The 72089-nt window shown below is 37.4% G+C and overlaps 2 protein-coding genes and 1 long non-coding RNA gene across 4 annotated transcripts; 2 read left to right on the forward strand and 1 right to left on the reverse strand.

The window, feature by feature from the left end:
• The first annotated feature begins 1153 nt into the window (after window positions 1-1153).
• Window positions 1154-2118, forward strand: LOC131604709 (uncharacterized). The gene is made up of 2 exons (XM_058877134.1): window positions 1154-1485; window positions 1587-2118. The coding sequence occupies exons 1-2, from the start codon at window positions 1154-1156 to the stop codon at window positions 2116-2118; spliced, it is 864 nt and encodes a 287-aa protein (XP_058733117.1).
• A 5283-nt stretch (window positions 2119-7401) lies between these two features.
• LOC131604710 (uncharacterized) lies at window positions 7402-9098 on the forward strand. The gene is made up of 3 exons (XM_058877135.1): window positions 7402-8000; window positions 8104-8473; window positions 9000-9098. The coding sequence occupies exons 1-3, from the start codon at window positions 7402-7404 to the stop codon at window positions 9096-9098; spliced, it is 1068 nt and encodes a 355-aa protein (XP_058733118.1).
• A 37370-nt stretch (window positions 9099-46468) lies between these two features.
• LOC131606659 (uncharacterized) lies at window positions 46469-48007 on the reverse strand. 2 transcript variants are annotated; one of them, XR_009284942.1, is made up of 4 exons: window positions 47568-48007; window positions 47334-47452; window positions 46786-47175; window positions 46469-46676 (listed from the first exon to the last, which is right to left on the reverse strand). It is a non-coding gene; the product is annotated as an uncharacterized LOC131606659 (long non-coding RNA). The 2 variants fall into 2 exon arrangements; XR_009284941.1 differs by having other exon boundaries at window positions 46469-46682.
• Between the last annotated feature and the right edge of the window lie 24082 nt (window positions 48008-72089).

The raw sequence follows: 72089 nt of genomic DNA on the forward strand, positions 1-72089 counted from the left end.
TCCCATGGAGTGCCATGGATATTAGGGGGCTTAAAACCTTCCCCTTGTATAACAAACCCTCCGTAGCCAGAACTCTGATAAGTTTATTAGTTTTGATTTTAAAAACTTCTGTGGGTTTTATTCTCTCTTTCACCCATTCCTTTTTGGAAATGATAAAGCGCGGTGGTGACTCTATTTAAAATGAGCTAAGTCTTCCCATGACTCTAGTCTCACCAAATTCACCGCTACAGAAAAGTGGCGACTCTGCTGGGGATACTGATCAAACTATTGATGTATCTTTAGAAGGGTTGACCCAATCTTTGTCTTTTATTGTTATCTTTTGTTATTTTCTTTGTTTTTATACTTAACCTTTTATTTTGTCTTTTATTTTCCTATGTGTATACTTGTTGTTTTATTGGGTTGTATTGGGAAAGGGAGTCATGCCCCTTGTGGTGAGACAAATCCTAACCCGAATTTAGAGTGTACACTTATTTATAGGAGACTGGTATAGTCATTTTGATCTCGAGGGAGTAGTCCCAAACAAGTCAATTTAAGATCCATCGCTCAATGGAGGCCTCTTTGGAAGTAACTTTGTTGACCATGTAGTTGGGAATACATCGTTGCATTCAACTAGGTTGTAGAAGCAAGGGACCTAGAAACCCTTATCCAATCTTGGCCATTAAGATGTAGTGTGGAAACTATGTCTGATTTATTTTCAAAATAGTTTTTACACGAGGCTACGCTCAGATGAGGTTCTCTTGGATTTTGTTCAAATGAGTATGTAGATACAGAGTTTACAATCTCCAAGTTGGGCTGCTTGAGTCTGGGAAACAATAGAACCTTGATCTACAGGTACAAAATAACCATAGTACACACCTTTGGGATGGGTAGACCTTTGTCTTCATGCTCGTGACTTTGAACCCTCAAGCCCATGTTTTTGCTATGTTTGCATTCATTCATCCATGCATCTAAAAACATAATATCTTTCAAGGAATTAAAATAAACCTTTTGTTTTGTAAACATTATAGGAATGGAACCTGAAAGAAGAAAAACCAAAAAATATACTTTCAAGAGTTTAGAGGTGGAAGAACTAAGAAAGCTAGGTTCTTTGATTATTGATCAAGACAAGTTTTGTAGCAAGTATGGAGGATTGTTGAATCTTCTTAGAACCAAGATGGAAGAAGGAACCCTTTCCACTCTGATCCAGTTCTATGACCCATTGTATCATTGCTTCACCTTCCCTGAATATCAACTATTGCCTACCTTGGAAGAGTATTCAAGCATTATTGGGTTACCTATTACTAGAAGAATCCCCTTCACTAGTTTAGAACAAGATCTCAAGCCTTGTGAGATTGCAAAATCCACTCATTTTAGAAAGGGAGAAATTGAAAAGAACATGGTTACTAAAGGAGGATTACCTGGGTTACCTGCTGAGTTCTTAATCGAGAAAGCTCTCACCTTGTCACAAGAAAGAAAGGAAGAAAACTTTGATGTTGTTTTTGCCTTGTTGGTGTATGGATGTTCTTGTTCCCAAACATTAACAACTTTGTTGATATGAAAGCCATCAAGATCTTTATGAATAAAAATCTTGTTCCTACCTTACTTAGGGACACTTACTATTCTATTCATCTTAGAAATTACTATGGAAAGGGAATGGTTACCTGTTGTACTCCTTTGCTATACAAGTGGCACATATCTCATCTACCTGAATTCTGGAGCCAGAAAGAAGGATTGAAATGGTCACACAAGATCGCGACTCTTACCAACACTAAGATTTTTTGGACAAGCAATCACTTCTATAGAATGAAGACTTTAGACTGCTGTGGTGATTTCCCTAATGTGCCCCTCATTGGTACAAAAGGAGAAATCAGCTATAGCCCCGTGTTAGCTCGTCGTCAATTTGGGTTTCCTATGGACAAAAGACCAAGGAGCAATTTATTGGATGGGTTCTTTCTGGAAGAAAGAGTTGAGAACAAAGAGTTTAGAGAAAGGATCGCTAATGCTTGGCATCCAAGCCATAGAAGAGAAATCAAGGATTGGAAGACCAAAGGGGATCTCTCTCTTGAGACCTTTGATAGTTGGGTATTCTCCCTAGAACAACTGCACCCCCAATTGAGGAATATGTTCCACCCATTGTAGTTCCTTCAACAATTGAAAGTCTCCAAGAAGCTCTAAGAAAAATGAAGAAATCAAGAGACCGTTGGAAGAAGAAGTTTGAGTATTATGATGTTGAATTAGGAATGTTAGAAGAATCCTATGAAGATGTGATGAAAGAAAAGAATGATCAACTATTACTTCAAGACACTTGGCTCATAGCTAAGGATGCTACTATTGCCAAATATGAAATAGAAAAGAAAAGGAAGCAAAAAGAAAAAGCTCTCCCTCCAAAAGAACTTGCATGGAAGAGTATTATTGATAAGCTGGAAAAAGTCAAGCTGAAGAAGAAAAAGACTCAAGATGATATGGGTACTTCTCACTAAGATTTGATGATCACTCTTGGATTTTACTAGTTTTCTTAATTTGTTTCTACCTTGTAACTCTTAAAAGTAGTTTATGACTTGGTTGTCCCTTGTCCCTTTGTATGCTATCAAAATAAAATGGTACTTCGATGACCCTCAATGACCCTCGATGACCCTTATATGTTCCAAGGTTGCCTTGCCCCTTTATTATTAATGAATGGAATTTCTTTTTCATGTTACTATATAGTGTTTACATTTACAAAACTCTTAAATAAATCCTTGAAAGATATTATGATATGTTTTGAAAAATTAAACAAAAAAGAGTCTTTTGCATTGCATGCATCCGGTATAATACTCGCGCCAATCGTCAAAGAATGGAAGACAGTATTATTGATGATCAAGAGTGGCAAGAAGAAGTTTCTGTCCTATGCTCCGGTATTGAAAAATTAACTTCTATGGTTCAAGACTTGGTGGCTGCTCAGAATCAGCCACTGACCCAAGCTCAAGCTACTGTGATATCCGAGATAGAGAATGCTCAGATTCCTGCAACTCCTGCAATTCCTGTGACGAATCCTACGACCACTAGACCATATGGGATAGATATGGATTTCCAATTGTCTAGACAACAGATTCTTGTTCCATTGACAACAATTCCTCAAGCTATTATGACTATTACTCCTGCTGTTGTAAACACTATTCCTCTTCACAACGAACATATTTTCCATAGTGCTCCTTCTTAAGGTATGGGTAGATTGGAAGAATTTGAAGACCAATTTCTGGAAATGCAAAAAGAGATCGAGGCCCTTAGAGGAAAAGATCTATTTGGAAAAGAAGTAAATGATTTATGCTTGGTTCCGAATGTCAGAGTTCCGCCCAAGTTCAGATTTCCAAAATTTGAGAAATATAAAGGGAATTCTTGTCCTCACATTCATCTGATTATGTATGTAAGGAAAATGTCCATGCACACGGAAGATCAACGCTTGTTAATTCACTACTTTCAAGATAGCTTATCTGGAGCTGCTTTGAAATGGTACATGGGTTTGGATAGTACTCACATCTGTACTTTCCATGACTTGGGTGAAGCTTTCATCAGACAGTACAAATACAACATTGATATGGCACCGGACAGAGATCAACTTTGTGCTATGTCCCAAAAAGAAAAAGAATCCTTCAAAGAGTATGCGCAAAGATGGCGTAAACTAGCTGCTCAAATCATTCCACCCATGGAAGAAAAAGAAATGACCAAAGTGTTCCTTAAGACACTAAGCACATTTTATTATAAGATGGTAGCAAGCGCTCTCTATGACTTTACTAAAATGGTAAACATGGGGATACGACTTGAAGAAGGTATCCGAGAAGGTCGCATAGTCAAAGAAGTCAGTTCATCACTAGTTAGTGGTGGCGTCAAAAGATTTGCGGTAACTTTGCCAAGAAGAAGGAAGAAATTGTTAGTGCCATCTCAAGAGGAAGAAAAAGACGGTATCAACCATAAATTGCTGCTGTGACTCCAGTTGTTAGCCAAGATCCACCTCAGAATGTGCAGAAGCCGTAGCTTCAATAGCCTCGACAACAGGCTCCTCAATAAAATCAACAAAGGAAATATCCGCCTTTTGATCCTATTCCGACGACTTATACGTAATTACTGCCTTTGCTACTTCAGAAGAATCTAGTTCAACTGAGGGATCCTCCTCCTCCTGCTAATCCACCATTTTGGTACAAGCGGATGCTCGCTGTGCTTTTCACAAAAATGCTCCCGGTCATACTGTGGAAAATTGTTATCCTCTCATGAGTTAAGTACAAAAACTGGTCCGAAGCAACATGCTCACCTTCAAGGATGTTAATCCTAATGTTCAAAATAATCCAATGCCTAACCATGGGACTGTCAATGCAATCCAGACCCAAGCCAGGTATGAATACCTACATGATGTTCGTAAATCAACTCGATCTTTGGTACAACTGCATAATGTATTATATGGACTTAACTGTTTTCCTCCTCACGATTACAATGCTTGTTCAGTTTGCTCAAACTCCATTCAAGGATGTGAAATTTTGATCAATGATCTTCAGAAGTTGGTGGATAGAGGAATCATCAGTATATCAAGAAAGAAAAGAAGCGAGGAAACTCATTCTATTAACATGGTGCATGGATGCCCTAGGAGGTACCAAGTATGGGACATTCGTTTCATCAAAGAACCATTGGTCCTAACGCATATAAGGCCATGTCGGTTGGCTTTCTTTCAACATGATCATAATGCCTGTAGAATTTGTTTTGTAAATCCTCGAGGCTATCTTCAAGTCAGAAGAGAAATTCAGAAGATGTTGGATGAGAGGACTCTCCACATTACTTATGAAAGAGATGATGACATTAATATGGTGACTGCTGAGTTTTCGGTTGCCGAAGTTATGGAGATATCTTATGCTAGTTAAAACATGCATGTTATTCCTCTCACAATTCGAATGCCAAAGCCATTTCCTTACAACTCGAGTACTACCGTTCCTTGGAAATATGGTGCCACCATCATAACAGGGGAAAAAGAAGTTAATCATGAATCCGAGTCAACTGTTGTGAACATTGCTGATATAAGCCGTATGACTCAAAGCGGTCATTTATTTGCACCAATTCCTCCTAAGCCAAGAAGTAATTTGTCTGTACAAGTTCCTCCTCAGAAAGATATACCTAGGGAAGAGCCTGTTATCCTTAAACCCGTCTTTGAAACTAAAGATGATGATGCGGAAGAATTTATGAACCTAATCAAGAAGAGTGGCTACAAGGTGGTTGACCAAATCCTTCAAACACAATCAAAGATATCCCTGTTGGCCTTATTGGTACACTCAAAAGCTCAACGGAGTGCACTAATGAAAGTTCTGAAGCAAGCCTACATTGAACAAGATGCAACCCTTGAGCAGTTTGATAATGTTGTTTCCAACATCACCGTCAACAATGTATTGAGCTTTAGTAAAGAAGAACTTCCCTCGGAAGGACTGGAGCATAATCATGCCCTACACATCTCCATGAAATATGGAGAAGATACCCTGAAAAATGTGTTAGTTGATACTGGTTCATCCTTGAATGTCATGCCCAGAAGCACCTTAGAAAGACTGTCCTATCAAGGGCCAAATATAAGGCTGAATGGGATTATTGTGAAAGCTTTTGATGGTTCAAAGCGTACTGTGATTGGGGAGATTGACCTTCCTACCCGCATCGGACCTTATGATTTTGAAATCACTTTTCAGATAATGGATATCTACCCCGCTTACAACTGTTTGTTGGGAAGACCCTGGATCCAAAGTGTTGGAGCTATTACCTCAACTCTCCATTAGATGATGAAGTTTGCTGTGAGAGACAAGTTAATTACTGTTAATGGAGAACAAACTATGTTCGTGAGTCAGTTGTCTTCTATCCCCAATATTGAAGAATTTGAAACTCAATTCTAAGCTTTGGAAATTGCTAATCCTGAGTATGGAAAGAAAGTTGGTGCGTCTATTTCATCCTGGAAAGATGCCCATCAAGTGGTTGCCCAAGGATCTTATGAAGGCTGGGGGAAAGTTATTGAACTTTCCACCAACAAGAACAAAAGTGGTCTAGGATTCACGTCCCAAAAATTAAAAGGAAAAGAATCTGAGTATGGAAGCTGCAGCATGACTCTGCATGAGACTTTTCAAAGTGCTGGCTACATCAACCCAGACATAGTTGCTATCATTGAAGATGTTCCAGAATGTTCAAGATTCGTGACGCGTAGAGAGTACAACTCCAACTGGACTTCCGTCAGCATCTCTTCTGTTGTTCATGAGTCTAAGTAATTTTTTGTCTTTTAAAAACCTTTCGCTCTGCCCAAGGCGAAAGAGTAATGTGTCGGGCTGTTTAAAATAATTCCTTTTATTCTGCCCAAGGCAAAAGAGTAATGTGTCGGGCTGTTTAAAATAATTCCTTTTGTTCTGCCCAAGACAAAAGGGAGCTTATGTAGGGCTTTGTTTTAAATCATTAATAAAAAAGCAATTTTTGCTTCCCTTTTATTTATCACTTATCTTTTTCTGAAAATGGTAACATCTAAAAAACCCATAAAGTCAATCAAAATTGTTTTTCAAATTTGCACACCTGTTCTTTTATTTGTTCCTAAAAAGAAAAACATAAATCATGTGCAGATTATCTCTTGGTAAACCCGCTGAAAACAATGATCCTAGGCCCTCTCCCAACTTTGAATACCCTGTGTACGAAGCTGAAGAAGAGAGTAATGAAGAGATCACCCGTCTACTTGAGCACGAGGAAAAGATCATTGAGTCGCACAAAGAGCCTTTGGAAGTAATATATTTGGGTACTGAAGAAGAGAAAAGAGAAGTGCAAATTGGGGCATTGTTAGAAGCAAGCGTCAAAGAGAAAATGGTGGAATTGTTAAAAGAATACATGGATATCTTTGCTTGGAGCTATCAAGATATGCATGGGTTGGATACCACTATTGTAGAGCACAAACTACCGTTAAATCCATAATGTCCGCCTGTCAAGCAGAAGTTGAGAAGAACTCACCCAGATATGGCAGACAAGATCAAAGAAGAGGTACAAAAGCAAATCAGTGCTAGTTTCCTCGTCACATCAGAATATCCTTAATGGTTGGCCAACATAGTGCCCGTTCCCAAGAAGGATGGAAAAGTCAGAATGTGTGTTGATTACAGAGATTTAAACAGAGCAAGTCCAAAAGATGATTTCCCGCTACCCCACATTGACATGTTGGTGGATAGCACTGCTAAGTTTAAAGTCTTCTCATTTATGGATGGATTCTCGAGTTACAATCAAATCATGATGGCACCTGAAGATATGGAAAAAACAGCTTTTATCACACCGTGGGGCACGTTTTGTTACCGTGTGATGCCATTTAGTCTAAAGAATGCTGGAGCAACTTACCAAAGAGCCATGACGGCTCTCTTCCATGATATGATTCACAAAGAAATTGAAGTTTATGTGAATGACATGATTGCCAAGTCTGCATCAGAAGAAGAACATGTGGGGCACCTATTGAAGTTGTTCCAACGTTTGAGAAAATACAAGCTGCGTCTGAATCCGAGTAAGTGCACATTTGGTGTCCGCTCTAGAAAGCTACTAGGTTTCATCGTTAGCCAAAGAGGTATTGAGGTTGACCCCGACAAAGTCAAAGCCATTCTAGAAATGCCTCCTCCAAAAACCGAAAAACAAGTCAGTGATGTTATCAAATATATGTCGAATTGGAAAATGCATAGTCGAATTGGAAAATGGGTGTTAGCCCTAACTGAGTACTCTTTGGCTTTTATGCCTTTAAAATCTATGAAGGGACAGGTCGTCTCAGACTTTATAGTTGACCATGCAGTGGTTGAAAACCCCCAACTTTATGTGGAATTGAAACCTTGGAGATTGTTCTTCGACGGTTCTACCCATAAAGAGGGTAGTGGAGTTGGAATTTTATTAATTTCTCCTAATGGAATTCCAATAAAATTCAAGTATCGAATCGAAGGCCCTCTTTGCTCAAACAATGAAGCAGAGTACGAAGCCCTTATTGTAGGACTTGAAGCCTTGTTGGAATTGGGGCAACCAAGGTCAAAATTAAGGGAGACTCCAAATTAGTAGTTAAGTAGTTGACTAAGGAATACAAATGCATAAAAGAGAATTTGATTATGTATTTTTTTTCATTGCAAACAGACTGCTCAATTTTTTTGAATATGTGGACATAAAACATGTTCCAAGAATAAAAAATCAAGAAGAAAATGACTTGGCACAAATAGCTTCGGGTTACAGGATCTCGAAAGAGAAACTGGAGGAATTAGTCGAGGTTAGAGGAAAAGTGATGGCTACGAGATTATCTCCAAGAGATTTGGAAAATACGCAGTTAGGATATGCAAACAAAGAAGAGTTCAAAGTGCTAGCCATTGATACTTTAATAGATACCGATTGGAGAAGTCCAATCCTCAACTATCTGAAAAATCTTTCGATAGATACAGAAAGGAAGATTAAGTACATAGCCTTGTCTTACGTTCTTATGGAAACGAATTGTTCAAAAAGTCTCTCGAAGGTATTCTGTTAAAATTTTTAGGAGAAAATGAGGCATATCTAGCATTGTCGAATGTCAATAGTGGGGCATGTGGAGCACATCAAGCAGGCCACAAAATGAAATGGTTGTTGGTTAGATATGGAATGTACTGGCCCACTATGCTGAATGATTGCATAGACTTCGCTGAAGGTTGCCAAAAATGTCAGATACATGCAGGGATTCAACATGCTCCTGTGAGTGAACTCCATTCGATTATCAAACCATGGCCTTTTAGAGGATAGGCAATGGACCTCATTGGAGAAATTCGACCCACCTCATCCAAGGGTCAGAGATACATCCTTGTGGGAATTGATTATTTTACTAAATGGGTCGAAGCAATACCTTTAGTAAATGTGGATCTGGAAGCACTCATTGAGTTTATCCAAAGACAAATACTATACATGTTTGGAATCCTAGAGACTATAACAACGGATCAAGGATCAGTCTTCACTGGTCGAGAGATGCAAGATTCTTCACAGGTGTTGAATGCCAGTTTGAATTTTGGCAGTCAAGTTCTGACAGTCGAGCTTGCGGATTTCTTCCTGACGATCCTTCGGTGTCTGCATCTTCTGCTGTAGTAAAGATATTTCATGCTTCCAGGCTTTAATGTTTCCTTCACAAGTGTTATACTCTTCTTGATACTTTGAATGTTGGGCCTCCATGGCTTCAATTCGAGCATTAGAAGCATCAACAACAGTCCAAGACGAAGCTCGTTCAGTTTCTTTCCCAGCAAGTTTATTTAAGAGATCTTGTTTTTGAAGTTGGTCTGATTGAAGTTGATCAACCAGGAAGCCCACGAGATTAGTATTTGAGAAACTTCGTTGGAAACGCTCAACACATCTACTTTCTTCAATAAGCTTTTAAGGTCATAGCTGATGTTGACATTGTCATTCACAGCTTGGATGAAGTCAATCTCGAAGACCTTTTGCTTAATTTGTCGAAGAAGGCTCTGGTTGGTTAGCTCTTCAGCTTTTCCTCTTGAAGTAGTTGAAGAGGCCCCATCTCTTTCAGACGAATCACTTATTGCATTGAGCATCGCTTTAAGATAACCAGCAGGGTTCGTGACCTTGAGTTTGTCTATTTCAGTCTGTGATGGGATCTTAGGAGTATTAGCCGAAGTGGTTGTCGGCTGTACAATTATTCCAAAAGGCTGATACGGACACCCCGTCTCCTTTGGTTTGCTTATAGCTTCATTGGAAGGTCCATCTTCGACCATAATTTCTTCCTCCTCTTCACCTTAGGATTCCTCGCTAGCTTCTTCATTTTGTGACAAAGCAATGTCACCCTCCATGGAGATGTCTTGATCACGAGGAGGAATCTTTGGTGAAGAGTCTTCAGGGAGTATTTGTTGAAGAGGCTCCACTCGCGTATCATGATCGAACATGTCGTCACTTTCAGTATTAGAATCTATAAGTTGTAGTGGAGTTGATTTGGTCGAAGGCGCTTTCTCCTACACGGGAATGGTAAAAGCAAGATCACCTGGTTCGCTGTTTGACCCTTCGAGAGGTCCCTTGACAAGTGCATCAGGGAGTGATTAAGAACTCAGGCTAGCAGGTTTGTCAGGTTGTAAGGTTGAAGTGGCAGTGCCAATGGCATCATCCTGTACAGGTAAATAATAAGAGATATGAACATAATGAAAGTCAGGGAATATCATGCGAATAGAAAAGCACTATTTACCTTAGGAGAAGCATTATCTGGGATCGAATTGTGGCTCTCAGTCCCATCAGCCTTTGTAGGTTGTTCCTCAGTCGCTCTTTGATTATCCGAAGCTTCAGGCTTTGAGATCCCCGAGTGTAGCAACCTGCCCTAAAAATTTAGACTTTTAGAGTCACCACCTATTCTGAAGGGCAAATAGGAAACCCTACGCAGATATGAGATTCAGGGTAAGTTATTATAACCAGGTTGAGGGAAGGTGTTAGGCACCCTCAACCCTTTTCTAAAGGCTAACATTGAAAAGATAAGGTTTATGGCATTATAAGGTTTATAGCTAATGAATTGAAAAGGGTAAAAAATAAGATTTAAAAATGAATTGAAATTTTAAGGGGGGAGACTCGCCTTGTTACCAAGTGCCTACGTACCTCCTTATGGAGGATCAGAGTCAACGTAGTTCGGGCTCAGGATTGTACGCCTTTGAATTTGAATTGATATGGTTTGGAGGCTTTTTGAGTGGCCTATCGTAGTTTGAATTTGATTTGAAAGGCATTTTGAATTGCCTAGGATAAAGATCCGTAGTGTCGTGATTTAGTGTGTTTTGAATGTTTGTTTAGGCGTACAACCCTGATTTGATATGGCACTGTTAGATGCGGTGATCAATAGATTTGATCAGTATAGCTAACAGATTAATGGGCATTGCTGGTTACTCAGATCGATAGATTGATCGTCGCAGGCAGCAAATTAAGTGTGTTTTAAATTTTAAGTGTTTTCATCTCTCGTCTAATGCGACTAATAGATTTAGTCGGGTCGAGGAGAGAATTAAACTTGAATCGATTATATCATTAATAAATAGATTAAAATCAATTATATTATTAATAAATAAATTAAATGCTCAAAAGTTATTTCTCGTCTACTGCGACTAATGGATTTAGTCGGTTCGAGGAGAAAATTGGATTAAATCATCAAGATAAAATAAATAATTAAACAATTAAGATTTCACAAAATCAATTAGTTAAATGTTGTTTTTTAATCTTTGTACAAGGGGTGTATGTTGCATTGATATAGTAAACCTGGGTGGTGTAACTAGTATTAGGCTAAGCCCATTAAGGTGCCCACTCTGCGTGATTGGGTGTGGTGAGGGTGCATGAGCGTAGTGGACATTCAACGCTCTTGGTCATAGGATCTGGCGTATCAATATCCAAGGGCCTGCATGCGTTTTTAACCGGGGTGTATGGTAAGAGAAGAGGTAAGAGATCAAGGTCTCAACACCAACCAAGTGGCTATCGTGAAGCCACTTGGCATTAATCTGACGGCTGGGAGATCAACTTCCCCATCCCACTTTCCCTGACCCCTCTCATTTCTCTCCTATCTTTCTCTATCTAATCTCCTTTCCTCTCTCTTCGTTCTCACTTTCTCTCTAACTCTCTCACTCTTATGAACAAACGTATGAACCTAGACACAAAAACCCAGCAGAATCCAAACCCCCACCGTGAACCGCCCTATAACCACCGTCCTTTCCAGTTTTCCGGTTGATATTCAACCGGAAACTTAAAATCTTCAAACATCAAATCCAGAAAACCCCAAAGTAATTAACCCTAACCCCAATTAAACCCAGATTCATCAAGACAGAAACATGAACATGCAATGACTCACAACCAATCTTAAGCTAAGTCGTGATTAGGTTACCTTGCGCCTTCAATTTCTGGATCGTATTGGCTTCCGATTCCGATCTAATCCCCTTCGTCTTTTGGTGTTCGCAGGTAATCGAAGATGAAGATCCAGAAGTTCAAGACTTCGTTCGGGTCGGCGCCGAGACTCCTCCCCTTTTCCAGAAAAATTCCTCCCCTTCATCTGATTTCTTCTTTTTGATTTATAGTCTTAGGGTTTCGTTTGATTAGGAAAATATAGATTAGCTTAGATTCAATTAGTTTTAAGTTTGTAAATTGATTCATTGTAAGATTTGATTCAATAAAATCTTTTATTTTGATTTATGTTATAATTTGATTCTGAGATTTGATTGCAATCTGTTTGGGATTTGATTCTGTTTTCGATTTGATTGTGACTGCGTTTGGATCCTTGGGCCTGGATTGAGGTTTGGTTGAAGTTAGGGTTTCCATCATGGTGGTTGCGGCGGCTGCGCAGAGATAGAACTAGGGTTTGGCTGGAGGTTGGGGGAGATGAGCAGGACCCGGGTCGGTTCTGACCCGGTCCAGTGGTTCACACGTGGCCCAGCGAATCCGGCCCATAACTCTTGTTTTGTTTTTGGCCCAATCAACAATCCAATAACCAAAAAAACCAATAATTTTGCTTTACTTTTTTTTTATTAATTAATCAATTAATCAGCAGAATAAATTTGGTTAGCTAATAATATACCCTTAATAAACCCAATGATAATGCTAATTAATAATATCCTAATAATTAATATACTTAATCAGGTTCAACAATAATAATAATAAACTTAAGAGATGATTAGCATATATATTTTTTGACCAAGACAAACAAACATCATTATCATTTTTTTTTGAGTGGGCTCGGGCCCAGTTGTGTTTATCACCACCCCTATTTTGAATATACCCCTCCCCTTTTTTTTTTAATAATAAAAAAAACTTATTAATTAAAATGAATGAGAAATAATTGGGCCTAAATGAATTGGATCTCCAATATTCGCTATTCACACCTCCACTTATTTTAAACCAATCTATACGGGAATTTTATAAGAGAGTGAGTTTAATAATAGATATATTAAACCCTATGGCTCCTAATTTTTAATGCCCCTTAATAAATTGGCAGATGCAAGTTTTATCGGGTAAATTTTGGGGTATGACATCGAGGTCTTTTCTTTTGCCCGAGGAAGGATGATTTTTGTCTTTTTCTGTCTAATGAATTTGGTGCGTGGAGGAGATTCATCTTCAGGATCAAATTCGATTTGAATATTGGTTGTGGTAGCTTTCCTTTTCGGAGTTGGGGGAGGTTTTCGAGTATTCTGCAAATAGATAAAAGGAGAAATGTCAGGCTCTTACCTAAAACCTCTAAAGCCGTAATAGATCAAGTTCGAATACTTACCACAGGTTTTGATTTACTGGTATTAGTATCTTCGCCGGACTCCTTCCCTTTCGAAGCAGTTGTGGATCTTTTTGCAGCAGCGTTTTTGATGACTTGTTTTCGAGATACAATTGTAAATAAATTTAAAAAAATAGAGAAATAAAACATGTAAGTAAAGACGTTAAATCTAAAGAACAATAAATGTGCAGAACTGAAAGATTCGCGCGTTCCACACCTTCGAGTATCAGAGTCAGAACACGAACATGTTCTTGGCCAATATGAAGATGTCCATTGAAATTGTCCAAGGTATACATAGTCGGAACCACTCTCTGGGCACATTTTTTAGACTCTTTGCGAAGTTGTTTTATAACATCTTCACAAGCGAACCAGTCTTGAAAGGGAGGGCTGAAAGCAACGCCAAAATCAGCACTAGGAAGTCGAGGGAATTTTGGAGGGTACAAGTTGAAAGTCGTCTTATAACTTTGTTCGGGTAGAACATACGTAGGCAGTTTCAAACTCTCCAAATTTTTAGAAATCTTTTCGTGTAACATAAATGCTGCCTCATGAATGGTTCGACTAAGATCACCTGGAAAATATACCGCTTCAAAATACATCTGGAACGCTTGAATCTCTTTGATGTGCGTCGAAGTACCTTTTTTGAAGCGCTCCTGTATAAGAGCAAAGGATGAAGTCAGTTCCTTCGAAAGGGTAGGGACATCAAAAATTTCTTTGTTGTAATAATTAGTCCACCACTTCGTGAATTCCATGGTACAATAGAAAGCAAGTTTAAATTTGAATGGAGTAAAGGAAGTGGTTCCAATATATCTGGCGGTCTGGTGTTCGAAACCTTCTTCAGTAAAAAACATGGTTGGAAGACGTTGGTTTTTCTTCGCATACATGGTCGAAGGTGTAATCTGCACTAAGCCAAATTGTCTTGCAACAAGGTTGGGCGGATAACCCAATAGTCCATAGTGGTTCTTTGAGTTCCTCAACCTATGAACTAATAATTTCGGGGTTAAGAAAGCTTCCCAGATAGCTTGAGACTCAACCTGATGTTCTAATAAAGAAACTGAGAACTCTCGAGTTAACCAATCAGGACCTACTTTTCTTTCAACAAAAGGTGTCATTGAAGGGGTAAACTAGTAGCATTTTGCAAACATCATCATGAAAGCTCGAAAGGTTTGTGGCAATACTCCAGATTCTTCCACAAGGGTCAATTGAGCAAGTCTAGTCCCTTCGACTGTTCTTTCCTTGATGGCAGGTACTTCTTCGTCAACAATGCCTTTCTTTGGAAAAAAGGTCTCGAATGTGGAATTTAACCACACTTGGAGCAGCCAAAAAGGACCAGCGAAAAGAATTGATTTGTCAGCCTGTTGATCTTTCAAGTACTCTACAAATTTGCCCAGTACTTCATAGAGATACATGAGAATTAATTGGGCCAGATTCAACTTCTTCCCAGAGTTCAGTTGATTCGCCATAGCCAAATATCTTTTCGCCAATTGCAATGATCTCGAACAGAAAACACATCTTGACAACTAGAGTTCCAAGAAGGCGATGTGTTCTTCGCCAGAAACTTCTTCGTGTTTGTGACGTAATGCTTCGCAATATATACAGTATAAGTGGTTTTGCTTTCGCCAAACTATATAGTATCAATGTCCATGAAGCTAGGATTGAAGTCCTCTCCAAGGGGGTGAAGTCCAACGATGGCAGCCACGTCGAAGAGTGTGGGAGTCACCATTCGGCAAGGTAAATGGAAAGTATTGTGAGTTGTGTCCCAGAAACATAACGAAGCTACTAGCATAGCCTGATTGTATTCGAGTCCAGTTTTCGATAATTGGATTAAGTCATAAATCCCTAATTCTTTCCAGAATTGGGATTTCTTCTTTTCTATCTTCTCCAGCCAAGAGAAGTAAGGTTCAGGGTCTTTCGCTAAAGGGATAGCTCTGAACACTTTAAGAGTGTTAGTCATGTAATCCAACTGGATTTTTTCTTGAGCTATTAAAGCTTCCGTCGAAGATGTATCTTGAGGTAGAGGAACTTCCTCTATTTCAACTAACTTAGGATTTTCTTTGTCATCTATCCTATTACCAGTAAGTACGGGATTTCCCTTTTCATCTACTTGATTTCTACTAACTAAAGGCCTACACTTATAATAAGTGGGAAAGAAGCTACGTTTCAATTCTGCATTTGGGCCAAGAAATGGACCCATGTACGCACAAGTTTTTTCTAAAATTTCAAGAGGAATCAGTACCTGAGATGCATATATTCTATGCTTTTCTTCAAGATATGGTGGTTCTGGTATATACTCTCGATTCTCTATTTGCGTTGGCTTCTTGATCTTCAGAATAGGTTCGGTGGTGTCCATGATCTGTTTTTGTTTGAGTATTTGATCAGGAGAAGCCATTGTTGGATGAAGTTTTGTTGAAGAATCAGAAAAATTAGTTAGAAAATTTGGGGAAGATGAATAGAAGAGGGTGTTCAGCGCTGAAGGTTTGAGAGAAGTTTTAAAATATTGAAGCACTTCTATTTATAAGTGAGGTGAGTGGAAAACCTTTCAGATTTGATAAATATTTGGAGAGATAATTAATGGGATACGTGTTTGACAACAATTGGAAAATAAGGCGGTTATGCAGCCTAAGCATTACTCCTACTTAATAGGAGCAATGATGAAACATGGGAACACACATTCTGAAGAGACGTTTTGGAAAATGATAAGACGTTTGAAGAAGTCCTGATGACTATGGCGTCAATTACAAAGTCTCGAGGAAAATGATAGGTCAAGATCATTGAAATATATAAGACAGAAAATGTCCATTTCTATAAATGATTCGAAACGAACATTTATTGGGGGCAATTTATTAACTGGAGATTTCGATTTTGAAGCTAGATAATTTGAAGTTGTGTATTCGAAATGCTATGGAAATCGGTTTGAAAGAGGTTATTTCGTGCAGATAGTCTTCGAAAGGAATGATATTTATGTTGAAATATAAACTTAGAAGAATCCTTGAAATATTCACAAGAACACTTTCGACAACAGCGTTCGCCAAACTCATAGCATTGAGCGGGAAATATTTGAAATGAAAATGGGAATGTGTAATTAGGCAAACGCGTGGAAACATCTCAAGGAGGCAACGTTTAAGGCTACAAACACGGCAGTCATCTATGTAGGGACCATTAGGGTCGATTTAGTATAAATAGGAGTCTAAATGTTTAGATTTAGTATGTTCAAACGGATATACAAAAAATTCATTAAATATACTCAAAGTACCAGCGTTAGAGAAACGAGTCTTTGCTGAACAAATGTATGTGAAAGAACACCTTGTTTATTTTATTCGAAGTCAATTTATTGCCTTTATATAAACACAAGTTACTTTACATTATTTTATCGTCATTTAGTTTCCAGTCAAATTTACATTTCGCTTTATCATCCTTACTTTCGAAATCCTTTACCTTAATGTTATATTCTTTTACTTTCATAGGAAATTTATAGATTTTGCTAAAGTCTTTATACTTCTTTCTTTTATGGTTCATTATCAAACCCCATTCATTGTAAAATCATTCATCATCATACATAAAATTAATCATTTAAATATAAGATCAAAACAATGAGTCAGATTATAAGAACCCTAGCATTCGAGACACTTGTCTTAGGATTAATCTAGTCGATCCTGTGAGTTACCAAAGATATATTGTTTGGAAGACTAGCGGTTGTTTGCAGAAATCACTGGTAAACAGGGAGTTCATGAGGAAGTATTATCCTGAAGATGTTTGGGGAAAAAAGAAACTTGAGTTTCTCGAACTGAAGCAGGGGAATCAGTCGGTTACTGAGTATGTTGCGAAGTTTCTTGAGCTGGCCAAGTTTTATCCGCACTATAGCGAGGCGACTGTGGAATTTTCAAAGTGCATCAAGTTTGAGAATGGATTGCGCTCTGAGATCAAGAAGGCAGTTGGATATCAGAAGATTTGTGTCTTTGCTGATTTGGTTTATAGTTACCGGATCTATGAGGAGGACAATAATGCTCATTATAAGGTTGTCAACAAGAGGAGAGGTAAGAAATAAAAGAACCGTGACAAGCCTTATGATGCTCCAGCTGGGAAAGGTAAACATAAAGTTGCTGAGGGAAAGAGAACTAGTGGAGGAGATGCTCTTGCTGGTATTATGTGCTTCAAATGTGTGAAACCTAGTCATAAGAGTAATGTGTGTAGTGTTGAGGTGAAGAGGTGTTTTTGTTGTGGTAAGACCGGGCATGCAATATCTGAGTGCAAGCATAAGGAGATGGTTTGTTTCAACTGTGGTGAAGAGGGACACACTGGTAGTCAATGTCAGAAATTGAAGCAAGAACAAGCTGGTGGAAAGGTGTTCGCTTTGGCTAGGACTCAGACAAGAAATGAGGATAGACTTATCAAAGGTACATGTTTCATTAATAGTACTCCGTTAATCACTATTATTGATACTGGTGGTACTCATTGCTTTATTTTTGCTGATTGTGTTAAAAGATTGAATCTTGCTATGTCTTCTATGAATGGAGAGATGGTCGTCGATCTTCCAGCTAAGGGATCGGTGACTACTTCCCTTTTGTGTTTAAAGTGTCCTATGTAGATCTTCGATAGAGACTTTGTTGTTGATTTAGTTTGTTTTCTGTTAAGAGGGTTGGGTGTGATCTTAGGTATGAACTGGTTAGAGCATAACCATGTTCATATTCATTGTTATGATAAGTTGGGGAGGTTTTCCACTCCTAAAGAGGAGGGAGTCGATTTGTTGTCTACTAAACAGTTGCGACTGTTAATGAAAGAAGAAGTTCAGGTGTTCTCGTTGATGGCATCGTTGTCTATGGAGAATCAAGCTATAATTGATGAGTTAAAGGTGGTGTGAGAATTTCCTTAAGTTTTCCCTGATGGAATTCTTGATGAACCGCCAGAAAGAGAAATTGAATTTACTATTGATCTTGTAGTTGGTACCAGACCTGTGTCTATGGCACCTTACAGGATGTCTGCGTCTGAATTGTCAGAACTGAAGAAGCAATTGGAGGATTTACTTGAGAATAAGTTTGTAAGGCCAAGAGTATCACAGTGGAGAGCTCCAGTGTTGCTAGTAAATAATAAAGATAGAATCATGAAACTTTGTATTGATTATAGACAACTGAATAAAGTAAAAATTAAGAACAAGTATCCACTTCCAAGAATAGATGACTTGATGGATCAATTGGTGGGTGAGATATTGACATCATGAGTATTCGGTGATGCCTTTCGGTGTTACTAATGCGTTGGGAGTATTCATGGAATACATGAATTATATCTTTCATGATTATCTGGATCGGCTTGTAGTGGTGTTTATTGATGACATCTTGATTTACTCTAAATCGAAAGAAGAGCATGTTGAACATTTGAGATTAGTATTGCAGGTTTTGAAAGAGAAGAAGTTATATGTAAAGTTGTCCAAATGTGAATTTTGGCTAAAAGAATTGAGTTTTCTTGGTCATGCTATTTCAGGTACTGGCATTTCTATAGATCCATCTAAGGTAGATATTGTGTTGCAATGGGAAACTCCAAAGTCGCTACCGAGATTATAAGCTTTTTGGAATTATCCGGTTATTATAGAAGGTTTATCGAAGTTTTTTCTAAGTTGACACTTCTGTTAATTAAGTTGACTTATAAGGGTAAAGCTTTTGTATGGGACATTCAATGTGAATAATGTTTTACAGAATTGAAGAAGAGGTTGATGTCGGCTCCGATTTTGACATTACCTAATCTGAGAGAATCTTTTATGGTGTATTGTGATTCTTCTAAAATGGTTTTAGGAGGTGTGCTTATGCAGAATGACAAGGTGGTTGCTTATGCGTCAAGACAGTTGAGAACTCATGAAAAGAACTATCCTACGCATGATTTAGAGTTGGCTGTAGTTGTTTTTGTATTGAAGATTTGGAGACATTATCTTTATGGTTCTAGATTTGAAGTATTTAGTGACCATAAGATTTTAAAGTATTTATTTGATCAGAAGGAATTGAATATGAGACAACGAAGATGGTTGGATTTGTTAAAAGACTATGATTTCGGTTTGAATTATCATCTAGGTAAAGCTAATGTTGTGGCTCATTCTTTAAGCCGAAAGACTTTTCATATGTCGGTAATGATGGTTAAGGAGTTGGATTTGATTGAGCAGTTCAGAGATATGTGTTTGGTTTGTGAGGTGACACCGCAAAGCGTTATGTTGGGTATGTTGAAGATTAATAATGATTTTCTAGACAGTATTAGAGAAGCTCAGAAGTTAGATGTGAAATTGGTAAATTCGATGGTTGGGGTTGATCAGTCTGAGAATAATGATTTCAAAAAAGATGCACAAGGTGTGTTGAGATTCCGTAATCGGATTTGTATTCCTGATGATGCAGAGATGATGAAGGTGATTCTTGAGGAAAGTCATGGAAGCAATTTGAACATTCATCCAGGAGCTACTAAAATGTATCAAGATTTGAAGAATTTGTTTTGGTGGTCTGGGATGAAGCATGATGTAGCGCATTTTGCGTATGCATGTTTAACTTGTTAGAAGTCAAAAGTCGAACATCAGAAGCTTGTAGAGTTTATGCAACCGTTAGAAGTTCCATAATGGAAATGGGATAGCATTTCAATGGACTCTATGATGGGATTTCCTATACTTCAAGAGGACATGATTTGATTTGGGTGATTGTTGATATGCTTACTAAGTTGGCTCATTTTATTCCTATTAACATCACTTATCCAGTATCGAAGTTAGCGGAGATTTATACCAATGAGATTGTTAAGTTGCATGGCGTTCATTTGTGTATTATTTCGGATAGATATCTAAGATTTACTTCTGATTTTTGGAAGAGTTTTCAAGAGGCGTTGGGTTCTAAGTTGAGGTTGAGTTGAGCGTATCACCTTCAGACGGGTGGTCAGACAGAAAGGATTATTCAGTCGTTGGAGGATTTGTTGAGAGCATGTGTTCTTGAGCAGGGAGGCTTATGGGATACTTATCTTCCATTGATAGACTTCACTTATACTAACAGTTACCATTCTAGTATTGGGATGACACCTTTTGAAGCGTTGTATGGTTGAAGATGTCGAACTCCCTTGTGTTGGCATGAATCTGGAGAAAGTGTATTACTTGGACCTGATATTGTTTGAGAGGCCACAGAGAAAGCGAAGTTAATTTGAGAAAAGATGAAAGCTTCTCAAAGTAGACAGAAAAGTTATCATGACAAGCGAAGGAAGGATTTAGAATTTCAAGCGGGTGATCATGTATTTTTTAGAGTCACGCCAGTGACCGGTGTGGGGCGAGCATTTCAAGCGGGTGATCATGTATCAGATTTCGGACAGAGTTGGAAATGTTGCTTATAGAGTGGCTTTACTGCCTAATCTTTCAAATTTGCATGATGTGTTGCATGTGTCGCAACTCCGGAAGTATATTTTAGATCCATCTCATGTGATTCATATGGATGACGTGCAAGTACATGATAATCTTACAGTAGAGACGAAGCCTATAAGGATCGCGGATCATGAAATAAAGACTCTAAGAGGCAAGGAGATTGCATTGGTGAAAGTAGTTTGGTTAGGAGCTGCTTGAGAAAGCATGACATGGGAGTTGGAAAGCAAGATGCAGGAATCCTATCCCTAGTTGTTTGATTCAGATAAATTTTCGAGAACGAAAATATTCGAAGTGAGGGAGAGTTGTAACACACTACGCCAAATGAGCTATTTAATAGCACTTTTTTTATTTTTGATAGCACTTAAAAGCGCTATTAACCGCGCCGCTATTGTAAATATTTTTTGTTTAATAGCACTTTAAAAACGCTATTAAAGTACCAGTTTTTAATAGCGTTGTTTCTAAAGCGCTATTGAAGTATGCATTTTGCGTGTGTTTTGATTTGATTTTGACATCACTTTCAAATTAAGTGCTATTAAAGGGCACATGTTTGATAGCGCTTTCAAACAAAGCGCTAATATATGACTCATGTTTGATAGCACTTTTACAGAAAGCGCTAATATATGACTCATGTTTGATAGCACTTTCCAAGAAAGCGCTAATATATGACTCATGTTTGATAGCACTTTCAATGAAAGCGCTAATATATGGTACACTTCTTCTTCTTCTTTTTTGCGCATAAAATCATTCTATTGGTGTGGAAATATCAAAAAGCTACATTCAATTCAATATCAAATAATGCTTTAAGTTACTCATCAACACCAAATAACATTTTAAACCAAATCCTCTTGTTTACAAATATCATAACATATATAGAGGGTATTTGGTGTACTTGAAAAAAAAAAGGCATTTGCATAGCCAAATTTATAGATGCATACATTCCATATAAGAGTACTTTAATCCAAATCCCAAAACAAAAAGTCATATTCTCTAAATAAAACACCTAAAAAACAAGAAACGACAACAAAACAGCACCAAGTACCAACCATAGTGTTACATATCCAAAAGAACATAGTTTTATTCTGTTACCATAATACCCTTCCTTAATGAATGAGAGGATATTCTTGAAGAGATGTAGGCTTTAAGAGCCTTTGAGAGTTGGTGCATGAACTCAGTTCCTGGGGTGATTATATTTGAGTCAGACACTTCAAATTCTTGTTTAGGTAGAACTTGTTTTCCTTCGATTTCAAATTATTTCCTCAATCTCTCCTCTTCAGCTTCCTAGAAATACAAAACCATAATAATTCAGAAAAAAGCATCAAGGCTCTATCATCGAAACATAATTATAATAGATGAAATGAATAGTTACACACATTTGGTCATCTTTAGTAGCTTGAAAATGCCTGGTCCTTTGCTGGTTCATTTTCCCTCGTGGTGCAACTCCATCTGACCAATATATAACACAAACAAAATCATCTTTGTTGAATTATTTGTTCAAACAAATATAAAAAGCAGTATATGTAAAGAATAAAGATTAAAGATCCAAAGTAAAATCATGTTAAAGAAGGGATTCATGCTACATGTCTGATGGATTTGTTATGAACCAAATCAATACATTCTTTATTTCTAAAGATCTTATCGGACAACCGAAAATTAAAGGTTTATATAACATAGTAATAATCATAGATAATTAAAGGGATAGGAATCATGTGAAAAGTGATCAAGAAAGAGCATAGAGCTAATAGAACTTGTTGCCTTAGTAAAATGTGATGAAAATAATTGTGAAGCAGGGTACATGTACAACAGACTATTTTAGAACTAAGATAGAAAGATGAAAATAACTCCGCAGTGAACCTAATTCTAATTCTAGATTATGTATACAAAGGGGCTAAAGAAAAGGTCAAAAGAACTAAAATCTAAACCTAGAGACTTGGAATCAGATTATTCTTCCACTATGTCACTGGCAACCAGCTTCGCTCTTCGATCAACAACTTCAAATAAATCTGATCAACCAAGGTCACAAAACATTACATGTCAGATTTTATTTTAAGCTTGAAATCAGTCATTTGAAGCTTGAAATCACATTTTATTTATGCTTCAATTTCATAAATTTATCTTGTCTATTTGAATCTAATTCAATAATCTGTTTCTTTTTAGAATAACAGTGAGTGATTACACTGATGCGCAAATCCAAAATGTTTAAATTACCAGATCCAAAACAAAACCCCCAATATCTTCCAAACTATGAAATTTCACTGAGATTTTCATATCATATCAAATAGCTAGATTTTAAACCTTCCCTGCTTCATAAAGACAAAATTCAAACAGTGAAGAATTTGTAACCTATATTTCTAAACTTCCCCTATGTTTCTAAACTTCCGATTCAAACAGAACCGAACATGATTGCAAGCAAAAAAAGCTAGAATTCGTAACCTACCTTCGAAGATTCCGGCGAAGACTTCAACTCCAGTACAGTCTCAGGTGGTTTCCTCTTCCCGATACGGTCTTTGGGCCTACGATTGGAGAAGAGTGTGTGGTTGTGTTTGACGGCGTGAGAGAAGGATTGACGGAAGGAGAGGGGTTTAACAGCGTGAGAGCAGGGTTGACGGCGTGGGAAGGGTTTGACAGCGTGAGAGAAGGGTTGACGGCGTGAGAGAAGGGTTTGACAGCGTGAGATAAGGTTCGGCAGAAAGTTTAGTAAGAGAAGGTTTGGTGAGAGAAGGATTCGTGAGAGAAGGTTCAGAAGAAGAAGAGTTTTGGTGGCAAGTTGAAAAGTTTCCCAATATTGTGCGCCTAAAACGTAAAAAAATCCTGCTTTTTTTATTAAGCTGAATAATAGCGTTTGTTCTAAAATGCTAACACTGGGATGGTTAAAATAATAGCGTTTTACATAAAGTGTTGTCTATGAAAAATATTTTTTGTATAATGAACAATTTTAATAGCGTTTTAAAGGAAACGCTATTTTTGTGAATAATATTAAAAGCGCTTTAAATAAAGTGCTATCTTAGTAAAGTTTAATAATAGCGTTTTTCCATAAAGTGCTATTAAAATCACATTGTTTGTATTTTATAATAGCGCCTGGATATAAAGTGCTATCAAAATCGCATTGTTTGTATTTTATAATAGCGCCCGGATATAAAGTGCTATTATAGATGTGTTTTTTCCTTTTTAATAGCACTTTCTTCAAAAGTGCTATTAAATTAGGCGATACAAAATATCAATTTTGTTGTAGTGTCGCCTGATATTTAATTAATTATTTAATTAAATATTCTTGAATTATTTTTTATTTAATTATCGAAGTTGTGAAGTTTTGATTTAAGTTGTCAAGTTGTTAGTTAATTAATTTAGTTGATTAAGTTGTGGATAAAGTATTAGAAATAATACTGAATAACTATATGGGCTTTTTATGGTTAGAAGTAGTAAAAGTGGGGAGGTGTAAAAATGAAGCCCAATAAGAATAACAAAAAAATAGTATTCTCATTATATTGGTTAGTTAAATACATAGAAATATAAAAGTGGCAGTAAGAGATTAGGTTTTAGCATAAAAAAAATTGGAACGTGAGAGTGTCGAGAAGAGGAGAAACAAAAGGGGAAAAAGCTAGGAATTTGATCGGAGAAAATTATAGAGCAACCTTCAATCTAAGGTAAGGATGGGGTTCTAACTCAATAATAAGGTATATGATGAATAGTATGTGGAATTGGGTATATGAAATTGTTTTTGTTTGTGTTTTATTTGTTGTGACTGTTCTGAAACTGATGCAATTGGTTGGTGTCAATGGATTCGTTGTCGAATATTTTTTATCTTGATGTGGTATAAATGTTTTGTTGTTGTGATTTTGATTAATGGTTGTTTTCTGGAAATTGGTTGATATTAATAAATTGTTGGTGAGAAATTTTTCTATGTTGACTGGGCATGATTTTTATGCTGCTGCAAATACGTTGTTGTGTTAGTCTGGTAAGTGGTCGAGGGAGACTGAGATTAGGTGAATTGCTGCGTGAAGGAGAAAATAAAAAGAAAGAAAGAAAAGAAACAAGGGGGCGGTCACCCCCTAGGTAGAATAAAGAAGGGGTGCTCACCCCCATGTGAATAGTGAGGGAGCGTGCTCCATGGGTAGTAGGAATAAAGGGGGCGGTCAGGTCACCACAAGGTATAGAGTGGGGGCCACCAATTGTTCACGTACCTTATGTCATTAGTTAAGTTATGCACTTTAATTACTAGGTAGCAAATGGTGTCTCAGGTTATTAATTAAGTTAGTAAGTAGCACGTCATATTATAATTAAATTGTGGAACATTGACAAAATTAAAGTAGTAGAGTAATAACAGTATCAGCATCAGGCTGTTAATAGCAGAGCATAAGTAGCACTAAATCTATAGCAGAAAATTTATTAGCTGAAGAGTGATAATAGAAGGTTAGTGAAACTAGTAGTAGCAGGTTTAGCAGATTGAATTTTAAATAGCAGTATAAGAAGTGGACTTAATTAACATAACAGAGACATTATAAGACACATTAGTACTTATTAGAAATGATAGAACTCGTAACCGATAATTAATTAGCCGTTATAGTTGAATTGTTCGGGTAATTACTGAACGTTTGTCATATATTTTGGTCGATTTTAGTGTGTTGTATACTTGCTGAAATATGTGAAATTTCAAGTGACGTTGAATTTTGTTGTATTGCCGCTATAAATTGGCAAATTCAAGTTGGAGTTGATGCTCGGTAAGTTAACCTGGATTGGAAAATATTAAGTTGAAGGCTTATGCCTTGTTGACGCCTATATTAACTGGCGGTTTCTAAGTTGGAAGTTTTGCTCCATTGGAACTACATGCATGTGCATTGTACAAGTTGCATTTCGTGTCGCATATTTGAATTGTGATTGTTATAATATAATGATGTTGGTGTTGTTGAATTGTGATGACTGATGTTGTTTGAATGTTTTTGAAGTGGTAATTTTATATAATCTGATCTAATATATTGTTTATCATACACTCAATTATATGGCTCGATATCTCACCCCTTCTATTTGAATGTTACCCCTATGTTGGTAATGAACGCGTGTTTTCTTATTTGTTGGTTTTATTATTATGTTGCTGAATTTTTAAGTTGTTTTCATTAAAGACTTGATGTATTAAAGTTGTTTGAGTTGGTCAAGATGTTTTGATATTTTCCGTTGAATCGATGAATCCGATGCGTAGTAATGAAAGTTATTTTATTTTTAAAGACTAAGCAGGTTTTGTCGGTTCATCAGAAAATTATATGTTTTGTATCTGATTTACAGGTGATTGAATGTCGTTTTTTTAAGTTGAAAGTGTAGCATCCCATATTTTGTTGAAAATTTGTAACTCTGTTTTTATAATATTCGTCGGGTAGAATTGGGGTGTTACATCATGTCTTTGAGAGAAGAGCAATATATATGTGATTTAAGCATGCAAGCTTGAGAATAGTAACTTACTAGAGCACTTAGAAATGATCAGTTAAATGGGATGTTAGTTTTATTGAAATGTTAGTAAAATTTTAGTTTGTAAAAAGTGTTAGCATTTAGGTTATTATTAAATGTAAAACCTATCAATAGTTAGTGTATGACAGTTACAAAATCTGTTAGTAACACAATCAGAAAACAGTTAGTTTGTTAATAAAGTTAATTGGAGACCGTTATTTTTCGTTAATAATTGTTATAGGCTGTTAGAATTGTCGCGTGTTCTGGGCCTGTTTTTTATTCTAGTCCCTTCTCATTGGACTTTTTATTGTGATGATATGTGTTGGATGGTATGAACTTCAGTAGAACATGTTGATAATAGTTGAACTATTAAGCTAAACAATTACTGTATATTTGCAGACTGACTCTGATGCATCTGCTGTTGGAATGCCGTCGGATTGTACATGAAGAAATCCTTTTTAAAAGATGATATGGATTGAGGTATGATTTGCTTTGTCTTTGTATTGAATTTCTGAATTCAAACTGATTGCGAATTGCGGATGCGGATATTGAATTTTGGTGCATGGTTGAATATATTAGGAATAGGATAGGTTAGTTTGTAGTATGGTGTTAATTAGAGGTATTTGTCATACCCCAAAATTTGCCTTCCATATTCCATTCATAATGATTCAAAGTTCAAGAGATTCATCCAGCCATTCTCCTGAGCAAGAGTCTCCTAAAGCTAGGGTTTGGTACCCTCCTAGGGAAATTAACAAAATAAGGTCTCCAATGAAGTTCCCCATGATTCATTATGTTCCAAGGCACCTCTATGTCAAAAGTCAAGGCCCAAATCCAAAGTTTACTTGTTCAACAGCTCAGATGATCCACAGTCAACTGGTTTGACCTAAAAGCCAACCATAATCAAAGCACAGTCAAAACCTCTCAATTTTGGTCAACATCAATTGTGTGAGAATATATCCATCATTTGATCAAAGGTTGATCATGATCCATCAATAGAAACTCAGAAATGAACAAATGCAAAAAGGTTCAAATTAGGGTTTCTTTAGGAGAAAGTCTACTCAACTTTGACTGGCCATAACTTTCACATGGAATATCAAAAATTACCCACTCAAAGCCTATTTTGAAGTAAATTGGATTCTCTACAACTTTGCCTATCACGAGCCAAGGCCAAAAATGCTTCATTTGGGAGATATGATGCAAACGATTACAGGTCCTTTTCAAACATCAGTCAAAAGTGTTAGAACAAGATTTGTTCTGATCAATATTCTTAGTTTTGATGATAACAAGGATATGAATTTTGTGTGAGATAATGTGGTACTCTAATACACTGCAATTTCCCTTTCAGGAAATACATAAAGAGTATGCACAATTCAGCGCAAGAAGCACTGACTCAGAAGGTTCAGCATGCAACATCAGAACATGGTCTGGCAAGACATCAGAAGATGGTCAAAGCAGAATCAGAACATGGGTCTATGGAAGCATCAGAAGAACTTGAGTTCAGAAGCAGAAGCACTGAAGCTCTCATGGTATCACGCTCAGAAGCACTTCAAGGTCAGAAGACAAGAAGATGCTCTGCACCAAGCTGTTTGACTCTGATGATATTCAAACGTTGTATACACAAACATTAGATCAGAAGCAAGTACAAGATGGCAGGCTACGCTGACTGACAAAAGGAACGTTAGAAGCTATTAAAGGCAACGTCAGTGGACACAGCGTGAACAAGGCTCGAGGTAGTTGACAAAAGAGTGAAACATTAAATGCAATGTTGTACGGAATACGCAAAAAATTAAATGCTCCCAACGGTCATCTTCTCAAGTGCCTATAAGTATGAAGTTCTTATGAGAAGCAAGGTTACCAATTCTGTGAATATTAACTTGTTGAAACGCTGTTCAAATCAAAGCTCTCAAACTTCATCTTCATCAAAGCTTACTACATTGCTGTTGTAATATATTAGTGAGATTAAGCTTAAACTTTAAGAGAAATATCATTGTTGTGATTATAGCTTTTCAGAAGCATTGTAATACTCTTAGAATTTATTACATTAATTTGTAAGTAACTAGAGTGATCAAGTGTTGATTAGGAAACTCTAGGAAGTCTTAGCTTGTGTCTAAGCAGTTGTAACTAGAGTGATCACGTGGTGGTCAGGATACTCTAGAAAGTCTTAGCTTGTGTCTAAGATTTGTTCCTAGAGTGATCAGGTTGTGATCAGGATACTCTAGAAGACTTAGTCGTGGGCTAAGTGGAAAACCATTGTAATCTGTTGCGATTAGTGGATTAAATCCTCAGGTGAGGTAAATCACTCCGTGGGGGTGGACTGGAGTAGTTTAGTTAACAACGAACCAGAATAAAAATAACTGTGCAATTTGTTTTTATCGTTCAAGTTTTTAGACTACACTTATTCAAACCCCCCCCCCCCTTTCTAAGTGTTTTTCTATCCTTCAAAAAGCAGTTTTTTGTCAAAGGGCATATGATCAAGATAATATCTCCAAATGAAAAATATGTTCCAAAGTGGCTTATAGAGGACATCTTGAGGTTTCCAAAAAGTCCTAGAACTCCTTCATAGCTTAAAAATTGAGGGAGATATTCCCTGTCAAAGTTGGGCAATTTTGGAGGGAAAATGTGAAATAAAAGAGGTTCAAATTGGAATTTTTTTGCAAATGGGCCTAACCTTTTAAGCTTTAATCTTGATCCACAAGTTACCCAAGCTATCAAATTCACTTGCCACGAATTATAGGATTTTTATTTGATTTTATACGATTTTTATTCATTTAAATAATGATTTAAAGTTGCATAAATCAAAGGAAAATCAACTATTTGGTTATGAATCTTATAAAGACCAATTTCAATCAACATTTATTTCATATTTCAATATAATTTTCGTGAGCAAAGTGATTGGAAAGAGAAGGAGCATAATTGAGCCAATTTTGGAAATCTTTTATCCAAGAATCAATCAAAAACCAATTTGACAAATTAACAAGAATCAATCCACATTTGTTAACCTAATTTGTTCTACTATAAATACCTAAGTTATACAGATTACAAGGGGATTTTTTTGGAAGGTTTGCATCCCTGAAGAACTCGTGGAGAACTTGAAAAATCCAAGAGAAAAACTCAAATCGGTTTCCAACTGGCAGAGCAATTCAAGGCGTATTGACGATTCAAAAACATTCCTGGATCATTCTTAGAGCTATTTCAACCATCACCAACGTTCCAGATTCCTAGAATTGTGCTCTGTGGCTCACGGTTTGCACTCACTAAACTTGGATTCGAATTCAATCTTTTACGCATCATACACATGATTTGATTGTATATTTATGTTTGCCATGATGCTATGAACATTTCTGGATAAGGTAATTGTGGTTTAATTGCTTGCGTGAGGGATTGCCATTGTTAGGGTTAAGAGCTTCCTAATTGGGGCTTTAGGATTTAGGCAAAATTAGACAAAATCAGGGGCTCCATCGTGTTTAGGAGGACACCACGCATTGATTAATGGTTTTACTTTGGATTTATATTGCTTGTATAGAGTTTTGTAATTTCACAAGTGTTATAGTGACGGATAAAACCGTCGCTATAGGTTGTTGCTACGGGCTTTGAGCTGTAGGTATAGCCCTGGTTTGAATTTGGGTTCAGCGAAGGAGAAAGGTGCGTGTCTCCATACGATTGGCCAGTTTGAATCTTGGCGCGTGTTTCTAGGTGTGCATTGCTTTTTTTTATATTATTGTATGATTGCGTTTAATTTGCAAACTGGGCAAATCGTTCAGATGGTAAACGCATCTTCTTGCAACCGAAGGGTCCAGGGTTCGATCCCTGGCCCTTGCCATATTATTTTTACCAAGCTTTGCTTCATAATTCTATGTGCTAACAGTTAGATGGTCCACCATGTTCCTCTAAGATCCAACCATAGGATTCTCAACATTCTTAGATCCAACGTACAGGACTGAATAAACATATCATAGACCTCCCAGCCTGCCATACTGAATCAAAATCTCTATAAACTAATTTATTTTATTTAATTTATATATTTTAATTAATTCTTTTTAATACTTATTTATATAATAAATATTTTTTAAATAAATTAATATATGATTAAAATATTAAATCATTAATTTATTGTTCGTCCCGATTAAATCTATTAATCGTGATGGGCAATAATCGATTTTTTTCTTAAACATATATTTAATTAAAATAATAAGTTTTATTTGGCTAAAGGGTTTCAGCCATTTTTATCAGTTGCGATGATTAGCCTCTTTTCCTCATTCTAATTCATTATCATTTTTAATCGAATCAATCGATAACGAGGGATAATGATACAAATTAAATTATTAAAACTCTTAAAATATACTTTTATTCGTTATCAGTGATAATTGAATTCATTAATTAAAATTGATAACGATGCAACTACTAATCTTTTAACTATGGTGATCGAATCTATTGATCATTGCGGTTAATAGTACATACTAATATTAGGGTTGTACGCCCAATCCTAAAACATTTCCCAAATCTAAGCATTTACAACACTTCAAATCCAACTACGGATTTTCATCCTTATTCAAAACTACGATAGGCCATTCAAAAAGCCTTCAAAACCATCCCAAATCAAATTCTAATCCTAAGAGCGTACAACCCTTCCCCGAACTGTAGACTCTGATCCTCCATAAGGAGGTACGTAGGCACTTGGCAACAAGGCGAGTCCCCTCCCCCATAAATCTCATTTTTTCCCGATTATGTTCCTTAATCATAAACCTTTAATATTAATAATCTTGCCTTTAACCCTTTTGATTGTCTGTAGCCTTTCGCTATTTTTTGCCATAAACCTTGATCATTATAATGCAAACCTTAGGAAAGGGTTGAGGGTGCCTAACACCTTCCCTCGACCTGAATATAGTATCTTACCCTGATCTCTTAACTGCGCGAGGTTTCCTATTCGCCTTGGTAGAATAGGTGGCGACTCTAAAGGTTATTTTTTAGGGCAGGTTGCTACAGTATTGTTAGCCACTGTCAGGTTTGGTTGAAAGTTGGAAACTTATTTGAATTTTTAGGTTTTGATCGGTGCAGGGATTTTAATATTGCTTGCAGCAGGCCTTGTATCTAGACTAGCATGGGTCTTGCTGTTTTCTTTTTGTACTAAACTGGTTTGATTTAAAATGCTCTTGATTTTTGTAAGAATTGAATCATGTATGCATAATAGTTGTAGCTGAATTAGATTGGACTGTTAGTGACTGAATTATTGAACAAACCTTGTTAGTTTATGCTTGACTTTTAGTCTGAATTCCCTGCCCCACTTGGTTTGAATTTCTCGAATCGTTAACTAATGCATGATGAACTTTACTGTTTGGCATAATTGAACTGATCAGGATAACCGTCATACTGCCGTGTCTACATGAATGTTGACTTCTTATGGTTGTATCAAAACAGGTTGTAGACATAGGATTGTGCATCCTGCATATTTTTGCTTGGATTATGGTATCTTTCTATGCAAAGGAGATGGATATGGCACTGAGTGGATTGTTATTGAACGAGAGTGATTTTTTTTAGCATGCCTCAAATGATCTAATTCTCTCTTTCCTCTTCTGTATAGGGTTTTGTATACTGTTTTTTGATGACAAAAAATCTCATTTTGGCTCAAGTTATGAAGAGGGAAATTGGCTCAAAGGTTAGTGAATGTCATGAATGATGTAGGTTTATGAAGTGAATATGATACAGATTTGTAGTGTATTTTGGCATGGATTATGTTATGGTATAGCTGAACTGGCTGCTACCTTTCTTCCCTTCTTTTTTGCGTGGTTGTGGAGAGCATCTCATGGGGCTGTTTGATATGTTGCCTGTATTTGCTTGGCTTGGTTCACTCTAGTGCAACAATTGGTTCAGTTATATTTGGCCTAGAAGTTTTGTTTGAATTTAGTGCAAGGATCCTAATTGTTTTATTTATGGTTTGCAGGTGATTCATAGCATGGTAACGGATGGTTGGAAACAAACATGAAGAGCGTTTAGGATTAAGTCTAGGCAAAGAACCCCCTTTTTTGTAACTTTGTAATTCTTTTGAAACCTTGTAGTAGATTTTGATGTATGACTTGAATGATGATGTGGACTTGACTGAATGAAATTTCATTTGAGTATTGACCATTGTATTGTTTTCTTAAATTCTCAGATGATCAAAGCAACATTTGAATGAACACTTCCATTTCCACTTTTTGCATCTTGAACGATTTAATCACCTTTGTGATGATAACTGGAAAAAAATGGCTTAAACCGAACTTTGATCATACTTTATAACTTTATTCACATGGATTCAAATTCACTTCATGATGAGTATCTCATTTATCTTTTTTTTTAACTCGAACTTGAATCAAAATTTATCTTGTATGCCCTGCATGAATTTTAAAACTCTTTTTCCTTTCTCACACTATTTCCATAACCAACGTTTTGCACTTCAAGAACGTGTGACGAAATCCTAAGCCATGTGTGCATCATCTTATCATTCAAACAACCAAATGAGCCCTCTTTTGTAGATGAATGAAAATCCTAACGAAACTTGAATGGGGATGATTGATTAAGGGAAATCCTCTTGACCATTATCAGAAATAGGGGAGTAAACCTTAATTGTCAGCTCAGGGAATAATGTTTCTCACATCCGAAGTCAAAATTCCATGGAGGATGCCCAACTCATAAATGTACTCCATTTGAATAACTTGTATGACAAGCCTTGAATATCTCATATTAAACTCTGCCCAAAATATTGAGGATAATAGCCCACGTTGATAGTGGAATCAACCCTAACACAAGTCAACCTCAATTGAAGTATCCCCGAGAATACAAATAGAACCCTAGCTTTTCAAAGTCCTTGATTCCGTTCCGGATTTATTGATTAGTGAATGCATGAGTCATGTTAATGCCATAATTGAAATATGCACATGAATGAGAAGTATAAGCCAGTTAGGAATAAAATGGGTAGGACAAATTTTAGGTATGACACATTCGATCTACGGGAACTTACACGGAAAATGAGTACGCAACCCAGCTTGCTGATCGGGAACGCAAATGTGAAGACCTTCAAAGCATTTAATATAAGCTAGCAAAGCAAATAACAAATGCTTGGGGCTTATACCATGTGAGCAGTTGGTCCAGTTGGCACAAATCGGGCAAAAAGCCTCACAATATCAAAATGCAAAAGTCTAAAGTCTAAAAATTTATGGAAAACTGTATGCACATAAGTCCAAAACTTGGGCCGACCTATGGCTACATACTCAGGAAAATTGTAAATGTTAAATAAATTTAAAAGACAACTGAATTAGAAAAAGGTCCATAAAACTTAAATTCGAAAGCCTCAGCAGGGCTATGTTTGGATTACATGAGGGAAATTAAATAAAGGAGGACATAGTCACTCCACAAAAGCGTTACGTAAATGCATCCATAGCGGATGACTAACCAAAACAATGAAAAAAACTTCAAAGTTCTTCACACATTTTCTGGATTCAACTCGGCGACATTCACGGGTTCATTCACGGCAGGTTGAGGAGAAGGAGTATGTTCCGCGTCCAGTGGATCCACAAGGCAGCCATCCTACACCACCTTAAGAAAATCCACCTCGGACAAATCCACTTCAAGGTAAAGAACCAGGACTTGCTCCTTAGCTTTGTCAAAAGCCTCATCGCCAGCTGTCAGCACCTCAATCTATAATTTCTTCAGAGATTCCTTTAAGTCCTCATTAGCATCTATTGTCGACTTCAACTGATCTTTCAGATCGGCAATAGTGCTGTTGAGTTGGGACTACGAGGACTCCTTCTTGGTCTTTAGCTCGCCAAGGTCTTTCTCCAAGCCAGAAGCCTTATCTTTCGTATCCCTTAAACTCTTTTCCAGCTTAGCTATCTCCTCTTCCTAGAGCTTCTGGTCCTTCTCAAGGTTGTGGGCCTTTTTCACCCTATCGTCCCCGACTTCAAAGAGACCCCGGGACAGGATCATGCTCCTCATATGGTAAGAGCTAAGATTCTAAAAAAGCTCTTGAGGACCCACCGACTTGGCTCTCTCAACATCACCCTCAGCATTCAGGTGATCATACGCGTACTTGACTTCATCAAAGTCATTGCTCCAAAACTTGAACTTTTCAGGCTTGTCATCGCTACCTTTGCCAAGACCTCGCATAAGAGGAAGCATGTCAACGTCTCTTTGATAGGCATCTTCAGTCATTACAGTTTGATGCTTCTTTGGAGTCGGCTGGCATTGCTCTTCGATAACTTCTTAAGTTGGCACCCCTTGTTCAGGAATCTCCATGGACAATGACTTGGAGGACGTAAACTTCTTGCGTTTGCTGGTCCGAGTCTCAAGGTCGGTCAGGTTATAATAGTTCTTGGTCGGGCCCCAATTCCAATCCGAGCAACTGTTGCATCCCAAAATTTGCCCTCTTTCTCTGTGCCATAAGTTAACAGACGTTTATTTCGTCATTCGAAAATTGAAGAAAATTATAAAGAGTTTTATTGAAGATGCGTTTGATGGGAATCTGTTCATTAGACTTGAGGTGGATTTAAATTCAAGAATAATCAATGTGAAATAAAGTTCTTTAACATTTGTGTGAGATTTCTTAGTATTTCAGTTACGAGATTAGAACAATTCACTGTATTCATGTCATGTCTGAATATTCACCAGGTTCATTTGATATCATCCAAACGCCATCCGAGCTTCACTCATTCCTTATGCCATTGAGGTTTAGATGAAAATTGGAAGAAATATTGTCGGAAGTTCATAAAGTCGAGAGTTAAAACCGCGGGATTTAGATTCAAAGTTCTCTTACAAATCCTAACCAATATCCATATTGCCATTCAAAACTCATTCAAAAAACCAATTTTATACAAAATCTAAGACAAAATGTTACACCTACAAAATCCATATCCATTACAAATCAGAAGCCCATTCAAATATACCATATTCAAAAATCCACATAAAATTACAATACCATTCAATACAGTCCATTCACACAAAATCTATACATCCATGATCCAATATTCAAGTCCATCCATTACATATTAAATTGAATTACAAAATAAAAGCCCAATTGATGTTGAAAAAAAACTTGCAGCCTGCATCAGAAAGCCAATGAACGATTCCATATTTTTGAACATTCAACCAACCCTGCAGCTATCCAAAAAAAAACAGCATTCACCAACAGAAAACGGAAGGAACTTCAGAACCGAGGATCGATAACAAACTTGTAACAAAACCTTCTCTCCACTGATTCTTAGTTCCAATCAATCTTTAAACCTTCTCCTTCAATTCTCCAAGAACCTCCAACATCATCTCCATTGAGTCTTTCACAGTTCATTCAATCATCACCAAGAAAAATCAGAGTAGAAAAACGTAACAGAAAAAAGGAACCTCATAATAGAAAAAGATCAGAAGAGAACTCACCTCATAACCGAAAACAGAATTCGAAAAAACTCAGAACGAGGTTCAATCTTCTTCAAGCTCTGAATCTTTCAATCCTCTCTCTCGATTCAATCTTGAATTTTCCAACACCTCAATTTTCAGATTCGGACAAATCTTCATATTCACCATAATCTTCAACTCACGCTCTGAGAAAACCGATAACAAGCTCCTTTGATATAACCTTCAATCTTCACTTTCCTTAAATCCTGCAAGAAAAACTAGAGGAATATACATTGATTCAATCTTCATCATTCAACAGAAAACTCATGATAATCAATATTCTACAAATCTGCAAAAGTAGCAACGATCATCATCGTCGTCAATCAGCAAGAACAACTCGTTCTCGTCATCATCGCGACGTCACCTTCACAATCTCGATCTCAGATTCGTCCTTGCTTTCATCATCATCTTCAACGTTTCAATCATAAACTCTCCTACTCCATCATTAACAATCTTGCTTCACCTGCAACAACATTACGCAATCTGCAGAAACATCACCACAACGACATCATCATCACCATGCTACGATAACAGCTTCGCCACAAATGAAAAGAAAGGGGAGGAAAGGAATCAAAGAAGCGCGTGATTGGAGAGATACCTGGCTTTAACGTTGGATTCCTTCTCATCGGCACCGTGGAAGAGACGCTAGACATTCTCCGGTAGATCAAATCGGAGTTGAAGCAGAGATTGTGGCGGAAAGAGTTGAGTCAAATCGGAGACGAGTTGAAGCTTGAATTGAGAGGGAGCTTGAATCGAGAAAAGCGAGAGAAAGATTGAATCGGAAACGACGGAGAGATCGAGAAGACGGAATCATAGAGGCAGACGGAGCACTGTGTTCACCAGAGGTTTGAGATATCGCCGCCGTTCTTCGTTTGAGAGAAGAGGAAGAAGTTGAATTTCAAACGTGAAGGTTCACTTCAAACCTAATCTCCTTTTAATTTTCACTTTTTTTCATTAACATTGATTTAACGTAATTAATTGCTATTAATTGAGTTTGTTAACAACAAAATCTGATTAGTTAATTGAGATTAATATGTGATTAAACAATTTGGATGTAAATCATTTTAATTGAATCAAAATCAGAATCCATGGATCATTTGGCTTGGGCTTTGCTCCCACGAAATTGCTGGTTACACCACAAGAAGCCCACGCATCCTCTATTTTTTGGCATAATAAAATCTGACTTACAAAAAACACCCCTGGGCCCTGTTCTGATTGGGCCTGCGAAATCCTTAGTTTCTACATACTACTTTCACTCAATAAACCCCCTGTGTGCATAATTCATATTAAGATTTAGTGTTTTTTTAACTAGTTTGTTGCTTGTCATTTTTAGTATAACAAAATGTATGAAAAAACATTTATCTTTGTTAGATTTTTGACATAATAAAAACAATTTTCTTATGAGATTTTAGCTTAGTAAAACATGTAAAATCATTTATGTGTTAGTTTTTCGATAGAAAATGCTATAAAAACAATTACATTTGTTAGACTTTTCCGTGATAAAAAAATTAATAAAAACATGTCATACCTCTTGCTTGTTAGAATTTTAATGTCTTGTTACATAGTTTTCTAATTTTTAGATGAAAATGCCATAAGAAACAATTTAATCTTGTTAGATTTTATTTTAGAATTTACTTAGAATTTAATTGCTATTATTTTCTGTGGTGGTGCGCGTTTGCCTTGTTATTACTGATTTGGTTGTTGAGATGTGCGAGGTACTTCGAGAGAGCCTTCGATTGCGATTAGACTTGCTTCGTGTTCCACTTTATTTGTGGGACACGATTTCGCTTCTGGTGCGATTGATTTGAGTCGTGTTCCACTTTATTTGTGGAATACGAACTTCTTCCTAACAGGACTCATCTGATCTCTCATTCATTGAGATGTATATTCCTGCATTGTCTGACTTGTGTTCTCTTGCAGGTTGCTTATGTGGTTATGCTCGACGTGTACCACATGTCGCTCGTGATTTATTTTCACGACGACGCTTTCTGACTCGCTTTGCTTGATGATGGCTTACGCGAAGTATTCTAGACTTCTCTGCTTACACTTGCTAGCTCATTGCGGATTTGCTATCCGTTCGGTATTGTCTCCTTGTCCCTTTTACCGCTTTCTGCATCATCCTTTAACATGAGAAGTAGGACCTAGACATGCATCTGGCCAAGCCCTCGAAAGAGGCTCTGTTTTTGTTGGTGTGTTTACATTTGTGCTTTGCGGCAGGGAGTCACGGTGTAATAAGTCCTATATGGCACTCCGTTAAGTCCTCATGGAAGGCACGCGGAAAGGGTTAGTAATCAACCCCCGCAGAGTCTCATCGAGTCCGTTCGGTATGCGCACGCTACGCTTCGCTTGCTTATGAACCAGCACAAGATCTTGTTATCGAGTATGTCAGGAAAAGGGTTCATGCAACCGGACTCCCGCCTTTCCTATAGCTCGCGTTGTTCGACGTTGACGCTCGGTGTACGCACGCACCGTTTTCCTTTATGATCCGTGACGGCTTGGTTGCTGAGAGGGACTCGCTCCTCTTGTCTATGGCCCGATGATTTTCGCGAGGTCTAATGCTTGGTTGACTTGGGTTGAGTTGCTCCCCTTGGCTATGGCGGGACCGCTTTTCTACCATTCGGTCAGTACCGTTGGTTTTGTTTGCTTTACGAGCGGAGCTCGTTTGTGTGATATTATTGTTTGCTCCCCTTTTCCTTCGTAGGTTGATAGCTTAGCTTAGACTTGTACCCTTTGTATGATAACATTAGGTAGCAAGCTTTCCCCTTTAGCTTAGGTTTTCCTCATGCATTCTTTAAAACACAAACCACACTCTTTGATTTTCTTTTCTTAAGAGCTTGTTATTTCCGCTCCATTCCCAAGCATAAGTCTCCAAAGGTCGAGCAGCGGAGTGCGAATGTAACTCGTTCACCTAAAAAACACAAAACAAACAGAAATTAGTTAGCCGAGCTACGGTACCTCTGATTCCGCAAAACGGATACGTAGGCAGCGGGGTAGGGCCCGTGCGAGTTGAATTTTTTCTTTTCCCTACATTCTGCAAACATTTTAGTCCAGATTAGCGTAGATTTGTTACACACCCATAGTTTTAGACACAGGCATGGATACCATCGAGTACGATGGGCGCGAGGGGTGCTAATACCTTCCCCTCCTGTAACCGACTCCCTTACCCTTTTTCTCTGGTTGTGAGACCGTTGTTTTGTTTTGTGGTTTGCTGGCATTCCCTTCCTTTTTAGGATAAATATGTTAGTGGCGACTCTGTTAATTTTCGCGGTAGCGACAGCTGGCGACACTGTTGGGGACGTCTCGACCTGTTGCTGGTCCGGACCTAGCGAGTCGATCCTAGCGCTTGTGTGTTTATCATTGGGTGTTTTTATTGCTTTGCATATTTGCCTGTTTGCATTGCATTCTATGTGCGCTTTTACTTTTCTGTATCATATTCTGGACTGGCTGGATCTCTGTCTGTTGGGTGGGTGTTTCAAGAGGTAAAAGGCCTAATACCCAGGCTATGTGTGAACCATAGGAACCCTAGGATAGAGTGGGAGCATGGTTTGTCTCGAGGTGTATGTCTCGGGATGGATTATGTGACCACGAGCAGAGTAGTGGTTTCAAACGGAGGTATTATCGTCACCCGCATCCGCGCAGTGATGATGCTTACCTTCGGGAGGACCGTATACTGCGTTTCATGACCTTACCTTGGCCTAGATTTTACCCGTGAGTGGGGTGGGAATAAATGATCATATAACAGGTACATTGTTGGTGACCGCTATTCTCGTTTGTGGGTTACCGCTGTTCTCGTTCGTGTGTACTATCGGTTCCTGTTCGTGGGGTACTATGGTTCTTGTTCGAGTGGTAATATGTGTTCTATTCCAATGTGTTATTGACTATGGGATTTGGTTCCGTGGATTGATATTCTATGTTCTGAGTGTATACTATTTGGGGCCCGAACCTTTGGCTTTGTCCTATGTGTATTACCGGCAGTCTAGAATGCCCGGTGGGCGGCACTAAGTCCCACCACTTTGCATCATTGCATATTTACTTTCCAAAAAATGATGTACAAAAAATAACTAGCATACTAGCATACGTGTTCCTTCCCTTTCCAAGGAATCGTGTCTTTAAGTCTCGTGCCGAGCTTTTCCATCTCTTGCTTTCTAAAAAAATCAAAACACGGGGATTCCTTGGAAATCGAATGAACATGGCATTGCATTCATATCATGCATCTCATACATCTCATGCATAACAGGTGTTCAAGATCAAGGGTCTCTTATTCAGACTTGGTATTCTCACCAGACTCAGAGACTTGATTTGTTCTTATTGTGTGTTCAAAGATCATTCATGGAACAACTTTGTGGGGTAACCAAGATGAAAGCTCAGTTTGGGGTTCTTTTTGAAGACTTGTCTTATGATCATTTTCTTCCATGATTGCTTTATTTGCAACTGGTTAAGCTCCGTACTGTGTGGATGTCTACCGAGTCTATGCTTGATGATAATGACACTAGGTGTGAGTTCTATTCTGGGGCACCTGGTCATGATGTTAGTATCTACAAGTCTTTGAAGTTGCTTGGGGCTCCCGCACGAGGGATAAGCAAGACATTGTCTATCTTGAGCATTGCATCATTTGCATTGCTCGAATCCCTGAAGCACTAACAAATTCCGTGTGACTTCGTCAGAATATTCTGCCAGGCGGTAATCAAGAGTGTTTTGCAAAGGCACCTCTCATTCGCAAGGTTCTGCTCCATATCTTAAGTCACCTCCTCCTCTTGGAGTTTCCTTGTCGCTAGCATTTTCTTGTCAACAGAGACGGAAAGAGTAAGAATCAAGTTGATGTGATCCTAATGCCTTGTGTCCAGTTGCATCCCTGCTTGTTGGAATTTCAGCTGGTTAAGATTCATGTTTTGGTTCTTCCTCACCACAAACTGCGCTCCTAATTTCAATGACAATACTAGGTGTGTTCCATGTTGGGGCACCTGATCATAATGTCAAGCCTTATAAGGTGTTGAAGTGCGAAAAGTACAAGACTTGCTCAATGCAGAGATGTTTGAGTTTATTCATATTGGTTCCTACTGGTCAATCCCATTTCATATGCTGCAAGTAGAATGTTTGTTTTTCCTCGAGGAAGTAACTCATGAGAATCACTTGCAATTGGTACTGCCAGAGGTTTCCTTCACAACAACTATTGTGTGTTCCAAGTAACGACTTTGATGACCAAGTGGCAGAGGTTATTGTTGTTCGCAGATAGTAATACAAGTTTCCTCAATTCATGATGGTGTTTTCTGTTTCAGCAGCTATATTTAGGGCTCCCGACCGAGGGATAAGCAAGACTTTGTGTTCTTGAGTTTGCATCATTGGCAGCTCAAATCCCTAAAGCATTCACAAACTCCAGTCGTTGTTGTTTGGGGCTCCCGACTGAGGGATAAGAAAGACGCCTTGTATCTTGAGTATGTGCACCACTAGCACAACTCAAATCCCTAAAGCTGAGCACTTACAACTTTTGTAAGGCCTTGCCGAAATTTTCTTCCAGGAAGTGATCTAAAGTGTTTTGATGTAGTGCTTGGTATGCTTTCCACTATGGGGCACTTGGTTATCTGATTGAAGACTATCAGTTATTCAAACACAAGGTTCAATACCTGATTGGCTCAAAGGTTATCACATTCACACCTGAAGGCCAGAATTGAAGTTCTCCTTTGATGCAACGGATCTTCTGAAGCAATAAGTCCATACGGAGAGGGTCTCCTCAACATTGGCAATTCCTAATTCATCATGCATGTTCATGTTTAAGCTTTCTTGTTTTGTTCAATACTATTGTATGCAAAACTTGATTATTTTTGAACTATAATCATAATGCATTGGATATGTTTGTCTTAAAAAAATCCATTCGTTTTTGCTCTTATATGTTTTTCTATGCTTTTTGTGATACTTAACTCTTGTTTATAAAGCACGATAACTCTGTAGGGAGAATGATGAACATAATACCAATAACCTCAAATGATATGCTTTTAAGTAGAACCCTGTTGATGATGTACAGGCATTGTTTCAAATTCCCAAACACTAGAGATATAAGGGAGTGAAACCCTTGTTAACCCCGCTGAGCCTTCGAAGCAGGAGTTTCTTTTCTCTAAAAAAACCCTTATTTTTAACCCATGGGCAGGGTAGTGGTCAGTTAACCTGATCGAGCATTCGAAACTCATCAGGAGTGCACCTAAGGATACAACAGAAGGTTGAGGATAGTCAGATCCACAGCGATTATCCCTCTCCTCATGAGGTCGAGACATCAAATTTATCCCTCACGTCATGAGGTCGAGACCAACATCAAAGCCGCTGTGGTTTATCCCTCACATCAGGAGGTCAAAATATGACGATACCACAATGGTAATTCTTCATCAATCAATGACTCAGGCAGTCACAATCACTTCCAACAAATCTGAGATTCAGGATCACACGACTTGTTCAAAAAAAGAATGAATCAAAAAGAAAAGAAAAAATAAAGAAAGCTCGCTAAGTCAACAACTTGAAAATAAGTGACTTAGGCAAAAGTTAGGGCATCCCGCTGGACATCCAAATCAAAATTCAAAAGAATTTGTCCAGGCAAAAGTTAGGGAAACGAAAAAAAAAAGCAAAGAAAAAGCTAAAAACAAGGATTACAAAATAAAGATCCTCAACAAAGAACAAATTCGTGTGATCAGACACCAGAAACGAAAGGTAAAGTGACTACCATGTCTGAACGCCTCATTGATTCCTCAATCATATCAAATTTCTCTTAAAAGATGAATGCTCGTGTCAAGTTAACTGGACTTAGGACTGGAGAACATCATGAAGAGGGTGGGCACCAAATAATTTGAGCCTAAAAATCCTTTTTTTCTAAAAACCGTGAACCTGGCCACGTTACAACCCTTAAAAGTCCTAATTGAAGCAAGGTTAATTTGAAAGCAAACTATACACGAGAATACGGTAAGCTGACTCCTAGGAGATCTGCTAAGCGCTTGAGTTGGTATCACACCATCTTTCTTTAACAAAAACTCGATGTCAGGATATCTTTTCAAAAAGTTTGTTTAAACTTCGAGACAAACATACTCTTTGTATTAGAATTATATTTCTCATAATAAACATTCTTTGCATATGAACAAGTGCTTGACATCAAGAAAGTTTCCATCATGAACTTCAGATGAAAAGTGTATCCTCCCGAAGGACAAGTTGTCTTCAGAACTCCGTTGAACAGAGGCAGCAATATTTCAAAGTCTGGTCACCCTCAAGGGCACAAAAGCAGTTGATTACTCTATCGAGTAAGTTTTAAATCAATCTGAGGCAATCAGGTCTCTCAAAGTGCTAAATAATCAGGGGCATTCACCCAAGCACAGTCGAAGCTACCTCCAATACAGGCCAGGCAAGGGCATGGTTCCAAGTTTCATGATATTGGGGCAAGTCAGTTTGATATGAACAGATATCAGAAGGTCTTTACAAGACGAATTTATTCAAAGTCCTTACAGGCTGGGGAAAAGCAATATACAGTGGCATTCTTTCCTCATCAGGAGGTGTCCAATTTAAAGTTCGGGTGTGAGCTAAACAATTTATGAACTTGAGGATTTAGGGTCGTCATCCTCAGCAGCCAGAAGCTGAATGTCCAATACTTGTTGGCATTCTTACAACCAATACGAATATGCAGTACACTGTGAAAGCCAATGCCTATTTGGTCCCTTTGTATTCAACACTTGCTTTACCCCTTAAGCCCACTTCTTGGTGGCACTCTCTCGGAAAATCAATTCATGTTTGATGCTCCGAACGATACTTGTTTGGTGTTCTAATCATTGCTTACCTATCAGCTCATTGAATCCATTGCTTGTGTGGAGATTTTCGGTTGTCTGACAATCTGTTTGTTCTTGCATTTTCCTATTATGGGTGAGCATCACCATCCTCTGCCTTATGAGGAAACCTCATGAAGATGTCGTGCTATATCCTGGGGGCATTTTCATCTGTATATCTCGCAGGTACATCCTTTCGAGTACACCATGTCAGCGCGTTGGCGGATTTAGACAAGTGAGAGATTCTCATTCCCCAGCTGAGTACATTCAGACGAGGTTTTCTTTGTTCCAAGATTCCCATCTCCTCAGCAAAGCACATCTCAATGCAATCTCCGTGCTTCAGAAGCCTTATTCCCCGGTGGAATATCTTCTCCCCAGTTGAATCATGATCGAAAGGTATCTGATTCCCCAGCAAGCTCTTAATGAGGTTCCTTGCCTGAATTCCTCATTTCCCTAGTAGAGTGTTTCTCTCCCCAACAGATTGACCTGTTGTCCCCAAGAGAGTCATCTTATTCCCTAGTGGAGTTGTCTTAGCAAGAGGTTTTTATGCCAAGTTCCTTATCCCCAGCGGATTTTTTATCTCCTCAGTGGATCGTTATGCAGAAGTATCCATCTTCTCCACTGAGTCTCTCCTCAGCAGAGTTTCACTTGCATCCTCAACAGAATCTGTTTCCGTCAAGGATTTCCCAAGCGGAATGCGTCTTACACCAGCAAGTGGTCACTCCCCATCAGAGTTGTCTCAATGACTTGCCCTTATCTCCACATCCCCAGAGTGTTGAGAATTTTCTTCTCCTATGAAGTTGTCAGGGGATTCCCTAAGCAGTCAATTGGGATGTTCATATCCCCAAGCGGGATTTATTTCTCCAGCCAGAGCTCGCATCTAGATTTGATCGTCTCCAGCAGATTTCTGATCTATCTTTGCCAGCTCGCAATTCTGACTTCTGGTCACTCATCTTGTCCTCCCCACAGAGTTCCATACTCTCTCCAGGACTTCTTCAGCAATTCAGTGCTTCTCCGTTGTTTCCCTAAGCAACGTTCGAATCATGCATCATTCCCATTGCATTCTCAAAAACGTATAGCGTCTCCTTCTCAGGAGTGTTATTCCATAAACATTCATACATGCATCATGCATAAATCATATCATATCTGTTTCTTTCTACAGGAAAGTTACTAAGATACAAATGCCTCCCAGAGAGCAGCTCGCCTAATCATTGCAGGCTCTTACCCTGATATTTAAATCAGAAGAAGTTTGTCTCCCTCTCCCTGACATTGTCAGACCAGATGAAAGCCATGCTTATTCCCGATGTCCCCAGATCGGTTGAAGATATTTGTTCCTATCCTGATTCCAGTTCAGTTAAAGGAACCGGCTCCGGATCTCTGTCGATCTTCCGAAGGAGCAAGCCTGCTGATGCCTCAGATCAGTTGGAAATATCCACGTCCTGACGATTTATTTTCATTCAGAAGAAGAACTCATCTGCCCAGTCCTGATGCCTACTATCAGTTGAAGATGTTTTCTTTTCCCGGCGTACACAGTTCGGAAGAGATATCCGTTCCTCTTCCTGATAAACCAGACTTTCAGTTGAGGGAACCGCCTCCGGATCTCGTCGATCTTCCGAAGGAGCAAGCCACTGATATCATCAGATCAGATGGAGATATCTGCCTGATTGACTTTTTCATTCAGAAGAGGATTGTTCTACTTATTTTCTAGCATCGAGCCTAGATCAGTTTAAAGACTTCCTTTCCCGGCGTACACAGTTCGGAAGAGATATCCGTTCCTATTCCTGATAAATCAGACTTTCAGTTGAGGGAACCGCCTCCGGATCTCGTCGATCTTACGAAGGAGCAAGCCACTGATACCCAGATCAGATGGAGATATCTACCTGATTGACTTTGTCATTCAGAAGAGGATTGTTCTACTTATTTTCTAGCATCGAGCCTAGATCAGTTTAAAGACTTCCTTTCCCGGCGTACACAGTTTGGAAGAGATATTTGTTCCTATTCCTGATAAATCAGACTTTCAGTTGAGGGAACCGCCTCCGGATCTCGTCGATCTTACGAAGGAGCAAGCCACTGATACCCAGATCAGATGGAGATATCTACCTGATTGACTTTGTCATTTAGAAGAGGATTGTTCTACTTATTTTCTAGCATCGAGCCTAGATCAGTTAAAGACTTCCTTTCCCGGCGTACACAGTTCGGAAGAGATATTGTTCCTGTCCTGATAAATCAGACTTTCAGTTGAGGGAACCGCCTCCGGATCTCGTCGATCTTACGAAGGATCAAGCCACTGATGCCTAGATCAGTAGGAATATCTGCCTGATGATTTAATTGCATCAGATGGAAATGTCGCCTTGGTACCCAGACCAGAGATACTTACTACCTGTTGATGCCCAGATCAGCCGGAATATCTCATTTCGATGCCCAGATCGACTTAGACATCTATCCAGATCAGTCGAGATGTTACTTCTCTTGATATCCATATCAATTGAAGTTTTTTTTCCCCTGCCTGTGGGGTTGCCTGTTCCTTCTTATCGCAAGTTGGAGCTACTTAATTATCCAGGTCAACTGAAGTTTTTTCTCCCCGCTTGCGGGGTGGTACATTCCTTCTTATTACAAGACGGAGTCTTCTATTGATCAAGAGTGCAAATTTTCGAGTTCATTATGGTATTCAATCTCCTTCCACCTTAACGGTTCGAAACTTTCGTTTCTCACTCGCCAGGTTCAAGAAGTTTGAATAGGGGCAGCTGTTGCACCCCAGAATTTGCCCTCTTTCTCCGTGCCATAAGTTATCTGACGTTTATTTCGTCATTCGAAAATTGAAGAAAATTATAAAGAGTTTTATTGAAGATGCGTTTGATGGGAATCTGTTCATTAGACTTGAGGTGGATTTAAATTCAAGAATAATCAATGTGAAATAAAGTTCTTTAACATTTGTGTGAGATTTCTTAGTATTTCAGTTACGAGATTAGAACAATTCACTGTATTCATGTCATGTCTGAATATTCACCAAGTTCATTTGATATCATCCAAATGTCATCCGAGCTTCACTCATTCCTTATGCCATTGAGGTTTAGATGAAAATTGGAAGAAATATTGTCGGAAGTTCATAAAGTCGAGAGTTAAAACCGCGGGATTTAGATTCAAAGTTCTCTTACAAATCCTAACCAATATCCATATTGCCATTCAAAACTCATTCAAAAAACCAATTTAATACAAAATCCATATCCATTACAAATCAGAAGCCCATTCAAATATACCATATTCAAAAATCCACATAAAATTACAATACCATTCAATACAGTCCATTCACACAAAATCTATACATCCATGATCCAATATTCAAGTCCATCCATTACCAATTAAATTGAATTACAAAAGAAAAGCCCAATTGATGTTGAAAAAAAAACTTGCAGCAGCCTGCATCAGAAAGCCAATGAACGATTCCATATTTTTGAACATTCAACCAACCCTGCAGCTATCCAAAAAAAACAGTATTCACTAACAGAAAACGGGAGGAACTTCAGAACCGAGGATCGATAACAAACTTGTAACAAAACCTTCTCCCCACTGATTCTTACCTCCAATCAATCTTTAAACCTTCTCCTTCAATTCTCCAAGAACCTCCAACATCATCTCCATTGAGTCTTCCACAGTTCATTCAATCATCACCGAGAAAAATCAGAGTAGAAAAACGTAACAGAAAAAAGGAATCTCATAACAGAAAAAGATCAGAAGAGAACTCACCTCATAACCGAAAACAGAATTCGAAAAAACTCAGAACGAGGTTCAATCTTCTTCAAGCTCTGAATCTTTCAATCCTCTCTCTCGATTCAATCATGAATTTTCCAACACCTCAATTTTCAGATTCGGACAAATCTTCATATTCACCATAATCTTCAACTCACGCTCTGAGAAAACCGATAACAAGCTCCTTTGATATAACCTTCAATCTTCACTTTCCATAAATCCTGCAAGAAAAACCAGAAGAATATACATCGATTCAATCTTCATCATTCAACAGAAAACTCATGATAATCAATATTCTACAAATCTGCAAAAGTAGCAACGATCATCATCGTCGCCAATCAGCAAGAACAACTTGTTCTCGTCATCATCGCGACGTCACCTTCACAATCTCGATCTCAGATTCGTCCTTGCTTTCATCATCATCTTCAACGTTTCAATCGTAAACTCTCCTACTCCATCATTAACAATCTTGCTTCACCTGCAACAACATTACGCAATCTGCAGAAACATCACCACAACGACATCATCATCACCATGCTACGATAACAACTTCGCCGCAAATGAAAAGAAAGGGGAGGAGAGGAATCAAAGAAGCGCGTGATTGGAGAGATACCTGGCTTTAATGTTGGATTCCTTCTCATCGGCACCGTGGAAGAGACGCTAGACATTCTCCGGTAAATCAAATCGGAGTTGAAGCTGAGATTGTGGCGGAAAGAGTTGAGTCAAATCGGAGACGAATTGAAGCTTGAATTGAGAGGGAGCTTGAATCGAGAAAAGCCAGGGAAAGATTGAATCGGAAAAGACGGAGAGATCGGAGATCGAGAAGACGGAATCATAGAGGCGGACGGAGCACTGTGTTCACCGGAGGTTTGAGATATCGCTGCCGTTCTTCGTTTGAGAGAAGAGGAAGAAGTTGAATTTCAAACGTGAAGGTTCACTTCAAACCTAATCTCCTTTAAATTTTCACTTTTTTTCATTAACATTGATTTAACGTAATTAATTGCTATTAATTGAGTTTGTTAACAACAAAATCTGATTAGTTAATTGAGATTAATATGTGATTAAACAATTTGGATGTAAATCATTTTAATTGAATCAAAATCAGAATCTATGGATCATTTGGCTTGGGCTTTGCTCCCACGAAATTGCTGGTTACACCACAAGAAGCCCACACATCCTCTATTTTTTGGCATAATAAAATCTGACTTACCAAAAACACCCCTGGGCCCTGTTCTGATTGGGCCTGCGAAATCCTTAGTTTCTACATACTACTTTCACTCAATAAACCCCCTGTGTGCATAATTCATGTTAAGATTTAGTGTTTTTTTAACTAGTTTGTTGCTTGTCATTTTTAGTATAACAAAATGTATGAAAAAACATTTATCTTTGTTAGATTTTTGACATAATAAAAACAATTTTCTTATGAGATTTTAGCTTAGTAAAACATGTAAAATCATTTATGTGTTAGTTTGTTGATAGAAAATGCTATAAAAACAATTACATTTGTTAGACTTTTCCGTGACAAAAAAATTAATAAAAACATGTCATACCTTTTGCTTGTTAGAATTTTAATGTCTTGTTACATAGTTTTCTAATTTTTAGATGAAAATGCCATAAGACACAATTTAATCTTGTTACTTAGAATTTAATTGCTATTATTTTCTGTGGCGGTGCGCGTTTGCCTTGTTATTACTGATTTGGTTGTTGAGATGTGCGAGGTACTTCAAGAGAGCCTTCGATTGCGATTAGACTTGCTTCGTGTTCCACTTTATTTGTGGGACACGATTTCGCTTCTGGTGCGATTGATTTGAGTCGTGTTCCACTTTATTTGTGGAATACGAACTTCTTCCTGACAGGATTCATCTGATCTCTCATTCATTGAGATGTATATTCCTGCATTGTCCGACTTGTGTTCTCTTGCAGGTTGCTTATGTGGTTATGCTCGACGTGTACCACATGTCGCTCGTGATTTATTTTCACGACGACGCTTTCTGACTCGGTTTGCTTGATGATGGCTTACGCGAAGTATTCCAGACTTCTCTGCTTACACTTGCTAGCTCATTGCGGATTTGCTATCCGTTCGTTATTGTCTCCTTGTCCCTTTTACCACTTTCCACATCATCCTTTAACATGAGAAGTAGGACCTAGACAAGCATCTGGAAAAGCCCTCGAAAGAGGCTTTGTTTTTGTTGGTGTGTTTACATTTGTGCTTTGCGGCAGGGAGTCACGGTGTAATAAGTCCTATATGGCACTCCGTTAAGTCCTCATGGAAGGCACGCGGAAAGGGTTAGTAATCAACCCCCGCATAGTCTCATCGAGTCCGTTCGGTATGCGCACGCTACGCTTCGCTTGCTTCCGAACCAGCACAAGATCTTGTTATCGAGTATGTCAGGAAAAGGGTTCATGCAGCCGGATCCCCGCCTTTCCTATAGCTCACGTTGTTCGACGTTGACGCTCGGTGTACGCACGCTCCGTTTTCCTTTACGATCCGGGACGGCTTGGTTGCTAATAGGGACTCGCTCCTCTTGTCTATGGCCCGGTCATTTTCGCGAGGTCTAATGCTTGGTTGACTTGGGTTGAGTTTCTCCCCTTGGCTATGGCGGGACCGCTTTTCTACCATTCGGTCAGTACCATTGGTTTTGTTTGCTTTACGAGCGGAGCTCGTTATTGTGATATTATTGTTTTCTCCCCTTTTCCTTCGTAGGTTGATAGCTTAACTTAGACTTGTACCCTTTGTATGATAACATTAGGTAGCAAGCTTTCCCCTTTAGCTTAGGTTTTCCTCATGCATTATTTAAAACACAAACCACACTCTTTGATTTTCTTTTCTTAAGAGCTTGTTATTTCCGCTCCATTCCCAAGCATAAGTCTCCAAAGGTCGAGCAGCGGAGTGCGAATGTAACTCGTTCACCTAAAAAACACAATACAAACAGAAATTAGTTAGCCAAGCTACGGTACCTCTGATTCCGCAAAACGGATACGTATGCAGCGGGGTAGGGCCCGTGCGAGTTGAATTTTTTCTTTTCCCTACATTCTGCATACATTTTAGTCCAGATTAGCGTAGATTTGTTACACACCCATAGTTTTAGACACAGGCGTGGATAACATCGAGTACGATGGGCGCGAGGGGTGCTAATACCTTCCCCTCCTGTAACCGACTCCCTTACCCTTTTTCTCTGGTCGTGAGACCGTTGTTTTGTTTTGTGGTTTGCTGGCATTCCCTTCCTTTTCAGGATAAATAAGTTAGTGGCGACTCTGTGAATTTTCGCGGTAGCGACAGCAGCACGGGATTGCATCAGAAGCTTTCTCTTCTCGACAAGAGATAGATCAATCATTTTGTCTGCATAAGAGAATATCACATTGATTAGAAATATGTAAAAAGGAAAAATAAATGCTTCATTTCCGATAAGAAGGTAATTACCAAGAAAGGCCAGAAGTTCCTTATCAGGAACCGGAAGTAAGGATTTAATTTTCATCTTTCTGAAAGAATCTAAGACTTTCAAGCAAACACGCTCAACTTCACTTAGCTTCTCAAAGGTAAAGCCACATATGGGAACATGGTCTTTTGTCCAGTAGTGGGGAAAACGGGTGTGGCCATCAACTGCGTAGAGGACTTGGGGACAAGTCGGACCACCCTTCACTCTTACAAACTTACCCTTATAATCCTTATAATTGTTGGTGTAGGCTATCAAAAAGCTTCTTGAAGGGATGCCACTTATTTGTATCCAGCTATTCTTCTCTAAACCCTTCACCTCGAAGAAGGAGAAAAACAATCCTATTGTAGGAACAATGAAAACGGCCTCACAAACTCTCTGAAAGGCTTTTATGAAGCCCCGGATATTCGCACGGAGTTGTGATGGTGCTGCGTTCACGGTTTTGAGAATGTCGACTTCAAAGTCTGAGAAGGGAATCCTCACATTAAAGGTCTCTATCACAATCAGATAAAAGTAGAACAGCTTCTCCTTAGAGCTCGCTGGATGAAGGGTACAAACTCTATCCCCGGGTCCATAGGGTTCAAGCACCACGTCTTTTTCATTCTCGGTTGAGGAAATCCCTCTAAGGGAGCGAAGCTTTGCTATCTCGACTTCGTCGAAGGAGCTAGTCTTATACCTCATAACTTCGTCGTCAAAAGGAGCGGCGGTCTGCATAATGAATTCTATGGAACCTGAGGAGGAGGAAGAGGAAGGTGAATCAAAATCGTAATAGGGCTCGTTAAGAAGTCTATTCATTTCATCTTTCCCTAAACTCTCTTCCATGTCCCACAAGATTGAATCCCATAATTTCTTTCTCTCAGCGGCATTAGTGGGTTTTTCAAACATTTTATGGTATTCACCCATATGTGCCATAGCTGAGTACGTGTGCTTTGATTGAAAAATAAACAAAGAAAGTAAAAGGAGGAAAAAGGAACAATACCTGGAAAGTAAAAACTTGTTGGGAAACTTGAGAAACGGAAACGTTTTGAGTATAATAGCTTGAAGGAAGGCAATGATAGAAGCCTGGAGGAGAAAAGGGTTTAAGTAGGGTTTAAAAGCAATAATGAGGGCTAGGCGAACAGTTCCATAAGAACACTCGTTTCCCATAAAAGCCATCATTGCTAGTGCCTAAAAACTCGCTAGGCACGCAACCTATCATATGGCTGACACGTCTCAAACGGCTAAAAAATCTGAGGACTCCAGCCGAGTACATCTCGATGAGAACGAGGACACATACTCGGGGGGCTTGTTCCGGGCTCGAGATTTTTGTAAGACCGCGACCTAAAGACGAGTATACACGTACACGCTTCATAGACCTATCCGGTAATCACCTACAAAACTAGCCGAGTATACAAGCCGGATATGGGCTATTATAGAGGTCCTTCCGGGTTGTCTTAGCCGGGTACCACGGTGCCGTGAACAGGTACCTCAGCCGGGTATTGGAAAGGCCGTGTAGGGATGGGAAGTGAAGGATCGTAATGTCCAGACCTGTTATGCACAGCTCGGCTATAACTAATGATTGATTGCACCATCAATGATCACTCAGTTAAAGCTATCTCAATGGATGTAACGGAGGGAGCTCGAATATCACCTCTTTAATGAGGTATTAAGGGCCAAAATACAGCTATAAAAGGGGCTCCCGCAAGAAGGTTAAGCAAGACAATCATCTTGGAGAAAAGTGTTCAGTACACAGCCTCTAAATCCCCAAAGCTACTCACAAATTCCCTTGGTGTTGCAGCTTCCCTCACCTCTGAGCGCAAGCTCATCTATATCTGGTTTTTTTTTACACAAGAACAATTGTGGATTAATATTTTCATCCCATCAACGCCCTAAGTCCATTGACTTTGAAGAGGAATTAGACCTCTAAACTTGCAATCAAAATAATGGAGTAGGAGAAGAGAGATATGTTAAAAAAAAATTATCACAAACTCTCACCAAATGGATCATCAAGCATTAAATCGAAAAAAAAGAAATTTAGAACAAATTTTAGTATTTTTATGAAAATATTCTAAAGAAAATCTAAATTGTAAACAACATATTTTTAGTTTTTATGTTTGTTAAAGAAAATAAAATACTATTATATATTTTTATCAATAAAAAAAAGATAAAACTAGTAAAAAAGAAAAAAAAATTAGTAAAGAATACTCAGAAAAGAATGTCCAAAGAGTCAAAAACGTTGGGCTGCATAGTTAAAGGCCCAAGAGTCCTTGAATCCAACTCGGGGGGATGGCGCTGAATATGAGTGTATGGTGGAGCAACACGAGTTGGACTCTGCACTTAAGCCCAATATTGGATCCGGTTCACACAAAAACCCTAAAAAGTCTAAATTAACCAAAGTGTTCCCATCCCTGATTCTCTTTCTTTAATCGAAAACCATACTCCTTCAATACTCTCTTTTAAAATAGAGTAATGCTATACTTACACCCCAAATTTACACCAATACTTACACCAAACACTGTTCACCGTATTTATACGGTGAACAGTGTTTTTTAAAATAAAATAATAATATTTATAAAAAATATTTTTTATTTTTAAAATTACGGACGACAGTGTTCATGTAAGGACGTGCATTAACCAACTTCATTACTGCATTAACCAGGTTTTTACACTGCATTAACCAAGTTTGATGACTGCTAAAAATTATTTTTAATACCTGGATGTTGCATTAACCAACTTCAATACTGCATTAACCAAGTTTTTACACTGCATTAACCAAGTTTGGTGACAAACTTGGTTAATGCAGTAACGAAGTTGGTTAATGCAACATCCAGGTATTAAAAATAATTTTTAGCAGTCACCAAACTTGGTTAATGCAGTGTAAAAACTTGGTTAATGCAGTAATGAAGTTGGTTAATGCACGTCCTTACATGAACAGTGTCGTCCGTAATTTTAAAAATAAAAAATATTTTTTATAAATATTATTATTTTATTTTAAAAAACACTGTTCACCGTATAAATACGATGAACAGTGTTTGGTGTAAGTATTGGTGTAAATTTAGGGTGTAAGGATAGCATTATTCTTTAAAATACTCTATTTTTCAAACAACAACAATGATGACCCGCCTCTCTCGATTCTTCCTCGGTTCAACCTCCTTCTCCCTTCTTCAAATTTCTGTGAACAATCGTGTGTTTGTGAGATGCAGTTGTGATGCGTTGAGCAGCGAGGATGATGATGAATGCGTTGCCGAAGGAAATCAATCCTGCGGATGTCGAAGCTGAGCTGTGTATACGTGGCGAGTTCGGTTTGTTGCTGAACATTGTTGTTCGAAGGTGAAGGTAAACTGAATTGGTGAAGATATGAGATGTTGAATTGTATGAAGGTTACGGATATGTTTCGAATATGTTGCACCGACACCTCTGAAAACAGGCGCATCCGTGTCGGTATCTGACACATCCACCGACACTTCTGATTACGTTTAATTTATTATTTTTTCAAATTTTTATCGGTATCGCCGTGTCTGTGTCGGGTCAAATTTGGGGTGTATACTTTCGATGGAGGAAAGTGGAAGCTGAGTTTTGAAGAATTACATATTAAATGTGGCTCAGTTGTTGTAGAAAAAATGGTGGAAGTGGTGATGTTTTGAGTTTTTGAAGAATGTTTAACGAAGAATGGTTAGGTTTATTGAAGGTACAGGTTGAACTAATTGAAGGTTAATGATGATTTCTGGAGATTTAGGATCTATGAAGTAATGAAGGAAATGAATCCGTTTTGTGCGGTTTGAGTTTTGTTTGAAGGTGAGGAATGGTGTGAAGGTATGGTGTTATGTTTCCATGGCTAGAAATTGCAAGTAGATGATTTAGCTTCAGCAAATACTTAGAGAGAGTTCATGAATTGAACCCGTTATGAGTTTGAGTGTATGATTCTATTAAGGTTGAGTGAAGTAGAGAGGTTGAGGAGATTTTGGAGAAAAGTTTGAGAGTGATCTCAACATAGTAACGTTACATTTTTTCCTCCTCTTTTCATGGTTCTGAGCAGTGTGTTTATAGGCAAGTGAAGGATGAAATACATGTGAATTCAAGCGTGAATTTTGGGATGAATATTGGGTGATGAATGTGTGACTTCTTCTTGCTGAGAAAAGGGAAACGTGTAATAGCTTGTGTAGGTCCCATCTGAAAGTTGGCTTCTTGGCTCAAAAAGTTCACAACTTGGCTTGCAATTGACTCTAGTGAATGGTTCAAATGTGGCTTAATGGCTTCAAGGCTTGGACCAAAATAGGAAATGGGCTGGCTTCAAGGCTTGGACCAAAATAGGAAATGGGCCTTTGAACTTGAATTAATTTGGACCAACATTGCACCTAAATAAAGATGAAAACAAACAAAAAAAAAAAGGACAAAAGCAAAATAATATGCTAATAAAAATGGTTTATTAATTTTAATATTAAATTTCAACTTAAACTAAATTCAACTTCAAAATCAAAAATTATTGACCAAAAGGTTAGTAACAAAAAGGAAATACTATTTATAAAAAAATGAATAAAAAAGGTTAAAAAGAATATGTTACCAGTATTGTTTTTGATTGATTTTTTTTTTTGAATAAGAAATAAAGCTAGGAAATTAAAATAAAGACGAAGAAACTTTAAACCTGACGTAGACTTGAATCTTTGACTTTGGATTGTGAATGTAACACCCCAAATTCTACTCAAAAATTATAATGCGGAAAATATCAGAGTATTTAAAAATTTTCAAACAACACATTGGAGTATCACATATCAACTTAAAACTTCAACTTGTATTTCATTCAACAATGATACATAGCATTCGAATTAACAGTCAACTATCAGCTTATCTCAACTCAAACTACTTTGAAGTATAATAAGTAATTCATATTATTCAACTTTGAATCAACGGTTAACATAACAACAACTAAAACATCAACAACCTAGAAATAACGATATAAGCAACCCCCCGAGTGCTACGTATCAGAGTGACACACAAACTGGACTCGATGAAGCAACAAACTTCCACATCTATACTTGAGTACCTGCCCATTTCCCATGGTAGGGGAAACATCAGCAGCAAGGGTGAGATATCAAACTATATAAATAGGATCATGATAAATCATATATTAGGTAAAGATTATAAATGAATCACCGCCTCACACAACATAAACAACACAAAGAACATCATCAATGAATAGTCATGATATCAACATATAAACATATTCAACCAGTCATCATATAAGCATCATTATCAATATATAAGCATTTTCAACAAGTCAACATACAAGCATCTATATCGTCATATAAGCATCGCAATGCATAATCAACAACTTCAACCAACAACAACGGACAACGACTCAAATGCGACTCAACTGTGCATATGCATGTGGTACCAATCGGAGCTTCAGCCCCCGTCACCAATTGCCATTTGGCCCATCATGTTTGCCATAGTTTTCAGGCCGTCATGTTTGCCATAGTTTTCAGGCCGTCACAGAGTATGCATATGGAATGTGACTCGACAAACAAGAAAACACAGCATACTCATCACAATCACATATCGTCACGAGGCATAAGCCTATATCACAATCAATTACCATTATACGAGGTAATTCACGTCACCATAATATTTCATCTTCACTTAGTCACAAAATTATCGTCACGAATATATATACAATATCACGTATTACCAATCATCACAAACATCGTCATGTTTCGACACATCATCCCAATTAATAAACTAATTTAATTAGACATAATATTATTTATCAAGACAACATCATTGGCATAGTAATATATTATTCTCAACATAAATATTCAAGCAATTCACGATTACGATCAAATTCTCAAGATACCGTAATTTACCGATAAATTGAATAATTTATCCAAGTCTAAATACTTTCCAATTAAATAGACTCATTGAAATTACTTCAACTATTAATTAAATCAACGAATTAATAATTATATTATATTAATTTCAATTCCATTATATTTTATTCCTAAAATGTGTTCAATTCTCATCACAAAACCAACATTTATTTATAAAGAATATTTAAATCCTACAAAATTTTGGTCGATTCGTAAAATATCACAATTTCAACAAAATAACACCACCACGTTAATCTACTAATTAAACTTAGCTACCACATAAATTTTCATCAAAATTCGGACAATTAATTATACCGCTTAATTCGGCTATTTCGATCAAACGGGACTGTTTTAAATTACATTATTCTATAATAGTTAATGTTTCATGAACTTCATATTTTATTAGTTAGGCTCAATAGTGTTGATATATGTCACTCTAAAAATTACAATGACAGAAACACACTTCTACATTATATGGTTACTTTGATTTCAATTCAATTTTAATCACTAACAAAACTCACACCATAAAATATTCAATGTTAGATACTAATTTCAAAGTGAGCAGAGTTTTGAAAGTTAAATTATATATTTTCATTCTTATATCTATGTTCCAATTCTATTTATATTATACTAATATAATATACTAAGTGACCAAGAGGAATGTGAAAACAGAAGAAAAATCAATTTAGCACAACCTATTGGCACATCACATAGAGCATGTACATATAATAGCAGTTAGAGAAAATCCAGAACACACGCAATGAACAGGCTAGAAACGATAATGATATCACCATTGCCGGCTGTCCCTCATCCTAACTCCGGTCTACTACAGACACTTTTTATTTCCAGAATCATTATTAAAGACAACAATGTTTTATTACAAAAGTAAATTGTAATTTCAACAATCACAGCAAACAAGTTTAACACAACACACTGAAAAATCTATACCCTAAACCCACATACAATCTATCATATTCCCATTTAGATAGAAAGAATCCCCCCTTACCTTGGATTGAGTACATCTCTAAGAAGATTCAATGGAAAATTGAAGAAAAATAACACTTTAGAGCAACACTTTGGGTCTCCTTCTTCTCCTCTTCATAACCCTAACCCCTTTTTCTCCTTTCTTTTTCTCCTTCCTCGGTTTCTTCTCTTCTCTCTATGTCACTACTTCTCAAAATGATTAAAAAAGAAAGACCACCACCACTTATTCATTATTTCTTAATGGGCGTAATAAAATACACCCCTTAATACTTAAAGATACCATTATTTAAGCCCAATATCTTTTCTACACTTAATATAAAAATAATACTTCCAATTAAATTCCATCAAAATAAAATCCGATTATTTTAATATACCGACTTATTACTCAATGCCTCGTATTTCCGGTATAATATTAATTACTCGGAAAATTCCCAAAACGCTAAACATTAACTCACTAATATTTTTAATACTAAAAATATTAAAATCTTCGATTAAATGTTGATCCGCTATCCCGAACTAATACCGACTAAATCGCCCCAGAACGCAAAAATTTCAGTAAACATCACAAATGTCTAAATTAAGCCAATAATTATTTTTCCGTGCGTTACAACTCTCCCCCACTTAGGATATTTTTCGTCCTCGAAAATTCGCCAAACACAACCATCCCTAACATCGCATCCTTATCCAACTTTCTTATCCTCTAGTTGCGCTAGACAGCACTTCAACTATTACTTTTCCGATATATCTGTATCTCAACACGACTTGAATCCAAAACTCATACGTCAATCTCTCAATTATCCTTGTAACATAATAGTTACTAGCTTGCTAATCATTTCAGCAATATTTTGGAACAACATCTTATGACATAGTAACAATCTTCACTCGCTCATACTTGACGATACAACATTGCTTCATCATCGCAGCAACGTACTCGACACCGATACACATATATGATTCTTATTTTCCATACTCATGTGTCATTCACTAACGAAGCACCAACAACGACGTTACGGCAACAGCGACAAAAGTATCATAATTCCAACCTGATAACATAACTCGACTAATAACCTTATAACTCATCATTAACCAACAACTTACAAGAACATTCTATTACAATCAGCATTATTCACAAGAAAACACAATATATCTGGCACATCTTGCTCCAACTGCGCAACTCTAATCACCCATCTTAATTCACCGTCCTTCATTAGTTTTTATCAACTTAAACGATTCACAAGCTTCAACTAAGTTTCATACTTTCTTCAGCATCCATCACCTCACGCACCATTAAGACAATAAGATAAGTCTATAACATCCAATACAATTTCGTCTACTATCAACAAGAGATTAAGGGTGATCAAGTCCTCAATTTGTCAATAGACAGCCGACAATCATAATGGAGTATGACCATCATTACCAACTATAACAGTGTTCCTTTAGAAATTGAACTTACGTCACCAAAATACCATACTTTAACAACTTGCAAAACTATCCGAACCTGCTAACACTGACGTCGTGCAGCTACTTACTAAAACACCTCTGACGATACATTAGAACAAAATTTCTTGACACCAATATCAACACTTCTTATCATTGAAATCATACTCATCTCTTCGCATTTCCGACTCTTACTCGCGATCCATAACGTTTCAACAACTTTGACAGTTTCTACCACAGTTTAAATCACGTATCAATAGTCTTACAACAAGGCCTACAACAATACTTCACTTAATTGTTGTTCCTTCGTCAACAGCTTACACAGGACTACTTACACAACAACATGCTTATCTTAACTTTGTTTCAGACAATTGCGGTAATAACCGTTTATATTCAACAGGCTTCACTTCTACTATATCCATAAGACTGCTATAAGGTAGAGTATAGTCTCACCTATTCGTAGGCTCAAACGAAATTTCAATCCGACACTCGAAGCTCAAGATACAATTCTCCAATATTATCCTAAATACAAACATCAATGTCATGTTGCGATAATCCTTACGATATCTCTCAAACTCTTCAAATGACACACTTGATCTTAAAATTGCTCCTCAACAAACCTTCGAATTGCTTCTTCAATTCATTCATCTCTGACGTTGATGTCATGTGCGATACCAACGCACAAGTCCGTTTTCCAAGGACAAGCGTAATCGCTAACTTTACCTTTTTCCAACACCATCTTGTCACAAATAAATCTACTTACAGTTGCAACATCCATTATTTTATTAAAATTCACCTAGTTATCATTCTGACGCTTCAAATCAGATATTCGACAATCACTTATGCGAGTCCAACATAAAGCCCACTGCAACTTCATCACTCTATCACTTTTCCAACACTGATACCTTTCACAAGGTTAATCGCACTGAAAACTTCACAGTTAATCCACAATGCTGAACACAACAACTTTCTGAATTTCATCTTCCAAGATTTATTCTTAGTACTTAAGGGTCACCTCCCGAAACATCATGAGTTTGCACCATACTTGCAGATCAACAACTACTACACTGTTCCTCATCCTTCGAAGAGTAAACGTCAATAATTCTTAACCATTCTTCTTCTACAGACGCTCCAAGCTTGTTAAACAATCAAAACCATGAATCCATGTCAACAAGCTCCAACAATACTTGCACTTTCACCTTAAGCAGTACATTGCACCAACAACTTACGACTCAAACATATCGGAGGAGCAAAGCTTCTCCCCCACTTCGCTCAAACCACTTCAAGCAACAAAAAAAAAGTACCAACAGTGTTTCACACACGTGTCGCGTACTACAACATAAACACTGATAGCATTCAACTGTCGCACCACTCAACTGACTCGACAACTTGGCCGGACGGACCGACCTGCTCTGATACCACTAATGTAACACCCCAAATTCTACTCAAAAATTATAATGCGGAAAATATCAGAGTATTTAAAAATTTTCAAACAACACATTGGAGTATCACATATCAACTTAAAACTTCAACTTGTATTTCATTCAACAATGATACATAGCATTCGAATTAACAGTCAACTATCAGCTTATCTCAACTCAAACTACTTTGAAGTATAATAAGTAATTCATATTATTCAACTTTGAATCAACGGTTAACATAACAACAACTAAAACATCAACAGCCTAGAAATAACGATATAAGCAACCCCCCGAGTGCTACGTATCAGAGCGACACACCAACTGGACTCGATGAAGCAACAAACTTCCACATCTATACTTGAGTACCTGCCCATTTCCCATGGTAGGGGAAACATCAGCAGCAAGGGTGAGATATCAAACTATATAAATAGGATCATGATAAATCATATATTAGGTAAAGAATATAAATGAATCACCGCCTCACACAACATAAACAACACAAAGAACATCATCAATGAATAGTCATGATATCAACATATAAACATATTTAACCAGTCATCATATAAGTGTCATTATCAATATATAAGCATTTTCAACAAGTCAACATACAAGCATCTATATCCTCATATAAGCATCGCAGTGCATAATCAACAACTTCAACCAACAACAACAGACAACGACTCAAATGCGACTCAACTGTGCATATGCATGTGGTACCAATCGAAGCTTCAGCCCCCGTCACCAATTGCCATTTGGCCCGTCATGTTTTCCATAGTTTTCAGGCCGTCATGTTTGCCATAGTTTTCAGGCCGTCATGTTTGCCATAGTTTTCAGGCCGTCAAAGAGTATGCATATGGAATGTGACTCGACGAACAAGAAAACACAGCATACTCATCACAATCACATATCGTCATGAGGCATAAGCCTATATCACAATCAATTACCATTATACGAGGTAATTCACGTCACCATAATATTTCATCTTCACTTAGTCACAAAATTATCGTCACGAATATATATACAACATCACGTATTACCAATCATCACAAACATCGTCATGTTTCGACACATCATCGCAATTACACAACTAATTCAATTAGACATAATATTATTTATCAAGACAACATCATTGGCATAGTAATATATTATTCTCAACATAAATATTCAAGCAATTCACGATTACGATCAAATTCTCAAGATACCGTAATTTACCGATAAATTGAATAATTTATCCAAGTCTAAATACTTTCCAATTAAATAGACTCATTGAAATTACTTCAACTATTAATTAAATCAACGAATTAATAATTATATTATATTAATTTCAATTCCATTATATTTTATTCCTAAAATGTGTTCAATTCTCATCACAAAACCAACATTTATTTATAAAGAATATTTAAATCCTACAAAATTTCGGTCGATTCGTAAAATATCACAATTTCAACAAAATAACACCACCACGTTAATCTACTAATTAAACTTAGCTACCACATAAATTTTCATCAAAATCCGGATAATTAATTATACCGCTTAATTCGGCTATTTCGATCAAACGGGACTGTTTTAAATTACATTATTCTATAATAGTTAATGTTTCATGAACTTCATATTTTATTAGTTAGGCTCAATAGTGTTGATATATGTCACTCTAAAAATTACAATGACAGAAACACACTTCTACATTATATGGTTACTTTGATTTCAATTCAATTTCAATCACTAACAAAACTCACACGATAAAATATTCAATGTTAAATACTAATTTCAAAGTGAACAGAGTTTTGAAAGTTAAATTATATATTTTCATTCTTATATCTATGTTCCAATTCTATTTATATTATACTAATATAATATACTAAGTGACCAAGAGGAATGTGAAAACAGAAGAAAAATCAATTTAGCACAACCTATTGGCACATCACATGGAGCATGTACATATAATAGCAGTTAGAGAAAATCCAGAACACACGCAATGAACAGGCTAGGAACGATAATGATATCACCATTGTCGGCTGTCCCTCATCCTAACTCCGGTCTACTACAGACACTTTTTATTTCCAGAATCATTATTAAAGACAACAATGTTTTATTACAAAAGTAAATTGTAATTTCAACAATCACAGCAAACAAGTTTAACACAACACACTGAAAAATCTATACCCTAAACCCACATACAATCTATCATATTCCCATTTAGATAGAAAGAATCTCCCCTTACCTTGGATTGAGTACATCTCTAAGAAGATTCAATGAAAAATTGAAGAAAAATAACACTTTAGAGCAACACTTAGGGTCTCCTTCTTCTCCTCTTCATAACCCTAACCCCCTTTTCTCCTTTCTTTTTCTCCTTCCTCGGTTTCTTCTCTTCTCTCTATGTCACTACTTCTCAAAATGATTAAAAAAGAAAGACCACCACCACTTATTCATTATTTCATAATGGGCGTAATAAAATACACCCCTTAATACTTAAAGATACCATTATTTAAACCCAATATCTTTTCTACACTTAATATAAAAATAATACTTCCAATTAAATTCCATCAAAATAAAATCCGATTATTTTAATATACCGACTTATTACTCAATGCCTCGTATTTCCGGTCTAATCTTAATTACTCGGAAAATTCCCAAAACACTAAACATTAACTCACTAATATTTTTAATACTAAAAATATTAAAATCTTCGATTAAATGTTGATCCGCTATCCCGAACTAATACCGACTAAATCGCCCCAAAACGCAAAAATTTCAGTAAACATCACAAATGTCTAAATTAAGCCAATAATTATTTTTCCGGGCGTTACAGTGAATGTCGATTGTTTCAAATCGTCTCACAAATCTTGGTATTCTCGATTCATTTCCTGTCTAACAAAATAAGAAAACAAGGCATATTTTTTGTATTAAACAGGGTCTGAGATGCGGGATCTTAGGGTCAAAAATTGGGGTATGACACAATGACTGGTGTTGGTCGTACTTTGAAATCTCAAAAGCTCGCGTCGTGTTTTATCGGTCCTTACCAGATTTTGAAGAGAGTAGGAGAAGTGGCCTGCCGAGTTGCTTTACCACCGTCTCTTTCAAATCTTCATAATGTGTTTCATGTCTTAACTTCAAAAGTATGTTCCAGATCTGATTCATGTGATTCGAATGGATGATGTGCAAGTGAGAGATAACTTGAATGATAAGGCATCACCATTGTTGATCAGTGATCAAGAGGTGAAACACTTGAGAGGTAAACAGATCATCTTGGAGAAGGTTGTTTAGGGGGTAACTCCTAGAGGAAGCATAACATGGGAACTAGAAAGCGGGATGAAGGAGTCTTATCTGAAGTTATTTCGATCAAGTAATTTTTGAGGGCGAGTATTCCAAAAGTATGGAGAGTGGTAATACCCAGAGTCTTTAGTTGCATTTAACTTTATTATTGGAGTGATTTAATATTAATTTTTATTATTATTTGGTGAACATACGAGGTATGTGGCATTAGGGGGTATGTTGGTGGGAGTTAGGAAGAGTAGAAAAAATTAATTAGAATTTTTAATTAATTTTAAAATGAGTGGAAATGTAGAATAATAAATGTTAGATCCATGGTTTTATGGTTCAAATATATTTTGCTACAACATGGTTCTTATATGATGTTGAGCAAGATGCTGTAACATCTTGACCAACTGTCATGAGTTTTGATAGATGTTCTTCCATATGTTGTGACATGCTATACCAGAAAATTAGTATAAGTTATTTTAATTCTTGACACATTTGATTTGATTTTGTGAGATTCCTTTTGGATATATATCACTTATTTTCGTAGATCAAGAAGATTTAATTTGGAACGAGTGATCTGATCTCCCATTGTACATAAGTTTCTAAAATTGGATATTAAGACAATTTAGGAAACTTAATGTTTCGTTCCAAGATTTAAGGTGATTTTTCTTCATATTGGTGCAGCTCCCAGCTTATGGATCAAGGACTATTTGGGTGAAGACTTTGAAGCCCATGGACTGCTGAGTTGTATTTAAAGAGGAACATAAACTTAATGTAATTAGGTCTTTGACATTTGTAAAATTAGGGGAAGCTTAGATTCTTAGGTTTTGAGAGTCTCTTGTGTTTTTGTAAGTCACCCATGTATCTTTTGATATAGTGAGGTAGACTGACTGTTACCTGATAGTTTTTCAAGTAATTGTTCTCACTCTTGAAGCTTGTAAGCATAGAGTTGAGTATTGTTCTTGGTTTTTGGTTACTAGTCACTAGGATTGTGACTATTTTATCATTGAGGTGGTTGGTTGTAGGAAGTGAGAGGGGGGATTTTATATCTAGAGGGTTCTAGATAGAAGTTACACGAAGTAGGGATTAAGCGAGAAGTTGTAAATTTGGATTGTTTAGACTTTGAACTAATACTATCATAGTGAATTTCCTTCTTGGCTTGGTAGCCACTCAGAGTAGGTGACGTTGCATCGAACTGGGTTAACAATTGATTGTGTTGTTTATTTTTTTGCAAGTTACTTTCTGCACAATCTTCTGTCAACAGATGATGTCAAAACATCTGTCTTGACATTGTGTTTGTGTTGGGACATCTGTCTTGACTATGATATGCATGAGTACATATATATAAATGGATCATATTTCTCAATAGTCGATTCATATATTTATTCAAAATCATATGAAAGTATCTTCACAAGTTTAGCATCACATCATAAACACATATTCATAATTGGGCACACAGCATTAAACATTCTCAGTCGGACACACAATAATCACAAGACCCCCAATTGGGCGCACCATCATTCATACCAACACATATACATTCAATCACATATAATATAGTTAGAAAGTGCCCTTACCTTAGGAAGCTTCAAACACATTCAACTTACACTATATGAGAATGATTTGTCTCTCTCGACAAGGTCTCTATCCAGTTCAATCTTTCAACCTTTTAAAATACATAATTTACTTAAGTTAATACGAATCCGGCTACATCCATAATTAGGGATTTGTCTTTTCCATTTACTTAATCAATCAGGGTTAAGGTTTACTTATAGATTTACTGACCTAATAAGATTCCCTCAACTTGGTGAAATTCTAGTTTTAAACACTTAGGTTCAAAACTCTTTCAAAACTTCAATTAGATTTAGGAAAAATGAGCTCCATCGATTTGAAAACAAAACTGTTTTAAGCACAAACTCATAGCATACTTTCGGTAATCCGTTTTAGTCGATAGAAAATATTTCCAGTTCAAGAAATGAAAAACTAAAAAATTTAAAATGATTATAACTCGTTGAATCTTTGTCCGATCATAGAAAACCATATGTCCATTTTAATCGTTTCGAAAAGGCGAATCTAAAGGTTTACTTATTAGGAAAATTTATCAATGTTTAAATAGCCTAATTTTCCTTCTATGTTTCGGCCAGAACCAAAATCAACTCAAAAATATTTTCTTTTTAAAAAAACCAATTTAAATAAAATACTTATAAATTTACCAATCTTACATGTCAAGTTATTTTTCTAATGTAAAGCTTGTTTAAGAAATTGAAATTTCATAATTTAGCTTTAAATAAAATGATTTATGTATCAAATACTTTAATCATACTTTGATTAAATAATTCAAAATAAATTATTGTACTTAAATCCTTATTAAATATATAACTGAATTATATAGATTGCAAACTAAATAAAATTTAGTGATTGATTTAACAATTAAATGCACTATTTAAAATTAGAAAGTTTCTCAACGCACCCCATAGGTCTCTTATACACCACGCAAATTTCTATTTTGTCCCCTGCTTCCGTAGATGCACATCCGGAAGCACCTCACTTTTTAAAAAAATTGATTCCTTTCGTAGATGCATCTACGGAAACGTATAAAATAAAAGAAAACACAGTTAATTTCACCTTATTTTCATTTTAAAAATACTTCTGTAGATGCATCTACAAAATGTGCTGAAAATAGAGTGTTCCGTAGGTGCATCTACGGAACAGTCTTCTATTTTTAGAATTCATGTCATTTTCATTTAGAAACTCCATTTTTAAAGACATGCATTTTCATATTCAGTAATGCATTTTAAAGACAACAATAGGTAGGTAGACCAATAAAAATACAATATATAAATAATGTCGGTCAAAGTGTCGAGTACATCATCAAATACATACAAAAATAAAATATAAATACATCATCAAATATAACTACTGAGTATGTCGGGTGTCCTCCTGCGTACCATCCTGCGCATCCCTTCCGAATCCACGAAGGGATCTGCTGGCTCTACCCCTAGCATCAAGTGTCCCACGGGTCCTGGCACGATGTCGATGGTACAAAAATGCACTATCTGCCATCCTGGTCATATCATCCAGCACACGCCTAGAAGCATTCCCCTCAGGGAATAAACCCTCAGCAATGGCTCTGATGCCACTATCATCTATCTGACGACACAGAGGAGGAAGATCCTGAGTATGGTCCAACTGAGCCTAATGCGCACGGAGAATCTCCTCGTGGGCTGGTTTAGGAGGACCTCCCTCTGCAACTGGAAGCATGTATGGATGTGAGACTCTATAGTACCATGTGATGTACCCCTCGACACAACTCCATTCATGCCCTGCTAGTGTCACTCGTGCCTCCTCAGGGACCTTGTCATGCTCCCAGTCTGCAAAGACCTCATCTAACTGCGTGCGAGTCAAGGCGAGAGGAGCTGAGAACGTAGGATTGCGAGGTATCGTCTGCTCATATCCAAACTAACGCATAATGCGCTCCGGAAGATAGCGTACAATAATGGTCGAGCTGGCGGCCAACCATCCAGAATACTGTTTGGGAAGTGCTGTAGTATCCAACCCTGAAAAAAACACGGTTATTTTAAAGTACAATAAAAAACTATAAAAAAGTAGGAGAGTATGAGATTGTTACCAGCAAAAAAGTACAGCTGCTCGCAACTGTCCTTGCCTTCCACTGGCATCCCTCTCCAAGTCTATGGTAATTGTACGCCAGTACAGCCGCTCCCCAGTTGTACTCATGGATACGCGCTGTATCCGATAAGTACGTCAGGTAGAGGACGTCTGTGTACGTCGAGCTCGTGTCCACAAAGAGTTGAGTGCCTATCAAATATATGAAGTAACATCTCAGCATCCGCTCTCTATGTGTAGCCTGCTCCAACTGATCCCCCTCATCCTACAGTGCCGCAGTGAGCTCCGCATCATACTATCTATGTAGGAATCTAAACCTGGCGTGGGCCTCTCGTATCCTCTCCACCTCATTAAGGGCGTCATCGGGATCAGTCCCCAGCTCATCAATCAACATCTCCTGAGCTTCCGCCTTCGTTAGCCTACTATGACAAAGGAGGGTTGTAACACCCCATATTTTCTAATTTTAATTTAATCGGAAATTAAATTTTTATTTGGAATTATTTGGTATTTTGTGGAGTTATTTGGAAAGAATTATGAGATGGGCTATTGGGCCAAGTGTGGCGTTAGTAAAGAGGGGGTGTTATGTTAGTAAAGCCCTTTACTAATTAAAATGTTATTTTTCATAAAAATAAGGAAAACTGGGAGAAAGGAAAAAGGAACAAGAAAAGCAGAACAGAGGAGATGAGGGATTGGAAAGCTGGTACGTGAAGAGGAGCAATAGAGGAAAAGAACCAATCAAGAATCTTTGGCTAAGGTAAGGGGGGACTCTCCGGTTATCATCTATTATCGTATTCTTCGATAATGATATTGATTAGGGATGTTGTTGAGTCAATTGGATTATATGTTGGGTTTAGGGAAGTTATGAATTGATGAAAATTGCATGGATTATTGATGAATTATGTGTTGTTTTCATGTGTGATGTTGAATAATGATGCAATTGATGATTAACTGCCTGTATATGATGTTTCGAGTTAGTTTTGGACTCAAATTGGGTGAGATTGCAGGATCTGACGCAGACCTAAAAGTCTGTGAAATCGCCAGTTCGCGCCGCGTCCCAGTGTTGGCGCCGCGAAGGCGTACTTGTTTTCTCGCATCGCGCCGCGTGAATAGATTGGCGCCGCGAACGTGTTTGTGTGGTTCAGGTCGCGCCGCGAACCTTGGTTGCGCCGTGTGCTGTAGCGAAGTTGTTTTCTTGGAAAAGTTAAATGATGTCTAACTTTCGAACCGTAGGTCTGTTTTTAGTGCCGTTTCGAGCACGATGAATCTTACGAGATAGCCTACGTTTTTAAATGATGGAATGAGTTGTGAATCCAATTATTTTTAAATATGATTTTATTTCTTGGTGAATGATGTATTGTACATATATGTGATGAGATGTGTTAAATACATGCTATGTTGAAATATTAATCATGTGACGATTTGTTTAATTGGATGATGTATTGTTGACATATATGATGAAATGTGACAATATAAAATGTTGTTTTGAAAAACATTATGATGTGGTGATTTGTTGAGAGTTGTATGATGATGACTGATTTGTTTTGGAATGATGTGGATACATGTGTGTTCTTACTATTGATGATGATTGATGTGAACACATGTATGTTCTTTAATGATGATTAATTGTATTTGAATGAGGCTAATGTATATAAACATACTTTGATGATGATGATGATGATGATGATGACGACGATGATGATGAAATGGGTATTTGATGATGTTACTCATTAGACTTGACGATGGTATAAGTATGTTGTATATGTTGCATTCATTCATGTTCATTGATGATACTGTATCCATAAGGGCGTGTTGGATCAGTGAAGGGCATGATTCCCATTGTGTGGAATTTGTGCTGGCAGGGCCGTATCTTGATGATGTTGGATCGGTCATGGGTTATTCTCATTTGATGAGGTTGGTACCACATGCATAGTGTCAGTTCATACATATGCATACTTTATAACATGATTGGAAGTATTCCAGTGTTATAAATATTGATGATGTGTTGATTGCGTATTTTGTTGAATCAATATTGAGTATAATTGTTTGTTTGAAAGATGTGTTCTGTTGGTATTTGTGTAAATGATGAATGTTCCTGATAATCTGAATATGATGAAATTGGGTGAATGATATAACTATGATGTGTTGTTATTTAAGATGCAATAACATTTGTTAACTGTGATGAGACTCACCCTTACTATTGACATTTTCAGATTGAGGATAGTTGCTTTTGACTTGGTGAGGATTAGCTCATAAGTCAGTTTAGTTGTTGTGTCGGTGTCATGCTTTGATAGATGTAACACTGGGAACGCTAGCTTAAAGTTTATGATGATACTCTATCGTGTTGTTATTGTATTAATTATGTGGGATATTGCATAGATGATGTTATGCTTATCCGTATGATGAATTTTCCGTTGTGTTAACATGAGATGTTTATGTATTATGATGAATTGTTCCTTAGTGAAAGCATGACAATGAATTTATGATAAATTTGTCTTAATTGGAATTGTGGCACCCTTGTTTTCATGTTTTACTCTGAATTATTTTATAAATTTCCGCGGGGTTTAGAAGGGTGTTACAATAGTGGTATCAGAGCAGGTCGGTCTGTCCGGCCAATTCTCGAGTCAGTTGAGTTGCACGACAGTTGAATACTGTCGGCGTTTTATCCCTTGGTACACGACATGTGAGTGAATCACTGTCAGTACTTGTTTGTTTTGTTGCAGTGTTGAATTGAGACAAGTGGGGGAGAAGCTTGGCTTCTCGGTGATGTTTCAGTTGTAAGACGATTGATTTAGTAGGTTGTTGTTGGCAACAGTGCAAGCGTTGTTGGAGTTTGTTGTTTCCCGATTTGAAGGTGACTTGGAATTAAGATTTGACTGGTAGTTGAGTTAGAACATCTTGAAGGAAGATGATTAGAGGTAATTGATTATTAATTGTAGGAGAGGGAGATTAGGAAGTTGCAATGTATCAGCTCTGCTGATGGATTGCGAAGTTGTCAGTTGAGTAGTCTTTCGTCTCGGAAGAGGTTCAGCTGCAAGTTACAAAGGGGATTGTTGTCGTAATGTTCCAGAAATCGCTTTTCGGTGATGGGATATGTTGCTCAAGTTATAAGAATGTTTGGAAGTGAAGAGATATGATAAGGGGCTGTTTGGAATGTGATCGAGTTGAAGAGAATGAGTTTTGGAGTGAGATTTTCGTAAGCAAAACGCAGGAAAATTGCTGAATAGCTGCAGAACTTCGAAAATTCATAACTGGAGTTCTGGACATCCGATTTGAGTTCCGTTTGAAGCGTCGGAAAGCTAACGAGATGAAATTTGTTATAAAAATGGTTGCAGCAGCTGTAACATAATTAATTGTTACAGGATGATGTTGGAAAGCGGTGAAGTTACGGTTACTCTTGTTATTATAACTAGACTTGTTTATTGGTACTGCACGGAAGGTCAGTGTCAGTGTTGAATGGATTGAAGGAATAATTAGAAGGTTTGTTGAGGAGTAATTTTAAGAATTGAATATAGCATTTGAAGAGTTTTGGATATATCGTATAGAGTGTCGCTACATGATGTCGGTGTTGCATGTTTCGGGCAATGGCTGGAAAATTCATATCTTGAGTTTCGAGTGTCGGATTAATGTGCCGTTTGAACCTACGAAGAGGAGAGATTATGTTCTACCTTGTGGGAGAGTTTTAAATACAGTAGATTGATCCTATAAGGAGATATTTTGGAGTCGGTTAAGGAAGCGTGAAACTGGTTGAATAGGAATGCCTACTACCGTGATTGTTTGAAACAAAAATTGAGTGGAACATGTTGTTGATGAATAGGTTGATGAGATGTTCGGTAATAAAGATGGTTTGAGTGCCGATGAATTTTAGTGAAGAGTGCATTGGTAGTAAAGATGGAATAAACATTAGAACTCTTGGAATCGTATTTGTGATGGCAAAGTAACTATAAGTATAAAAGAAGAATTTTAGAGGATTTCTGACACCTATTGAATGTGAGGAAGACTTTGTTGAGAGGTCCAGTGGAATGATAATTGGGCACGAAAGATGTCATAAAATTTGGAGTAGGATCACGAGTTATGAATGTTGTCTTGGTCTTACAGGTTAATTGTATGGTTTAAGATTCGAAGTGTTTTGTGATTATAAGAGTTGAAGTACCTCTTTGATTAGAAAGGGCTTAATATGAGGCGACAGAGATGATTAGAGTATTTTTCTAGGATTATGATTTTGGTTTGAATTACCATCCTGGTAAGGAAAAGGTTGTGCTATTGTGTTGCGTAAGAAGTCTTTAAAATGTCGGTGCTAATGATGAATGAGTTGGATTTAATTGGACAATTTTGAGACTTGAGTTGGTATGCGAAGGCACTCCTAATAGTGTTAGATTGGGTATGCTAGAAGATGACTAGTGGTATTCTTGACGAGATTAGAGAAGGTCAGAAAGATGATGTTGAGTTGATCGATAGGTTGACTTTGAATTACCAAAGTAAGGGCGGTGAATTCAGAATCGACGAAAACGATGTAATGAGGTTGAGTGATTGGATTTGTGTAACTGATGTGTTGAGCTTCGGAAGAATATTCTAGAAGAAGGACACCGTATTGAAGTATTGAACTACGACGATGTTAATGAGTTTGGGTGCAAACTCGGAAATGGACACTATTATGTAGTAACGACGGTTTATGCTTAAATATGATTGTCAACTATCTATTGACAAATTTAGGACTTGATCACCCTAAATCTCTTGTTGGTAGTAGATGGAATCATATAGAAGAGATAAGCTTGTTTTGTTACCTTAATGGTTTAAGATGTGATGAATACTAAGCCGTGAGAATAATCACTCACTATGTTGTGTGAATTTATGAAGAGGTGAATATGAAAGAGTGCGACATGATGGACAAATGACTTAGGATGGATAATCAGAGTCGCGCAGTGAAAGTGTAATGTGGAGTAGTGTTATGAGTACTACTCGTGGGCAGTAAGGAATTAATATGTCGGAAGCCTACATAGAGAATATGTATTGATCTATATGTTGGATTTAGAATCCAGTGGATGTAAGGATGTCGTGTCGAAGAATTATAACTCTTTTGAATAATTGCCGAGATGATGAATATGTTATTACGGTTGTACGTAGTTAACGAGTATGT

This window comes from Vicia villosa, linkage group LG5 (genome assembly GCF_029867415.1).
Source record: "Vicia villosa cultivar HV-30 ecotype Madison, WI linkage group LG5, Vvil1.0, whole genome shotgun sequence".
Lineage (NCBI taxonomy): Eukaryota > Viridiplantae > Streptophyta > Magnoliopsida > Fabales > Fabaceae > Vicia > Vicia villosa.

Excerpts from the sequence above, each read along its gene's own strand:
- LOC131604709 (XM_058877134.1), top strand. The coding sequence starts at position 1,154 with ATGGAAGAAGGAACCCTTTCCACTCTGATCCAGTTCTATGACCCATTG. Across the intron at positions 1,486-1,586 it reads TTTGATGTTGTTTTTGCCTT|GGACACTTACTATTCTATTC; the intron begins GTTGGTGTATGG and ends TACCTTACTTAG.
- LOC131604710 (XM_058877135.1), top strand. The coding sequence starts at position 7,402 with ATGATTGCCAAGTCTGCATCAGAAGAAGAACATGTGGGGCACCTATTG. Across the intron at positions 8,001-8,103 it reads TTGGAATTGGGGCAACCAAG|ACTGCTCAATTTTTTTGAAT; the intron begins GTCAAAATTAAG and ends CATTGCAAACAG. Across the intron at positions 8,474-8,999 it reads GTTCAAAAAGTCTCTCGAAG|TCAAGTTCTGACAGTCGAGC; the intron begins GTATTCTGTTAA and ends GAATTTTGGCAG.